General features: G+C 47.2%; 1 protein-coding gene across 1 annotated transcript; it reads right to left on the reverse strand.

Moving 5' to 3' along the window:
• Positions 1-17,540: 17,540 nt before the first annotated feature.
• GlyRS (glycine--tRNA ligase) lies at positions 17,541-60,569 on the reverse strand. The gene is made up of 17 exons (XM_077659959.1): positions 60,263-60,569; positions 60,052-60,153; positions 58,783-58,885; positions 51,621-51,762; positions 48,536-48,624; positions 45,832-45,908; positions 43,899-44,044; positions 42,059-42,208; positions 41,273-41,435; positions 35,828-35,992; positions 34,161-34,269; positions 31,793-31,937; positions 31,132-31,217; positions 27,255-27,364; positions 26,745-26,838; positions 20,948-21,135; positions 17,541-18,604 (listed from the first exon to the last, which is right to left on the reverse strand). Exons 1-17 carry the CDS (start codon positions 60,488-60,490, stop codon positions 18,491-18,493), a joined length of 2,211 nt encoding a protein of 736 aa, XP_077516085.1. The 5' UTR covers positions 60,491-60,569; the 3' UTR covers positions 17,541-18,490.
• Positions 60,570-72,089: the final 11,520 nt, after the last annotated feature.

The raw sequence follows: 72,089 nt of genomic DNA on the forward strand, positions 1-72,089 counted from the left end.
GTCAGCATAACCGCAACATTTGTGAGGTCAAACAGTTCAGTAGTACGAAAATATTATCTTTAACGCTTGTTGAAGCAATGGGCCAACTGTTTTGCGCCTCCTTTTGTGCAAACATTCTTGGCAGCACCATGATGACCAAGCAGACGGTTAGCACATCGTCCGTTGCTAATTACGCTTTCCTATAATTCGCGCCCTCGTGTATTTTAATTTCCGTTTAACTAAATCTTTTATAAATTGAATCAACTTTGAGAACACCGAAGAAAGAAAATTAACTAGTTAACAGGCTTCCTTTTTTTTTACAACGTGGCAATATCAGCCTCCATATTTACGCTTATTCGAGCAGTGGTTATAATCCTCTCCCCGACCAACCTGCTCTCTAGTTACCTTGACGCAATCATACTTCAAAGCACGACTAACCGCGATGTGCTGCACAGTTTCCCTCTCCTGCATGTCGCAACAACTAGAATATTCACCGTCGTCAGCATTTTTCCTGCAGCCTTTCGTCCTTTGTTTCACAATTTGTCTCACAAGGATTGCATAGGCCTTTGGTATAGATACGCAGCTTTTCAGTTTCTACCTGGCATGAGGTCTTCTGCGCGGCGGCTGCAACGGATGATGAAAATGCAGTCTTTCGAAACAGTTTTTACCACACCACCGAAATTGAGTCTATGGTGCAAAATGGCGTAGTTAACATCACCCTAAACGGCGAAGCTTAAAGGAACTATGCAATGAATAAAAAGTCGCTTGTAAATGTTTTCAATGCTTAGAAATGATGCTAAGAAGCATTCACGCCAAGTATGAGTCTTCGGAACTGAGCCGGAAATTTATTATGAATTTTTAAAAACCGTGTTTTTTTTTTGTAAATTCGCGGGCCGATTGGTGGGCTCGTAGTGACCGATTTTGAAACTAAAATCGTGAAAGAAGACGTCACTGTACCCATGACGTCGCCAGGCCACCACACGCTCTCATTCGCTGGAGCCACGGCAGCCACGACGTCACGGGCACACTTCCGGTAGCCTTGAAAATCGTCTGCTCGTGCCGCCTCGCGACCCTCTCGGGCAAGCGCGAGCCAGGGCGTTGCCTTCGCGCATATGTTTTCAATTTTCCTCTGCCGCCTCCTTCGGGAGTTCCGGGAGTTCCGGAGCCACTGGCAGTGGCTCGCCGAGTCGCTACGGAGTTCCGGAGCCACTCGCAGTGGCTCGCCGAGTCGCTACTGTCGTCGCTGGCGTTCAGTTGGTACGGCGTTAACGTATAGGGCTCGATGCCCATCGCGGCCTTAAGAGCAAGCGCTTGAGTCGCGGCTCGAGGCCCGGGTAGATTACTGCTAACTACAACAGACGATAAGCAAAGAAACTTGAAGCGCGCCTCAATCACGCCGCCGACGCTGCTGCTGGGGTGCTAGGAGCGACAACCGGAAATTGCAAAAGGAACGTCAGCGGATGACGTATTCATGGGCGGGGCCCAGTCCCAGAGCTGTTTTCCTTATTTTTGTCTGGTGACCCGCGTGTACGAGTTGAGGGGGGAGAGGAGGAGCGTAATTTTTAATCGTCTATACCTTCGGTGTTATTGATGCCAGCTTAAAAATTCTAGCGCTGCGGGTGACGAGTGATGAAATGCCTATCTCTCGTCTGCTTTACGCAATCGCAATTAATTTATTGCATAGTCCCTTTAACAACGGGGCACCCTGTAACTCAGTACATCGGTTCTATGACGGCTTACATCAAAAGCCCGCCAGCTGTTAGCAGGAGTACGAGACTTCGTACATTGCTTCTAATGGCTGTCCCTCGGATTCCAGCACCTCCGTTTGGGGCTGACGCGGTAGCAGCAACTCGAATCCGCGGCGTTCTTGCATCTCAAACCCGAGCGGAGGCAAGTGTGTGCGTGCGTGTGCGTGCTTGCTCGGCGCTGACCTCCCGGCGCGCTCGTTCAGGCGGCGCGCGCACAATGAGCCATTCGTCATCGGCGCCGACGGAAGAGTCGCTTCTACCGCGAGCGCGCCTCTGCGCAGCCGGTGGTCGCCGCCGGGGCGACATTCAGCACGCCGCGCGGCGCCAGGCCTGCTGCTGCCGGCCTCGCAGGCTTCGTCTATCCGGCGTTCGCGCGGAGTCGCCTTAGCTCAACGGAGCGAGGCCGTCCACGCATCGGCGAGGAAACCCCCTTCCGCCCTCCTTGCAGCGATATGGCTCTATCAGGGAGGCATTTTGCAGCGGTTGAAGGGGAGGCCGTAGTGCGTACGCAGAGCAGGCTGACCGTGGCGGATATACAGTTTACAGATATCAATGTCACTTCTTCGAATGTGGGAACTTATGTGGGAGCGATCTTGTCCCCTTTTCGTCACTTTTACTCTTAGTTGCCAATGGCACGGTGTAATGGCTAGTGAAAATAGAAATCTCTTTCCTCACGAGAACTTTTTTCATTGTCAGTCAGCAAACGTGCAACTTCTTACTGAGGCTCACAGCTGAAAAACCTAGAAGTTAATGCGTTAGCATTACTACCGTCACTCAGGAGATGAACTGCAAGTCATGACCAATGAGTTAGACAGAGCAGTACAGTGAGTCTAAAAATTAAAATGCAGAAAACCAAAATAATGTTCAACAGTCTAGCAAGGGAACAGCAGTTCACAATTGGTAATGAGGTGAGTGGTAAAGGAATTCGTCCACTTAGAGCAGGTAGTAACAGCTGATCCGGATAATGAGAGGGAAATAACTAGAACGATAAGAATGGGGTGGAGCGCATATGGCAGGTTCTCTCTGATCATGAATAGCAGGGACTAGATTACGTAACTGTCAATTAGGAAAATTGTCAAAAACTTCTCACAAAGGTGTCAATAAGCCTCGCTCCTATTGGTCGGTCGTGGCCGGCGGCCATATTGCTTTTTTGCGTCATGGGTGGCTGCAGATGACGTCACGGATGTGGCAGAAGTGATGACGTTGCACACCTAATTATGCAGCCGCTATTTGACTGTTTTTTATCACAGTTTTGAGGTTGTCAATTTGACTGTTGCCTTTGTGACAGAAAATGGCGACTGTGTACGCAGCGATACGACTGAGGCGGATGCGCTGGCGCGAGCAACGGCGAAGGAGGGCGCACGAGGACGCGTTTGACTTGCTGGACGAGCTGTTTCGACGCCTCTTTCGACTGGAGAAGCAGACTGTGGAGTGGCTATGCGACGAACTCGCCAATGAACTGGGAGGTTTGCGCGCGAGTGCGCTGTCGGTGCGGCGGCAGGTGCTGTGTGCATTGCGGTTCTTTGCCACGGGCGGCTTTCAGGCTGCCGTTGGTAATGAGGCGTACGTCTGCATCGCACAACTGGCGGTGAGCAAATGCGTACAGCGGGTGTTGGAGGCAATTTGTAAAGTTAGTGCGCAGAAGGGGTGGGTTCCGTCGTCACCTCTGTGGCACACAGTTACATATAAATAATACACGCTCATGCTGGCAAAGCACTTTATTTTTCCCAGCAAATGGCGCTTCGTGGTCGTCTTGTTTCCCAGGGGGAAAACAACCACACATCACATACTGCAACACCTCACCTTTTGGCATTTTTGTCATCGATCGAAAGAGCCGAACAACACAGACTTCGACAAGTTGTCTTCGTCGATTTCGCACCAAGCGCTTCTTGCAAGTTCGCTCGGTAGTCACGTAGCCTTCACTGCATTCGTTGGAATTTTTCTGCGCACTTAGGTCAACCGCACAGCAGCTCGATTCCAGACGCCGCGCAAAAAAAAAAAAAACACGGCGTGAAACAGCTGCTTTAGTGCAAAGCGGCCTTTTTACTGCCGTCAGCACACCCCCGCGGCACCGAAAGTTACCCACCAGTCAATTTAAAAGCACAACTTCGAACGCTTTTTGTTTTGCTTAATATTTTCGAACTTTAAACACAATGTTTTGACAAAATAAAATATTAGTTATTTTAATCGTTGCTTATTTCTTATTTCTTTTTACAAAAAATAAGCAGACGGTCCCTCGAATGCTCTCGGGGCGCCGCCCTGCTGTAATTGGCTGATTCCTCGTTGCGTCACGTGGTGACGTCTCATCGTGTCGCCATTTTGACATCACTGTCAATAACTTGTCACAATTTGTCACAATTGCGTAATCTAGCCCCAGGTGACCAATATCCCTCAAGAGAAAAGTGTACAACAGCTCTATCTTACCGGTACTCACCTACGGGGAAGAAATTAGGAGGCTAACGAATAGGGTTCAGCCTAAGTCAAGGACAACACAGCGAGCCATGGAAAGGAAAATGATAGGTGTAACGTTAAGAGACCGGAAGCGGGCAGACTGGGTGAGGGAACAAACGCGTGTTAATAACATCCTATAGTCGAAATCAAGAGGAAGAAATGGGCATGGGCAGGGCATGTACTGCGAAGGCAAGATAACCGCTCGTCCTTAAGCGTAACGGAGTGGATTCCAAGAGAAGGCAAGCGTAGCAGGGGCCGGCAGAGGGTTGGGTGGGCGGATGAGACTAGGAGGTTTGCAGACATAGGGTGGGCGCAGCTGGCAAAGGACAGGGTTAATTGGAGAACACATGGGAGAGGCATTTGCCCTGCAGTGGGTGTAGTCAAGCTGATGATGATGATTACTACCCTTACTTTCGCAAAATCTGCGTGCCTGGTGTTGTGTGATGCCGCCGCCACCCACCAGGAGGCCTCCGCCCTCTCCCCCCTCCCCTACCCCAGCTGCCTTCAGTCCACTTTAACCGTCCAGAAGCTGCCACCCATCACCAATTAACCACCCCCGGAGCACCTACCAAAAGGCTCTGCCCACCATCCATCTACTCACTTCCACCCTCCAGGTGGCTGTAGTGGTTTATTAAAAAAAAAAAGAAGTGAAGGGAAAGAGAGTTGCCGGCCGCGGCAATTGCTATCTAATATCTTAAGCACCCGAGCTGCAGCCGGCGGAGGTAAAAGGGAGAGGGTAGCGAGGAGAAGTATAGAGGGGAGCGATGGCAAGAAAGCACAGTACACTATTTACAAAATACAAAAAGTAATCAAGTTCGCGACGCTCGTACGCAAATGTCCAGGCTCTGTCCCAAGATAAGTGCGCACGAGCGGCCACTGTGTACAATCCACCCTCCAGATGCCTACAACACGAGAACAACACTGAAACGAAAAAGCGATTGAGAAATGCAGTTCAAAGATGCATCGAGGAGGCGATCATTGTAGAAGCAAAATGTGCAACCAGTACTGCTCATGCACATTTGTAGCATCACATTATATGATCACCTGTGCATTTTTTTTTGTTTACGGTGTACACTCGTCAGAGGCAATTTGAAGCAGAGGGGGCCCAAGAGAGAATTTCTTGATAGGAAAAGCACTTTGGTGCCAAATTTTCCGAAGAAAAAGCAAAGCCCTCTCTCCCCTCGTCTGGAGCCCATAAATCAGAGCATCGTTCACATTAGGAATCATTCGGGAAAATAGCGATGACAAAGATGTTGCCAGAGGTACGCAGCCAAAGCAAGGGTCTAGAGGGTATCCTATATGGATATGAGTGAACTCCCGGTATAATGAGACGTAGTAAATTGTGATACAGGCCTGCATCACGGTGGATCTATGCATCTTATTTGAATTAGAGTGCTTCAGCACTCTGCTTCATAACTAGGGGCCGGACTTCTCGGCTTTTACTTTTTGAAAATTCAGCGGACCTTTTTCGGTTGTTATTTCAGAAGGAAACTTCCTTTTTTTCCCCGGCGAATATTATTTTCTACGTATGAATTACTGACTTTTTTTTCGGTGTTATAATGTAACAATCCTGTATGGTAAAAGGTCACTTAAAAGTACAGCTCGGCGTTTTTGTCAGCATGTAGTCTATTTATAGAAATTAACGAAATTAACTTCGAGCTATTCTTCTAGAAGAAATTGCCATCATCACTAATAGAGTAACTCAAGTTAAATGAGACAGCCGGCAGACAAAAACGCAAGTGGCCGTTTATACTTCCAAGAGGTTGACATGTTATCTTGGGTTGTCGCGCTGGGTCGAGACCGATGGCGGAGCATCACGTGGTCTGCGTGTTGATGGCAGTGATGGAACTAATGCTCAGTCGTCGCGGTAGCCAGAACATGATAATTTTCATGACGCCCATGCACAATTTCGTGGCAGTGTCCTATATGCACCTGATTAATCTACTTAATCGTCTAACTGTTCTAAGCAGATGATGATAGTAAGCAAACTGTGCTTAGCTACAGCAGGAGGCGAGGAGGTGGTGGTTCCCGGTCTGCACGCGTGTAAGTTAGCGAAGCAATACATCAAATCAGTCAATTGCGCTGCTCATTCGACAATATCGTCATGGCATCACGCCCCTGTTTTCACTACTTAGTTAATTTTCAACTATGAGTGCAACTCGTACTCAACAGCCCGCTAGCTATGCCTTGCATGCGAGAGAGAAAGATAAAACTTTGTTAGTTTTAAAATGTCGGATGAATTAGGTGAGTGGAATCCTTAGTTAAGGACTACGGTGGGTTTCACTGATGTCTGGACCCGTCACATGGTCAAAAGCAGAATTAGACGTACGTTTATCGTTTTTTTTTTTCGATCAAAATTGAGAAGTCCAACCCCGATCTATAACACACAGAAAGGAGGAAAACGCCTAGCGTCGCCAATGAACACTGCGTGATCTGCTAGACATAACATACTACAGGAAGTCGATACCATTGGCTGATATCTTGTTCATTTTCTTTTCCATTGTTTGCTCATGGTACTGTACTCCTTCTACGACCCCCAATTAAGTCGCGATATTTCAATATCTTCCTTCGGCGATCCATTAAGAAACGTTGATCATTTTCTCAGTATAGTACCGTTGTTAGTTGCTTGCATTGTGCAGAGCAGCATCTTTGTTCTCACAAGCCGGGAGTGCGTGTTTCCCCAGATTGTGACATATTGCGGGCCCCGATGGACGGATAGCGCAGACAGGACATATTTTCCTTCCGAGAAAGAAAATGCAATGTCATGCGTCTGCATCCTGGAGGAGGAGCTGAAATAAATAAAAAAGTGGTTTATATGTATCAGCTGCATATATGGTACCAACTGCATATATGCAGTTAGAGCAGGGACTACAGGATGATGATGTCACGCAGACATATACAGTGCACCGACCTGAATCGTAGAAGGAAGTTCCAGCTGAAAGTTCCTTTCAGAAGTCAAGACAGCCGCCCTTTACTGATTCATGAAGGTGTTATGTTTGGCTCCGTCGACGAAAATAACGTTGCTGCTGTCTTTGCAGCTTTATTCATCGCATTAGAAACTCCACGCATTTGCACCCGCAGTGTGCGAAGCAATGAGAACGACAGCTTCGTACAATCTTCGCGCTGTGCGGGAATGGCGCACCATTTGTGACGGCCACGAGACGTCAGTGCATCATGTGGTGATGATTAATTATGTGATCATCGTCGTCATCTAATCAAGCTGACATCACCATTGATCATTATATCAAGATAAAATAATTATTTACGATTATGCGGGTTTAATTCATCATAAATAAGTACAATGTCCTCCGGCGATGCGTTCCTATTGCTCGGTTCCACGAATTTTTTTGTTCTTAAAGGGGCCATTATACCATTTTTCAGATTCAAGCTGTTTATTGCGTGTTGTTCGCTATATACACCTCGGTACAATTGTACAAAGTATGAGCACATTTGGGGCAGCGAGTAATTTGTAATTGAAATTTTAAAAGGTCTCCTAAACCATGTGGCAGTCAGGCAACACTGGCGCGCTCGCGGTTCGTGACGACATAAACCGACAGTCACGTGCGTGCTCGCGACTGAACGACTGAACTCTAGTACACTATAAATGAACTGCGCGTAGTGTGTAGGTCTTTGTTCAGGGCTTGGGGTGCGGTGGGGTGAAGCCGGCATATGTCGGAGCACGAGTGACGTCACGCACGGCGCAGGTGGCCGCCGCCGACTCTTTCTCTCTCTCTAGCTCCCTAGTCACTACTGCGCATGCGCCACTAGTAGCACCGAGCCACAGGTGTTCCGCCGCTGCGCAGCGCCGCGCCTTTCCTCAAAATGCAACTTTCAATTTTCTCTACCCGCCGCGGTGGCTCAGTGGTTAGGGCGCTCGACTACTGATCCGGAGTTCCCGGGTTGGAACCCGACCGCGGCGGCTGCGTTTTTATGGAGGAAAAACGCTAAGGCGCCCGTGTGCTGTGCGATGTCAGTGCACGTTAAAGATCCCCAGGTGGTCGAAATTATTCCGGAGCCCTCCACTACGGCACCTATTCCTTTCTTCTTTCACTCCCTCCTTTATCCCTTCCCCTACGGCGCGGTTCAGGTGTCCAACGATATATGAGACAGATACTGCGCCATTTCCTTTCCCAAAAAAACCAATTAAATAAAAATTAAATTCAATTAAATTAAACATTTTCTCTTTCCTCTTTCCCTCCTCCCTTTATCCCTTCCTTTACGGCGCGGTGCGGGTGTCCACCGAGATATGTGAGACGGTTACCGTGCCATTTCCTTTCCTCAAAAACCAAACAAAACAAGTGAGCCGACGGCGTTCATAGAGTTCATTGGCGTTGACAACTTTGCAAAGACCGTTCATTTTCACGAAAGGAAAGGCGCACAACCGGCTCCGTGGGTCAGTGGAGACATCAGTCTCGCTTCCGCTTTGTATATCCTGGATTAGCGGGGCTAAACCACATTAATTTTTTATTATCCCCTACTCCTATCCTTTCTTACTACCGCTCCCCTTTCCTTTCCCTCGCCTTGTCCTTTTATTTCCGCTAGCCGCAGCTCAGGTGCTTCAGGTTTCGATGGCAGATGCCGCGACTAGCAACATGTTTTCCTTCCACTGTTAATTTATTAATAAATAGCCACTAACAACACCTCAATGTGCGACGGCCGGACTCAAGTAGGCGCGCGTTCTGCTCCGTGCCGACCATGAGCGCGGCAGTTTTGCAGCAGACGACGGCGCTCTCAGTTTATGACGTCAATTAGGCTGCTTCAATACGACTGTCGCTGCCAAGGGCCGGCGTAGGAGCGCCGACCTTTCAGCGTGCAAAAAGTGACGAGAGGAAAAAGGCGCGAGACGCTGACATTCCTATTTTGACTGCAAATAACTCAGCTTCTACAAAATGCATTAAAAAAAATTCTTGCTGGAGGATATTCGTGAAGCGGCATCCATTAGTATTCCAGGAACACCGCACCCTTGTTGACAGTCCATTTCAGAGCCCCTTTAAAGTGCAGCTTAAGTGTCCCCATCATTTTTTTGTTGTTTGATGCCTGGTTTCGGTGACTTCTGACTTCCTTCATTATTTGTATGTAGTGTAACAGGGTCTTAGGTCAGCGCTTGTGTCAATGGTCCTAACCACGGCGGCAAAACACAGTCCGTGGTCGGTCAAGCTGAGCAGGCTCTCGCTCTGAGCGATTGCATCGCCTCTAGGATAATGCCTATCTTATTCTTCACAATAGTTACATTTAATTGACCTCATAATAGTTTCGCCACCAGATCTCTCGATGTTTTGGAGTCGAAGAATTTGAACGCTTTACTTAAGCGTAAAAATGTTTCATTTCGCATGTGCTCTATTATGCTCCTTTTTTTGTCGCTCAAGTATTCCTTAGGAAAGATTACGCCACATTCTTCAACACTATTTCCATGTTTCTTTCCCCCTACTTTCTTTCGTTTTATTTTTGTGATCGGGTGGATTGCGTCTACGACCTAAGCTTCAAATGTGAACTGACTGCGGCGCACCAGGACACCCGCGCAGTCTCCAATAACAATTCTCCTCCTCGCAATGACTGCGTGTTGAATGCTGGGCTGTCGAGACTCGAGAAAGCGATATCTGCTCGCCAGCGAAGGCACGGCAGTCGACGGCCAGCTGCGAACCTGCACAGCGAGCGCGGCCGATCCAGCAGGGGCCTACAGAACGGACTGGAGACAATAATAAGGCGCTCAGCACGGCGCGTTCGCGGTCAGGCTCCACACGTGCGAACACTAGCGTACGGCGCTCACGGTCGGTGTCTAAGCCCTGACCAACCATCAGGAGAGAGCTGGCGATGGCGACATCAGCGCTCGACGGAACAAAAGGGGCAGATATAATAGCACTCCCTTTTCTTATGTGGCGTGCCCAGACAGGTAGCACTGAACATTAGAATCATGTTATAAAAATGTTATACAAGTCGCACTAAGTTTGTATGTTGAAATGGAACGTTACGATAGCTTTAATTTAGTTTAGTTTATGGGGGTTTAACGTCTCAAAGCGACTCAGGCTATGAGGGACGCCGTAGTGAAGGGCTTCGGGAATTTCGACCACGTGGGGTTCTTTTAACGTGCACTGACATCGCACAGTACACGGGCCTCTAGAATTTCGCTCCCATCGAAATTCGACCGCCGCCGACGGGATCGAACCCGCGTCTATCGCGTCAGCAGCCGAGCACCATAACCACTAAGCCACCGCGGCGGCGAACGAAAACATTACTTTAACATTAAAAGTACACATTATTCTAATGCTATTAACTGTGATTATAATGCTTGTCATAACTAAAAAATATTAATAATAATAATAATTGGTTGTTGGGGAAAGGAAATGGCGCAGTATCTGTCTCATATATCGTTGGACGCCTGAACCGCGCCGTAAGGGACGGGATAAAGGAAGGAAGGGGTGCCGTAGTGGAGGGCTCCGGATTAATTTCGACCACCTGGGGATCTTTAACGTGCACTGACATCTCACAGCACACGAGCGCCTTAGCGTTTTGCCTCGATAAACGCAAGGCGCTCGTGTGCTGTGAGATGTCAGTGCACGTTAAAGATCCCCAGGTGATCGAAATTATTCCGGAGCCCTCCACTACGGCATTTTTTCGTCCTTACTTCCTTCACTCCCTCATTTCTCTCTTCCTTAAGGCGCGGTTCGGGTGTCCACCGAGATTGTGAGACAGTTACTGCGCCATTTCCTTTCCTCAAAACCAAAAACCTAGTAGTGCTGCCACACTAAAAAAAAAGGGAAAAAATTATTCTACCCTAGCCTGGCTGGATAAACTGGATGACGACGACGATGAACTGGATCCGTTTAGCACGCGTTTGCGCGCTTTTTTTTTTCTAGCTTATGCCACGACAGCAGCTACTGCTCGCCCCAAAATGTATTGTGGTTAGTACAGCGCAGATTTTTTCGATTGTTCGAGGTGATCCAATGCTTCTGGCAAGCCGATTACAAAAAAAAAAAACAGCTCTTGGTGCTGTGAGCTTTCTTTAGCATCAGCAGTTGATCTTGTAGACTTTTCTCACGCATTTCCCGTTCAAAGATAAATGAATTATCAATCAAACGCGGTAAGCGACAGCCTAAGCATAGAACACTTTGCAAGTTTGCTTGCATATATATAAATGAACATGCTAAGGTTCGCCTAAAGCACGTGCTTTCGCTGAGCCGCATACGAAGCGATCGGGCAAGTCGATAGGTGGAGCTAATTTGATAATCCAGAGCCCAGTCGCCCAGTGGCAGTCGAGGCTCTCGTGCGCTTTCGTGTTCCAGAGCGCACTAGGCTTCGTTTGCTCGACTGCATTTCCGAACGCTCTGGCTTTGAAGCATGCCCCCGCAGTTGGTAAAGTAGTGTGATACTATTGATATAGGCGTGGGCGCATCTGAAGGCCCGGAAATTACTTTAAAAAGCGAGTGATCGTGTTCCCAGAACGACATTGCGTGCTTTGTGCATGACTGTGTGAGTACCAGTTCGTTTCATCCAATCGCGGCCTATATCGCTCTGGAGGAAACAGATCTACTTCCCCTCATATTACGGAACCGACAGAATATTTTGGACCCTGGCCAGTTGAACCCTGGATACAAGCATGGACGGTGCAGGTGGCCATTACCTTTGGCCCTGGAGCCTTGAACGCTTGCTACGTGGCATTAGCACCGAGCGTTCCTGCTCACCGGACGCCTTCTCGGAATGCTGGTTCGTCGGCCAGCTTATAGCTTTGTGGAACAAGGCTTTGCGGAGGCCTGACTTTCAGTTGGGCAAGCTGTGTCTGCGCTCGTGTGGCGACCGAGATGACTTCAGGGACAGGTACCGCGTTGGCGGCAGCGAAAACGACGGCGCTTTCTTGATGGCTTTGCTGCTTCGGCAGCACCACTACACCCACGAGGTCCGAGAGTACGACCGAACGCGGTTTGAGCGTCCCTCCTTCGTGCCGTCTGACGTCGCTGGACCGGCGCCCAACCTGCAACGCGTCGTGCTACATCCTCGCTGCAGGCTTCAGCCTGGGAGTGGATTTTCCCAAGCCTTTAGCTCGCATCCGTGCCTGCGTGATGTCGACCTCACCAACGTTCCTGTGAGCGACACCCCGGTACCCAAGGTGACCGAAGTGCTGAGGGAGAAACGGGTCGACTCGCCACAGTGTCAAGCTCGTCGGAAACAAGCTCTCCAGAATCTGCCTGCACCCTGCTCCTATATAGTGCTAGTCGCGTATGAGCGGCTGAAGGGCTTGACCGACAGCACATGGTATTCTGCATGCGACGCCGTGGCAGAGGTCTTCAGGAGCAACAAGGTTACGACGTCCTGTGCTCCGTCTATAACTCGCTGGCCCTGGATCACTCCCTGTGCTCTCGCCACATAGACGACGTGGTGACGGCGCTGCCGATGATGGCAACAGTGGGAGCTGTCGTCGGGGCGCTCTGTACGGCACTCAAGGCACGTGGGCGCCTCCAGAGCTTTCACTTGGACGTGCACGGGGCTCACAACGAAAACGAGGAGGCGGCCCACTACTGACCGATGAATTCGATGCCCTGGTACATAACCCGTGCCTAAGGAAGCTTTCGCTGGTCGCCTCTCGAATGACCCTAAAGTATGCTCAGTCAGTGGAGCTTGGTTGAGCTGCACATCGTGAGCATTGGCAACATGTCGGACGCATTCCTTGGTGTGCTTCGCAAGATCGTGGTTAAGAATGCCTTCCTGTCAAGGATAAGTGTCACATATGTGCTCTGCCTGGAAGGACGTGGTGCGGCCTCGTACACCCATAGACGACGCTAAGGAGCACAAATTGGGCCTACTCAGAAAGCCCTCGACGGAGTCCCAGCAGCGTATGCCGCTGCCGGCTGTGATGTAATGAAATGTACGTATACGTAATGCAATGTAACGCCCTTCGGGCATTTAAGGGTATATATTAAACGATTACGATGAACACCTGATGGCGCTGTCGATGAAATCCGAGCTCCAGGTGTCCCTGGACACGAAGTGGGGAGAGGCGCTACCTGCTGGAGAACGAAGTGGTCTTTGCTGGTATTGCGCACGTCGCGGCTGCATGCGAGGCTGGCGTTGGCAGCACGCAGCTGGATGCACTGAATGCTGACTGCTGGTTTGCCATATAGCGCAGCACCTGAGGCTCAGCGATGTCTTTAGGAAAGGATATGGTTTTCGAGGAAAAGAAATGACGCAGTAACTGTCACTTATCTCGGTGGGCACCCGAACCGCGCCGTAAGGGAAGAGATGAGAAAGCGAAAGAAGAAAGGTGCCCTAGTGGAGGGCTCCGAATAATTTCGACCACCTAGAGATCTTTACCGCGCACTGGCAATAATAATTAATAATTGGTTTTTGGGGGAAAGGAAGTGGCGCAGTATCTGTCTCATATATCTTTGGACACCTGAACCGCGCCGTAAGGGAAGGGATAAAGGAGGAAGTGAAAGAAGAAAGGAAGAAAGAGGTGCCGTAGTGGAGGGCTCCGAATAATTTCGACTATGTGGAGATTAAGATCGCACACTGACAAAAAAAATGTTTTGAAAACTCGTTTTGAGAAAAGGAAATGAACCAGGGCCTTTGGCGTTTGAGGCGAAGAGGCTGCCATGGCAGCTAAAATGCTAAGGCGCCTGTGTGCTATGCTATGTCAGTGCACGTTAAAGATCCCCAGGTGGTCGAAATTATTCCGGAGCCCTCCACTACGGCACTTCCACTCTTTCCTCTATCCCTTCTCTTACAGCCCGGTTCAGGTGTCCACATATGAGACAGATACTGCGCCATTTCCTTTCCCCAAAACCAATTATTATTACTATTCACAATTGTTGGGTATGGCATGTGGCTGATTCAAGACAGCAAAACGTGTCAAGGCAGCCACCGCGTCAAAGCCACCGACGTCGAGAGTGCTCAAGGCTACTAAGCCGCGCTGCCAGGTAAAGCAGTTACACGAAAGTGACACCGCGGCGAATACCCCACAGCGGCAGTCACCCTTGACGCCTGTTTGGCGCGCGAAAGCAAGGTCGCCAGCATTAGTGCGCGCGCCGGCCTGGCTGTTTTTTCTCCTGGCGCGTCGCGCGGCTTGTGACACAGCCTTGCGCTGTCCTCCACGCTGTAATCCTGTAAGGACGAAGCTTGGAGCTGGAAACGAATTCGACGCTTTGACAAGTTTGAAGGGGTAGAGGATGATGATGGAAACGTTTATTTAAAGCCACAGCGACTTAGATTAAGGGAAGGCTGATCGGGTCCCTAGTCCGGGACACCGCTGGTAAAAGCCCCTGCCCGTGCTCTGGCGACGAGAGCTCGTTGTTTCTCGAGGCCCGAGCTGGACAGGGCTGCCTCCCAGCCCTCCCCACGTTGGCTGATTTATTATGTCAATACTGCTATTTTCCTGTCAAGCCCATACCATGCGGTCTAAGTTTGCCTTCTGGGCACAAAATTTGCACTGTGCCGAAAAGGGCTCGGGCTCAATGGCGTGAAGCGTAGCTGCATTATTAAACGACATAGTTTGTAGTCTTCGAAGGTGACATTCTTCTGATTTATTAAGGCCCTTAGCAGAGGAACAAAATATTTTGTTGCGTTTTCTTCTTTAGAATGCTGTGTAGGACATAATTAAGCATGAATCACGACATAAAATTTGTCAGCGCCGATATATCTCATGCAGTTTCAGTTTCAGAAGCCGCACACTATGACATCGCCAGTATAGTTTAGATCTAGCCATCGCCCGTTCGGCGCGACGCATTGCCCGTTAGACAAATCGCTCTGCTACGTACGGTGAAACGGACGCGCGGAGCGGCAAACCACGTAGAAGCGCTGCCAGGCGCCTTGCCGAAACGAGCGGGACTCAAGTTGCAGTCGTAGTTCGTCGGCAAACCGTTCTCGACAAACCCGATGCCACGAACGCCAGCATAGCTTCCGCGCCGAACGAACGGGCAGCAACCCGCAAGCTTCGTGGTGAACGCGCTTTGGATGTGCGCTGCGTTGTTCGCCGCTCACCGCGCGATTCCTGCACGCCCGAACGAGACGAGCCGGAGGCGGTAGGGTGCCTCAATGGGCCAACGTCACTGGCGAGCGGGCATCCAGGCACCATAGGAGGTGCTACCGTCGCGCGCCATCTGTTGGGGCAGTGGCATACGTTGCGAGGAGGAGAGACTCTGCTCACGGCCGACGCAGACTTTTCTGCGACACACACGAGCTCTTTAACGCTGTGGCATTAAAATCAAAATTGACCTGCCGCGGTGGCGCAGAGGTTAAAGCGCTCGGCTACTAATCGGAGCACCCGGGTTCGAACGCGACCGCGGCCGCGTTTAGATGGAGGGGAAGTGCTAAGGCGCCCGTGTGCTGTGGATGTCAGTGCATGTTAAAGATCCCCAGGTAGGCCAAATTATTCTGGAGCCCTCCATTACGGCACCTCATCTCTTAGTCCCTCCTTTATCCCTTCCCTTATGGGGTTCAGGTGTCCGCTGATATGTGACCTTTCCCCAAAAAACAATTTTCAATTTCCCAGAGGGAAGGAAGGACACAGTAACTCTCACTCACGGAGAAAGTAAAGCTTAGGAGTGGCCCAAGCTGAGGCCAAATAATTGATAATTGGTTTTCGGGGAAAGGAAATGGCGCAGTATCTGTCTCATATATGGTTGGACACCTGAACCGCGCCGCCGTAAGGCAAGGGATAAAGGAGGGAGTGAAAGAAGAAAGAGGTGCTGTAGTGGAGGGCTCCGGAATAATTTCGACCACCTGGGGATCTTTAACATGCACCCCACAGCACACGGGCCCTTTACAGAATGACCCCTTACAGAATAACGGAAATCATGTTTTCACAAGGACTACTGCGAGTTTTTGGCAGATGGCGCGGCCAATCGTAACGTTTGGTGCATTGTTTGCTGCGCAGTATGAAGTGTGCCGAGACTGGCTCAGACGACGGCTAATTGGCGAGGGGGAGTCCTCAGGTCCGGCTACAAAAATGTCACGTGACGGACCCTACTGAATCCTTTCCGCCCCGGTGGCTCAGTGCTTATGGCGCTCGGCTGCTGACCTGAAATACGCGGGTTCGATCCCGGCCGCGGCGGTCGAATTTCGCTGGAGGCGAAATTCTAGAGGCCCGTGCACTGTGCAAGGTCAGTGCACGTTAAAGAACCCTAAGTGGTCGAAATTCCTGGAGTCCTTCACTACAGCGTCCCTCATAGCCTGAGTCGCTTTGGGACGTTAAACCACCATAAAAAAAAAACCTTCACCCATGGTCTCACTCTATCTGAATCATATCATGACTCGTGAGAGAAGAGATCAAGGTGAGAGTGAAAGCAGTGGGGGGGTGGGGGGAAGATAAATAGGCACTGCGGTGGAGGCTCCGGATTAATGTCAACTACATGAGGTTGCTTACAAAAACTGCAATAGACCGACGTTTTAACGACGGCAGTCTGAGCTGCCAGTAATAGTGACCATCACCAAAGGGAGAGGATGAGAACTGACTCAAAGCTCATGCTCGCTTTCACAACATTGGTAACATCAGCCGATTATCCAGTCTGATTTTCCCCTTTAAAATTGATAGAAGTGCGGGGTCACCGCCAAACCTCTGAGCAGGTACCAGGGCCCATAGACTGCGGTCAACTACATCATCGAACCGCTTAAGCAGTCTCCTGGTGATCATCATCGAAGCCATGAAATAGCCCACGATGACAGGCTCAACGCGTACTAAAACCGAGTTATAATACCTTGCCCAAAGGCCACAAGGATTGCGTCTTTTTAGTTTTCGCTTACCGTCATTCCAGTGTCTATTGAAGATTATAGAGCAGAAGTTTGAGTGAATCAAAATGAGGAAGCAATGATTACCAGCTTCTGTGTGCCTCATGTGATCTCAAAACTACTCGTAACGTCACGCCAGCGTTACGGCTGACGGAAAAAAAATTACTAAACTAGGCTACAGCTCCGTTAAATCACCCGGCAAAGGCCGTCATGTCCATTACCTCCCCCCTCCAGCTTTTTTTCTCGTCTTTGATTTCTTTGCTCTTGGCAGCTTGGAGCGGTGTCAATGTCGGCAACGGGCTTCAGTCACACGACGACTCAGTGAGCTCCCAATAACGGCTTTCGCCGTAAAAGAAGCAGAAACTAAGACAAGTTGCGCCATGATACCACCAATGTTTTTTTTTTTAGTGCCCTCTTCCAGGCCAACGTGCTCTAGAGGAAAACATGTCCTTGGCCATGAATATGACCAAGTAACGTGAACACAAACCAGGTGTAATTGTGGATGACATGAGCAAATTTCCACACCACAAAAGCCCTATTTAGTTGCGAAACCCCGCGATCAAGGCGAGGCCACTACAGCAGCAACCTAAAGGTTAAATGCATTTCTAGAAAGCGGCCAAGCACATGTATAGAAAAAGATACAACTGAAACAGTTTTTGAATTTATTCATAAATTAGAAATGTGCAAAGCTTGGTATCCCAGCACCACCACTTCCATACCAATTCCTTTGTTCCTCTATCAGCAGGTGCTGTGCCAGTCAGAGAGCAGAGTACCAAACGAATGTGCATCAGCGTCACCGTGTTTCTAAGTAGAAAAGCACCCAAACTACACCTTTCCGATGCTTTAAGTACCCCGCATGAATGTTTACAAGGCTGAGCTGTTTGGGTGCTCTGAGCTGGCACATGCAAAGTTGGTCGAGAACGAACATACAAGTGCTGTGCATGTAGATCGGAAGAGTCATGCTGCTGTTCTAGCAGAATGCCAACTACAGACAAAGATCTTTGACATGAGGACTAAGAAAGTGACGATACCTCAGTCAGTCATAGATGCTTTACTAAATATAAAAAGTCATGCCAATTCCATCGGTAAAGTTGTAAGCACTTGTAGCAAAAATAAATCAGCACAGATAAAGCGAACTAATTCACGGGGCCAGTAAAGAAACCTTACAATTTGGTATGTCCACATGGTGGAGCAATGCCATCTGTTCTTTGCTCTTTAAATTTATTTGTGCCAAGGAATTGTTCTTAAGTGCAAAAGTTAACCTAATAAAAATATTTGGTTTCTCCAGTGCACTGGTCAAAAAAGAAATGGGCTCAAGGAGATCCAAGAACATATGCTGAGATAGCCTTCTAAACATGCCAATATGACTTGTGCTGGATGGCAAGCAGGTAGGTAACTTAAGATGGCTGAGAACAACAGAGCTCAAGAATGAACAGAGCACGCCCCTTTTTGTAACCAAGTTTGGAAAAGGAAGACATCAGTGAAGACCTAATGAAATGGAGTCCTCGAAATGCACCCTGTGCGAGGTGCAATGTGTGAAAACTGATTTCACAAGAGCCTCAAAAGTAGGCTAGTCAACAGTCAGCCTATATGCATTATCATTGTGCTTTGGTGACTTCCTGTTGCTCAAATTTGGGGTAGACCGAGCAAACATGGTCCCAAGTGGCTTTTCCACGCACAAGGTCTTGCACCAAGGGAGCCAGATCCTCCAACTGCACAATGGACCAAAACAGATGAGAATAAATCACTGACTCCACCCCACTGTCCCACTAATTTTACATTCATTTGTTCATGTGAAATATTAATATATTTGCATTCATGGCTCTAATAAATATCAAAGCCAGTATTGTGTTTTAATGTTTCATCTTCCACTCAGATTTGAAGAATGCACTAGCATAACATTACTTGTTTAAAATATACCAATGATTTATACAAGTGTAGCACACCTAATCTGACAATGCACATGCCACTTGCAGAACCTAACCAAGCAGTTTTCACCAAATGGCAATGCTCGATTACTTTTCTTGTGAAGAAATACGGCAAGTACCCTCAACCAAACACTGAATATGTTAAACATGCCGGCAAATACTGTACCTAACCAATCTGATGGCCTAAGCTAAAAGAAATATGAAACTCTTACTTAGTTTCATAATAGTCAGAAAGACAACAGTTTAGTTCAATAACTCTGTCACATGGGTAATCTCAATGCCCATTGAGTCAATGACCGCTGAACTTTTCGATGGCCATCAAGGTGCACTGCTGACAACCCTTGCCACAAGGCCAATTACAATCGTCATTGAGTAGTCAGCATGCAACCTGACAGATGGCGCTAGGGGTAGCAACATTAAGTAAAAACACGAAGTGAAGCAGTAATCAAATGAAGCGGAACACAATGAATGCCAACAGCTTTCGCTTTGTACTATATCCTGGATTACCTAGCTGAGCGAATCCACAGTCTAATTTTTTAATTACAAGTTTTTTCTGAAAAAGCTACTGAAATAGTTCACAGTTCAGCACAATCCACAGGTAGCGATGGCATGCTGATGATGAGCAACGATACGCACTTCGCTTTGGAAGCACTCACTTTTCATCCATGAAGCAGGCAGAGATCAGTGACCATCTTTGTTGTGTTCATGGCTACTATTGTTGCAGCACTTGTGGGGCACTTAATGGTCTCGGTTGTCGTAAAGCACACTACAATTCATCGCACAAGTTGTTTGCAGCAATGTGAAAGGTAGAGCTCTCTCATCCAATTAGGTTGGCCAAGGAAGACAACAAAAAGTCCTTTGAATATTCGAGTAGTGTTACGACTATTTTTCAAACAATTATCGCAGTAATTGAAAAGGTAGTTCGGGATGGTGCGAACTATAACGAGTGTTTCATTCACTGTTTAAGTTAGCAGAGAATGTCTGCACAAACACAGCACTGAGGAGGCTTGCTGTGAAGTGGTGCGCCGCAATTTGTACACATGGTGTCAAATGAGTCAGCAGAGTCTCTCGAGTGCAGCAGCTGGACACTGGTGCTCTTTCCTTCCCAAAGATGGAGACACCAGTCACGGGGTGAGAGGCAAGGAAGAACACATTGTGCAGCGCGTGGCGTTCTGATTGGCTGAGAACACTGCAAACAACTTGTGAGATGGAATGTAAGAGGCGAAAACAGGTGAAATGCAGTGAAAGCTCGCATAAGAAAAGCACTGGTTTGTTTACATCTGACAACTCAAAAGATTGCGGAACTGTCACTTTGAATGAAGCTTATGAACTGGTTAACGCAGTTTAAAAATTTGTAACTGAATCAATTTCTGTTTTTTTCAACGTTCAGTGCACGTGAAGCTGCTCTCAAGGGCCCTCGAGATGCCAATGGTCATTCGCGAACCTGCACTGAGTCGATCCCCATCACATTCAATGGTCATTGAAAATTGTCGTGTGGCATTGGCTGATACCCACAGATTTTGAAGTCCATTTGACTCAATGGGCATTGAAACTGTCTGTGTGACAGGGGTACAAGCTGTGCTGATATAAAATTTTCAGACTATGTCTCGGGGTACAAAATGATGGACTTTGCATTGAAAACTACAAAAACGTAAAAGGACAGGTCTCAAAGTGCTGAAAACAACTTGTAGTAACACCCTGTCTACTTTCAAATTTGATTTCCACTCACTGTACCAAGAACTTCTGCCTTGCATTGTATGTTTTTTTTAAATAACATGACCTTGGTGTCACACGGGCTCAATACAAAACACCATCACTGCTGATGTCTTTGTGGCTTGCTTCGACATGGCAGCACCTGAGTAGTGCCAATTCATTTTGCACCAAGTTGCGAAGACAAAGTGATGTCAGTTCACACATGTGCAGTGATAGCCTGCTTAACTGCACTAATACTGAAATTGGGTTAAAATTACTAAGCTGTCACCTGACGATCACACTTGTAGAAACACATCTGTGTATGCACTGGAAGCATATGCAACAGCTCTTAAGCTGTTGAAAACTTAGGCCAGCAGTACGCCTTTAATAAACAAGCAGACAGGTTCTAAACCAAAAGTGGTGGAGCTAACTTACTGGGCACCGGACTTGTAGCATGGAGTCTCGTTCACGTAGGGTGGCTGTGTGTGGCTCTCGCAAGGTGTCAAAGTCCACAGTGATACCATATGGCACTGCAACCTCATCAGTGCGTGCATAGCGCCGACCTATGGACCCGCTGCTATCATCAATCTTGTGTGCGACGTCATGCTGTGTCAGTGCAGATGCTGCAAGGAAATAAAAGAATCACTAAACAACATGTAATGTATTGCAGACAAACTAGTCGGTTTATTTTACCTCATCAGCTTGAATGCTTTAGTGACAGGTAAAACAGCACAGTATGAACAGTTGAGCAAATGCTTAACTTTAACTCGAATGCGCGAACATAGTATGGTAGGAACCCATCTCCCCTGCCCAGATGGCTCTATTTTCTTGGTAAACTCCAACTCCAATAGAATATTCTGTGTAGAAAAATGCCAGGCTGTTAAAAATATTTGGAGGATGTCACGGCATGAACCATTCCCTTGGATAAAACTAATAGTGACTGCAGACTCCTACCATACACTGTGGTCACGCCAGGCTTTTAGCAAGTTTGATATACCAAAGAAGAATATAAAAATTTGTAATGTCAGAACTACCTAAGATATTTGAGCAAAATTTTGTACATAAGCACTCAGTGGACTTTCCAATAAGCATGTCAAATTTCGTTGCTCTTCATAAAAAACTAAAAGTTTCGACTACATAACCCGCATCCCCCTTAAAAGAAAAAAAGTGCACAAATTACGCGAGCAAATACAGTCGAATCCCGCTTCAACGAAATTCACGAGACCCGCGAATATTTTTGTCGAAGCAGAAACTTCGTTGTAGTGAAATCGGGCCAGAACATTGACAGTTTGGACCGGATAGTTCATGAACGTTTATTTGACAAAAATTTGTCAGTTTTGGCGTTCCGCCATTTCGAAATGGGCGTCGTGGCGATTTTCTTGGCACTCCGAAAATCTCGGAATCGCGTATTAAACGCACCCACTACATTTGCTTAATATTAAAACTAATACTTTTTCTGAACGCGTTTTACAACTGCCCTTTCTTTAATCATGCGTGAACTCTTACTCAGACGGCACTAACTGGAGGCATTTCGGCGTAGACTATGCACGCGCCTGCGTCACTGCGTGTTGAGTAACGGTCACATGCACCTGAAATTAATCCTTTAGACGACGTACCAGAAATGCAGCTGTTCCGATTCTTCAAAAACGTTTTACGTTTTACGACGCGCGGTACGAACATGCCAGCGGAGTGTCGTTCTGTTAAGACATCCGCCAAGAACCACCGATACTCGCAGTGGCTGTATTCGGTCAGTGCCGGAGTGCACCAGACGGAGGGGAAAAAGAAAGAATGTTATCACAGTGCTTGCCGGCGGCGCAAAAGCGAGACTAGAGTGCATCCTAGCCGGCGTCAGGCTTCTTGCAATGACAGGCCTCCAACCGGCGTGCCAGGCGACCCCGGATCATTGCGCGCCGCTTGCTCAGTGTCACTGGGCCTAACACCTAACATGCTCCTCAAAGAAGCCTGGGAAAAAGCGCTCTGAAACTAACCAGCGGTTATCATATAACGTTTAACATTTTCACCGATTTCCGTTGACACGACTGCTTCACACTGAAATGAACGCTGTAGAACTCATATCCGTTATGCCTTCGTCAGTGAAGCAAGCAAAAAGGCCAAAAGCCGCCGTGCACCAATGACAATGCTTCGCAAGCGTGGAGCCCGGGCCGTCAGCAAAACCATCGCAGGAAATCATGCACCACATCGCATGTTTAAACGCACATGAATGCACATTAATTCTGGTTCTCCACGGAATGTCAGCTGCGCTACTAAAAGTCCAAACTGGGTCATTCCACGCCAAACGTTCCAGGCGTTGCGCTCAACCATCTCCAATTTGTTTTAAAAAATTGATGGAAACTTATCGTAATGTGCGTAATGAAAGCCTGAAACATTTTCGCCGAAAAATATTTATTCGTGAGGTAAGGGCAGTTTGAATATTTAGAAAACGCGAGAAACCAGGCACTGCTCAGTAATTAATAAATAGTTCAAATTTTTAAAAAACACTTCAGACATTTTTTCATTGGCATTTGCACAGATTCGTTCTTACGATATAAGTCGGAGCATGCAGCTTCACACGGCATAAATATTTTTTCAAAATCGAAAAAAAGTATGAAAATCTGTCATTTTGGTCGTTTTTTGTTTTAAACATCAACTATCTCTCGGAAATTCAGAAACAGCCGTTTTGTTTCTCTAGATGTCTAGTACCTATAATAAATGTTATAGGTGATGAAACTGCATACGCAGAAGTAAAAAAAAATACTTAAGTTGCAAAAAGTGCGTTTTGAGCCAAAAACGCTCGTTAAATTCAACCTGAGGTGGTCCAAGTAAAAATACAAACAATAGCAGGTTACGTAGAACGGTTTATTGCCTTTCATTTCTGAAATTTTTATCGAAGTAATTTTTATTTAAAACCAGAAAAGAATTTTTGAAGTTAAGATCTCAGGCTGCAAGTTGCGTCGTTTCTTAACGCCTCTTCACCGCAGAGCACGATACTGCCGACACTGTAGCCACTTGAAATCTATAGTTCTTGTCCTTAAGTGAGGTTTGAACTGCAGGCAAGCATGGGAACATTGAGTAGTCGAACAGGTATTCGCGGGAAAAGGTTTTCTTAACGTTGATAGTGTGGCTCATGCCCAAGTGAGCTAGTTGTTCGGTGTGGTTCTGTCGCAGTCAGTGATTCTTGTCGGCGACATGACAGACGTAGCCACCAGCATAAGAGCTTGTGAGGCGCCGATCTAGAAATGACCAGAACGATCCGGTGTTGAAACAATCCGCGACGCAGCAGCACCACGTGGTACCTGACCTTTGTGGCCGTCAGAGGCTCATGCCCGGTTGTTTCCGATGTGATGTTTGTTATATTTGATTTAATCAGTACAATTTCTGCATTAATACTCCAGCAACAACTGTAGACGAGCCACTATGCTGGCGAAGTACCTTCATGTGAGAAACACACCTATGCGCGAGCGGGCCGCGTTCACCGCTAAAGCGTCTCGCGTTACTCGCCGGAGCAGCGTGCACTTCACACCTTCACGTGCATGCGCTTCGAGGCTCGCTCTCTCCAAGATCTTATTCAGACATAAATAAAGCACTTGCGATGCGCCTGACATGCCAGCTGGTCAGCCCTCCTCGTGGTCCATGCGAGACAGCACGTTGAATACCCTTGTTTTCTTCTCTTGGCAACCCCGCACCAAAGCGGGTCTGTTCGAACTTCGAAAGCAAAAATGATCTCGTTTATTGCATACCATCCACCGAATGTCGAGCGATATCTTCTTTAGCTCCAGCCCTAAAAATGCACGACAGCGAACGACAGCAAATGAAGTTATTTGGCCATTAGTGTCATGCCATGCCAGTTGCAGTGTTCTGCGGTGAACAGGCGTTAAAAGCAAACACAACTCGCGGCACAAAAGCTCAGCTTCAAAAATTCTTTTCTCGCTTTAAACAAAAATTACTTCGATGAAAATTTCGGAAATGAAAGGTAATAAACCGTACTACGTCACCCGCTATTGTTTGTTTTTTTACTTGGACCACCTCAGGGTGAAATTAACGAGTGTTTTTGGCTCAAAACGCACTTTTTGCAACTTAAGTATTTTTTTTTACTTCTGTGTACGTAGTTTCATCACCTATAACATTTGTTATAGGTACTAGACATCTAGCAAAACAAAACGGCTGTTTCTGAATTTCCAAGATAGTTGATGTTTAAAACAAAAAATGACAAAAATGACACATTTTCATACTTTTTTCGATTTTTTTTAAATATTTATGCCGTGTAAAGCTGCATGCTCAGAATTATATCAAAAGACCGAATCTGTGCAAGTGCCAATGAAAATATGACTGAAGTGTTTTTTAAAAATTTGAACTTGTTATTAATTATTGAGCAGTGCCTGGTTTCTCGTGTTTCTAAATATTCAAACTGCCCTCACCTTACGAATAAACTTTTTTCGGAAAAAATGTTTCAGGCTTTCATTACGCACATTACGAAAAGTTTCCATGGAACTTTTTAAACAAATTGGAGATAGTTGAGCGCAACGCCTGGGACGTTTGGCATGGAATGACCCAACTGTCTTCAGCAGCAGTTTTTGGTGAAACCTAACGAGATACGGGCACGTGTGGACATGCAAAAAGAAAAAAAAACAGTCGGCCACTTGCTCGGAAAAATTTCATTGAAGTGGAACCTCACTCCGAAAACTGTTCGTTGTTGGGGAAAATAATTGCATTGCCTTGTATGGTATGCTGACCGGGAATCGGAAATACTTTGTTGTGGTAGAAATTCCGCTGTTGCGGCATTCGTTGTAGCAGGGTTTCTACTACACTTACAATCTACATCTTAGTGCCTGCCAGACTGGCAGATTACAGTAAAGAACCTTGCACTGTAACTATAAAATACAACTCCAATCTTTGACTGAGGCAAGAAGGACAAAACTAACAAAAAGTTTCTGTGTTTTTGTGCCAAGAAAAAACTAATATGTTATAATTCATGCATTCTTCAATTCTCCTGCAGCTTATCCTGTTCCCCTTTATTACAGGAAGAAAAAACTTGGAGGGGACACTTAAGCTTCGCCTGAAGGGTATGACAAGATAGCGTTAATGGGTTAATGCAATAAGCGGAATTGGGCATTCTCAATTTTACATTCATACATCCTTGGGAATCCTCAAACCACTCTTGGCAGGGTGGTGCAGCAGATAACCGAAGTGCCACGGCACCGGTGGCAGGGGTTTGCGAACCAGGTTGCTCTTCCTAAGCAGCCTCTCGTGACAAATTCCTTTTCCCGGGCAACCTCTCGCAATCAATCTTTAATTCAACTACCACCTGCCACGGTAGTCAGTTTGCTCACAATCCAGTGGGCATGTTGTGATCACACCAGAGGGTCACGTGACCTAGGTGGCGCACTTCGGTTGCTACTCCAGCTGCGAGGCTTCAAATGGTCGCCAACGCCGACTCTGGACAATATTTTCCGACATGGCGGTATTAACGCTCTCGTGTTGAAATGATTCAAGACGTCACACACAGATAGTGCTCATATGATGGCAAGCTAACACCAAATCTGAGTAATGTCAACAGCTAGCCAAGACCGTCAACCAACCAGCTTTTTGCAGAAATGAATGTCCCTTGGCTGGGGTCTCTGTCCTTTAGTGCATGCAGGAGAATAAATGAGCAGTTTGTTGCGAGCAGTCATGCTGTTCATGCACTGGCAAGCAGTTGGCTACGGCACTTTTAGAACAGTGCATCATGTTGGGTTCTTGTGAACTGCTGTCAAGTAGAGTAGAGAAACACATGCCACTCTCTTAAAAAAGCTTGCATCCCTCATTAATCCACCAAACATATACCCTGTGAATGACTTACAAGCCACCTCTTCAAAAAAAGAAGAAGGCCATCAGATACCAAAGACAACAATGTGCTTCCTCAAAAAAGGAACCTACAAGTAGAAGACCAATTAGCCTTCATCCTCACTTGTTAACGTCGTTTTTGAAATGACCTCTCTACTATTCAGCAAGAAAATAAACTGGCCCTGATTCTGGGGCTTATACTGGGGCTCAGCAAACACTGTCATGAGAAAAAACTATATTACAATCTTGAAACAAAAAGATCCGCTTTCATGAGAGGATCGCAGGGAATCTACACGATGCAGAAGGCTGCTTAGAGTGCCTGATTACCCATTCAAATAAAGCATAACTGGATCTCATTTCTAACAGGATTGCTCTGTACCATCACAGGTTACAATGCACAATGGAAACTCACATATCTGCTGCACAAACTTGTTGAAGTCTGGGTTGTTGCTGAGTGGCAGCACAGAACATTTGAGTGGTGCGACAGCCGCTGGCAGGGAAAAGTACTGCAAGCCGATGAAAGAACACAAAGAAAATCTTTTAAATGATACAGAAAACATGCATGAATAGCCTTAATCATGGTACTTGTTGGCAAAGATGGTTAAACTGCTAGGGCTTTTTTTTCCAGGAACTACTTTCTGCTCACATTATGCAGTGTTGAGAACTGTAGCATGTGATGAGTCCTATTTATTAGCTATGTGCAGCACCATCTTTTTAAATTTTAACTAACTAAAAGAAAGAATCGAACATTTGCTGAGAGGTTCTCACATTCCACTGACAACACAAGGCCAGTTTTTTTTGGTATATCATGACAATACAATGATAAGAGTACCAAGCTCTGCATTTGCAAGGCTTTCACATGGATCACAATTTGGAGGAAGTTCCTCAGAGGCAATCTGTTTTAACAGGATGCTTCACTCACCGTTCTTTGCTCATCTCCTTCTCGGATACGGAAACTGTGCTCAAAGATGGCATACATGATACGGCCAATGCCAAATGATGGCTCGATAACACCAGGCACCAGCTCATCCACTGCACAGGAGAAGAGGTCATGTGTGCTGGAAGATCTACAACAGTCCCTCTAGCTTCAAACATTTCTATGCAATTCCATTGGCATGCACTGCAGTAGCCGATCGATTTTTCGGACTGCAATAATTGGGACTAGCGCAAATATTTTAGACTTCGTTGAGGAACCGGCATGCATCTCATAGGTATGTGTACCTATTCACAACCAATATTTTGGACTCTGTGGAGCCCAAAAGTTTGATATTTCGGACTAAAATAGGTACAGTTGAATCCCGGCACAACGAATGCCGCTTCAACGAAACTCGCCACAACAAAGTATTTTTCATTCCGTGCGAAACCCCCATAGGAGCTAATGTATTAAAATTCCCTCGATAACGAATTACTTTGTGAGCACGCATTCGCTTCTACGAATTTTCCGCAAGCCTTCACCGATCAGTGGCCCGCCTTTCTTCAAAAGTTGGGTGCTGTACGAGATTATTTCCTGCTAAAGCAGTGGCTTGGAGCAGCTAAATAATGCATGGAATGTATGTTTATTACATTTTCATGTATTCTTTATAGAAAAATTTGGTTGGGAGTCGTTTATTCGTCATAGGGAAGCAGCGAGGGGACTTGTTGGCGCCGTGCAAAGGCCGCCGGCCGTACGAGGGCCAAAGACGAATCCAAATCCAGTCGCAAGCCTCCCCTCCCCGCCTTCTCCGCAGCCCTTGCCGCCATTTTCTCGTGTGTCAGTATGTATTGATCGTCGATCTCTCGCTGCAGTCTGATCTCGTCGATCGACTCTGCCATGTTGCCGCCAACGAAGAAGCAAAAGTTTATTGCGCTAGAAGAAAAGGATAGAATTATCGCCGAAGCGGAAAGCGGGAATAAGAAGGCAATTATTGCTGCAGATTTTGGCATCGCGCCGAGTTCGCTATAGACGATTGTGAAGAATAAGGACAGCATTAGGAAGCCACTTTCATTGGGCACTTCAGCGCAGCACAAGAAAGTGACGCAACCAACGTATGAAGAGCTCGACAAGGCTGTCGATGCTTGGCTCGTCGATACACGAGCAACAAACATGCCCCTGAGCGGTAAATTTGTACATTAGGCCCTAAATTATGCTTGCTTGGTAGGGTGAACGACTGTAAGGCAAGCATAGGATGGCTGAATCGCTTTAAAGACAGGCATAACATCGTCAGCAAGGTTTTGTGCGGTGAATCAGCATCTGCGGACGTTGACGGCGCATCAGCATGGGCGGCGGACAACATGACTGACATAATCAGCAGTTACGCTCCATCCGATATTTATAACGCAGACGAGGCGGGCCTGTTCCATGAGATGCTGCCAGTGAAGACGCTTGATTTTAAAGGGCGGCATTGCCACGGAAGCAAACATAGCAAGAAACGAGTGACTGTGCTGCTGTGCACAAATGTGGATGGGTCTGACAAACGCCTCCCGTTAGTTATTGGCAAAGGTGCAAAACCGCGCTGCTTCAAGGGGAACAGGAGCCTACCTGTCAAGTACATGGCAAATAGCCGGTCGTGGATGACCCATGCCATTTTTGCTGACTGGGTGGTGGCACTTGACCGCGACATGAGCAGACAAAATCGAAAGGTTTGTTTGCTCTTGGACAATTGTTCAGCGCACCGCACTGACGACGTCAAGCTGTCAAGTATGGAGCTGAAGTTCTTCCCGCCGAACTGTACCTCAGTCATTCAACCCCTGGACCAAGCCATCATCTGGAGCATGAAGTCTTCCTACCGGGAGAGGTTGATCCAGCGGCTTCTCCTGAACACCGACACTGGTAGGGAGACGAAAGTAGATCTTTCATGGCTTTAGAAATGATGGCTGCGGCATGGAGAGCAACATGGTGCAGCGTGATCCGCAACTGCTTCAACTTCTTTGTCTACAGCAAGGCGACCAGCACGACTGCAGCCGCGGAAAGTGTACCATCGTCATCGACTCCGGGGATCGACGTTACTTGGAAATCGCTCCAGGAAGCTGGAAACATCCCTGCTGACATAGCGCTGGACGATTTCCTCGATGCTGACGTGATTGTCCACGAGGAACGAAGTGATGAAGACATCATCAAAAGTGTTTGCGAGCCGGAAGAGCCGTCTAATCATGAAGACGACTCCGCTCAAGATTTACCTGCCCCGGCAGCCTCATCGCAGGTACTGGATGCCTTCGACGTTATTAGAAAATTCCTTGGCACACACGATGACGATGTTGAGATGTCGCTGTTAACAGAGTGCGAGAGTTGCGTGACGCCGCTGCTGGCAGTGAAACGCAAGCAGGCTAAGCTCACAGATTTCTGGCAATAAAACTATGTTTTGTTGGAGTTATTGCCTTGCATTTTTGGTTAATTTCCCGACAACGAAAATTCTCGCGCGTCCCGTCAATTTTGTTATAGCGGGATTCAACTGTACCAGTAATAATGTGGAGATTGTTTTTTATTTTTGGCAAAAGTTAGTTTTTTTTCTAGCTAATGCAGATGCAAACACGCATCGCTGTTGCAAGCAACCAGCACTTCACCACCATAAAAGGCACCATCTTGGATTTAAAGGGAGTCAATCAGATGAACTGACTTGGATAGGCTAGGCTATTTGGCCCTGGTTGTTGCCTTGACTTAATGACACGGCTTAATGGCACTTAATGGCACGGCTTTTCACTGCCATCAAGGTGGCATACAAAGAAAAGCGCATGAGCCAACCTGTTGGAAATAAGACAGCTGCAGCGTCTGCCATGACTTAGACAATGCCGCCCGTGGTGCAGGGCTGATGGGGGTACATGGGGGTGCAGCCAGAGGTGCTCACTTCCATTCGCTTCTTCCCATGGATTCCCTCCCTTGGTCCTCATGACCATCGCTACTCAAGGAAACACTATGTTTTAAATTTTCGTGGCCACATTGCAGTCTTTTCTCGATGACAGGACTTGTGGATATGAAAGCATGACTCTGGCTCAGATAGTACAACCTAATATTCTCGCCTTCAAACAGAAGGTGGGAAACTGTGAAGTTGGCAATTTTTCAAGTCTGTTGTTCACAGCAAAGTGATTTTTTTCTATGTCCATATACTTTTCTAACTGTTCAATTCTTCGGATGATTTTTCAGGTCCCACAAAGTCCGAATCGGTCGACGACTGGACCTCCATTACAGCAGTGCATGCCAAAAAGGACACTGCAACAATGAATTTCAATTGTGGCTTCATGATGTAGAATAAGCTGTATGCGACACAGCCAGTGGCCTTCACTACTGTTTAGCTGATGTAGCAAGGGGAAGCCAGACAGATTGTTTCATACCCAACAAATGTCACTCAAAGCTAACCCACTAGTTTCCATAATGATATCATGACCAACACCACCACACATGCTAACAGCACTAGGAATAGTACAAGCAGCCTTATTGCAGGCACTTTTCTTTTGACAAAATAAATTTAAATGCACATGAAGCAAAGTGGAAATGGTTTTGAGACCATCTTCTGGATGCTAGTGAACGATGCATGAAATCAGCTTTAGCATCCCTTTAAGGTGGCTTGCACTGTCAATAGCTGACTGGTATCACTGTGACTGCTCTGCTAGGACATAATTAAAAAATCATGTGCTAGCACTCAACAGGCCTCCAATAGCACCTGAACTTGAATAGGTGCCCACCGAGTCATGTTTTCGCATACATTCAAGGGCCAGCCACACACATGCTGACCTAAGGTGCCACAAAGAGGGTGTAAAAAGATGAAAGTAAAAAAGACCCCTAAAGGTTTAAAAAGAGCACTTGTAGGAACCAGAAACAAACGCACCGTGCACGGTCTTTTGGTAGCGTTTCACTTGTACCATGTCCTTTGTGATGGTCACCTTTGAGTCACCCACTGACAGCTCCGAATCCCTGCATAGACGGACAATAGGCACCTAAATGAAAAGAGAAGCTAAGAGAATGAAACAACGAAGAAAGCAAAGGAAACAAAAGCTCATAAAAATAAAAAAATAACTTGACGCAAAAGCCGAAGATAAGGGACATGAACAGAACAGACATGAAAAAAAAAAAAAATGCACACTTTGTTCACAAGCCTGTAAATAAAGTTGCATAAACTTTGGGTGTAATTTCTCTGAAGGATTAAATGTGTTTTAAAGTGTAAATTCTTGAAAAAGGTATAAAGTTTTCCTCCATAGATTTATGGTTGCATTCGGGCCTGTGTTTATAGGTATGTGTACTTCAGGAAGAACTGGCATCAATTTTTTTTAACTGAAAATTTCAAATTACAGAATATGCAGGGCTATACAACACAAATGCACAACTGAGGTTGTACTGTACTGATTAAAAGCAAGTAGGAAAGCAACAAAAACATTCACATATAAGCGCAGCCATGCGGCTTCAGAGGAATGCGAGTGCGCTGCGCTCTAATAAGCACGTTAGACATAACTACAACAATGCTCAGCAGTGCTTCAATGCAGAAAGCTCACCCTCGCTCATTTATCTCCTTCTCCAGTAGGTCAATCTGCTCGTGACGGAGAGCTGCCAGGGCGTCTGAAACTGGCTTGGCTTCCTTCTTGAACTGCTTGCCCAGGGCTGCCTTGTTGGGGACGGCTTCCACCACATCGACAGTCTTGTACTGGCATCAACGTGTGAATCAAGGGAAACCACCATACACCACGCAGAGAACTCAAAATTGCACATTGACAAACAAGGCCATCCCAAAGGATCATTTATCAACAAAAGACTGCATGGTGAGCATTCAGCTTTCAAACACACACTTATAGAGAGGGGCAGGCACGTAGCCAAAAATTTTTTTCAGGAGAGGCTAAGGCAGTTGTACAGGGAGAAGCTGGGGGGGGGGGGGGGGGGGGGGGGGGGGGGGGGCAGGGTCTATGCCTAACAAGAACACTGCTGGGGGGATGCCCCCTCTCGCATCTCCAATCTCCTGAGCTTGTCACACGGGCACACTTAACCTTAATTCGGTTTTTGCTAACTGTGGTTACTGCTGTTCACACCATGAACCAAACCACTGTTTGCATCAGAGTGCGAAAAGCGCACGAGCTGGTCTGCTTCAACAGCACACCTTTTCCACACAAAATCATGTTTCAAGAGCAGCACATTTAAGTACAGAGTGCCGTCCAACAGTGCTTTTATGCAGTCTTCGGTGTACCGTATGACGGCGCAGCAACAGCGTACTGCAGCATTCTACTGCAGCACCGTTTCGTGATGCTCAAGCCACGCATTCAGTGCCCTAACGTCGAAAAATGCCCGGACCCTGCCACGCCATTAAAGTATGCAACAAGTTCGCAATGCTCGCAGCACCGAATTTCAGGAGCTTACTGCAATGGTAGCGAATGCGAGCGCGGCGGACAATGGCGCTCTGGCACGCTACCCCCTGGTCGTCGCTACACCTAATTTGTTTCGCATCGAAGCCACAACAGACTGTGCTTTGGAATTGACCAGAGCTATAGTAAATGTTATACACATGGCACTGCCTTCCTGACAACACAGTTGTCTCATATTAAAGGAAAGCTATGTGATCGATTACGCCGCTGCCTTAGCAGCAGAGCTAGTGCGCAAGCAGACCGGGTCAACCTCGCTGCATCGGCGGCAGCTGCTATGTGGCCATGAACTGAAACTAGCTTGTATTGCAGTTATTATTCCTACCAGCAACTCGGTAAAGGTCACTGATCCTCAAGGACGATTCATTTTTGAATTCCTTAATACCAGTGTTTAGTATTTACAAAAACAAGAAGGTCTAGCCAGTTTTCTGATGCTCGCACCATGCATCGACCATAGAGATACTGCCTAGGCGCGGACATCTTGTGAGAGGCGCAGCGATGTATGGCGACGGAGGCAGTGCTTCTACTGGACGGTGCCATAGGACGGCACTCTAGACACTGTGCTGCAAGTATTTGCAAATTCAGCTTCGCTCTACCGATCGTCGTACCGCTTTTTCCGCTGTACCCGAGGGCCACTGGCTGCTTAACCAAGAACGGTTGCGAGCCATGTAACAACAGAGAACTGTGATTTGTGATTACGGCAGTTAAGTTCAGTAACCATGGTTAAGCATAACCGCAGTTAGACTGCCCTTGCAACTAGGCTATAAGAGTCATTTGCAGTAGAAACCAGTTTTTCCCCACCTACAATGTATTTGAGTCATTGAAGAAAGGAAATGAGGAAGTAGAAAACAAGATGAAGTGACAAAATCAGGAAACATGCCAGGAAACAATGGCCAAGCCTGATTACTTGTGGTAACTTGTGGGCTTGATACAACTTATGAATATGGCAATGAATGGGAACACACTCCTTCAGGAAAAAAAAAAGGCAAAATGGTGCAAATATAAGGTAAATAAGGATGGATGCACTGAAAAATACTTTTTGCATTCTGTAAAATTTTAATTTCTTACACTCTTCAGAAGACGCCAGTACACACTGCTTATGACTGTGAGCTCAGTTTGTCCACTCGCTCCCTCAGTGATTCAATTTCAGTTTACCAAATAAACAAGAATTATTATGTAGTAACACTGTGCACAATTCAATTTCAGTTTACCAAATAAACAAGAATTATTATGTAGTAACACTGTGCACAAAGCAATATAATACAAAACACAATCAAATTCAGATCTAGGTTCACATCAATAGATGAAGCAATACCACACAACAGAAATCCCTTGTCGAGGTGAGAAAAATTCTAAAAAAGCCTACTGTTCTATCAGATGACAGCTCTTGCCTGAAGATCGCTAATTTTTCTCGCTAGTGGCTGTATGCAACGTGGGCTGGGATGCCACCGTTCAAGTTGATCCCTTGGATGCCACCATGCTAATGACCACATCAAACACCAGCAAAAGGATATTGGCTGCGGCAGTGTCTTCTCAGCTACGAGGCGCACACCTGTGGCCTTGGTGTGCTGGCTCAGGTCAAAGCAGGAACGGTCTGCACAGCCGACGCACTCTACCCAGCCCTGAGCAAACATGCACATAATACCTGATGCACAGTGTCAAAGATCACTGCAACAGGTAGCGACTAAAACTGCAAAGGCTCATCAAGGAGCACATATCATATAGCTACAGGCTACATGCAAACATAGGTTACCATTTTCATGAAGTATGTGGTAATCAAAAGGTAAGATGTACATACAAACATAATGTAGGTTGAGGTCGATAGAAGACCTTGCCTTACAACTAATGTATCGCGGGTGATGAAGAAAATCAAATTAAGAATAAAAGAAAAGGCCATAGTGCCAAAAAATAAAAATAAAATTAATTTTGATAAAGATGAAAAGGCAAAAAAGGTTCAGATGAAAGCAGGAAAAAAAGTAAAGTTATGCTTTTGACTAGATGTCCCATGGGCATCCATTGAAAGTCATGTTTTTCTTCTTACTTCCTCCTCTTCGGATGACTCGAAGTCATCATTGATGTATAGGATATCTAACTCTGCAGGTAAATACTACCGTATTAAGGCCTAACTTAGTTGTCAAGGTTTGCTGCCTATACTGGAAAGACCGGTATGTGTGAAACATTCTTGCTTAGTTTTCCTAGATGCTTGCCACTTCTTCTATGCCAGTACTATGTGATATCTCTCTATCTTCTCTTGAAACGTGATATGCTAATGACACATGCGCAGTCTGGTAGATGTCTGCCGGCTGTGTTGTGTTGATCTATATATTGTTTGACCATGTTGCCCCCGCGGAAGCATGCTAGCCCTTTGCCTTGCAGCCACAGAAGTGACTTCGGGGGGAAACACAGGCATGCTGTTAGTAGTATTTTTAACCATGTCCTGGAGTCAAAAGTTCAATGAAAGGAAACATGGGACCTATGCTGTTTTGGAATGTTCCCCCCTTCTGCTGACATTGCATGCCATGCTACGCATGCACCGTTTGCAGCTACGGCTCTATTAGGAGTGGAGACACCCCCGACTAGCACATAATCAGCTGCACTGGTTGCCAGTTACATGCTCCTATGAGGTTTTGAGCAAATAAAGACAGGCAAAAATGTTTTATGGCCATTCTTCCAGTTTTCCATGGAGCGGTCCTTCATAACAATGATCTCCTTCACCTTGCCACTGATTACAAAAGCACGCACACCAAATGGCGGAATGTCATAGATGTGAGAAGTTTGAATCCTGACAGAATGCAGCGATCTTTCAGCTCGTGGGCGTGATCACCTCAGATTACTCCTTCAGCAGAGCGCCCTCAGCTGTAGCTGTCACACAGGACACACAAATGTGAAGCAGGTGTGTCTCCGCCCTTTCAGCAGTGATAACCACAAATTATGCGCACCACAAGGTTGCTCTGGCTACATGGAGTGACGCACACTCCCATTTTCCTTGTCACAAAGCCTATAACTAAACTTCACTATGCAGAAAGAATGGCAAGCGGAAAGGCAGATGGGATAGCTCTGCCTGAGCAGCGTAATAGTGCTGTCCCAAAACTATATAGTGCTTGAGGTTTGTCAGGTCACCCTACGAAACTGAGCACATCAAGGGATGCAAGAGGGAGGAAGAGAATGCGGGGCACTAACATAGGAAGTCTTGCACTCGGCATCCCAGCAGTCGCAGGCATAGTGAGCCATCTCGTTGCCCATGTGCTGCCGGAATCGAAGTCGTGCAGGGTCAACACCCACGCGCACCAGGAACAACTGGATGCGGGCCAGGAAGTAGCCCAGAGTCTCGTTGGCCACCAGACCCTGCACCATAGACCGTGTGGCTCATGAAAGTACTGACAGTATATCTGGGCTAAAGAAATAGAGTAATAAACCAAAAAGCATAGTTCTCATTTTCCCTGAGAAAGTTCCCTCGGCATTGAGCAATCACTGTTCTGAGTAAAAATTGATTCTTTGGCTCTTTCTAGATATGTTGACATTTGTATGGCAGCAAAAGACACATTTATCACCAAGAAAATTGGACTGAAACATCTTTACACCAGCTGATTCAAACTCGTGATGTCCTTACTGAAAAGGATAGATTACCAGATTTGCACGATTGTAAGTCGACCTATTTTTCAAATTTTGAAAATGTAAAGTGGGGGGGGGGGGGGGGTCGGTTCAAACTCGAAACCAAAGCATTCCACCATAAATAAAGGCGAGACAAATGAGAAATCAGGCATGCTACAGCGTGGTTCCGTCGCATCGCTCTTGGTGCTGGCCTTGAGCAGCTGCTATGTAAACGCGCAGAACCGGCATCCTCACCCGTGCGAGGCGGCCGATGGTGGCTGTCGATAAGCAGCAAACCGCACCAGCCCACTCGCCACACGTGGCCGCAGACTGCATCTGCTGATAAGCGGCGGCGGCCCAATAACGGATATGCGTTCTACTCTTAATAGGCATCGTCCACATTTTTTTTTTTGCTTTCAACTGCGCACTCTGCCCTCAAGGGAGCATCGATAGTTGATGGAAGGACCGCTGTTCCAATCGCGGTGGCACCCCCGCTTGGAACCGTAGCGGCGCCGGGGAGTGTCGGTTGCCGACAGAAGAGCCGACGGCACTCACGCATAGTTTCTCTTAGGCTCTGACACGTTTGACTACTGTCGGCCGCGTTTCAGAAGTATTTAATGTAGCGCTTCGTTATTTGTCACTTGTGCTCCAGGTCCACTAAGCGACCGGTGCTCGTTCACGGCTACATTCAAGATGGCTGTCATTCTTTACGCCAAAGAAACGGACTGCGCGCCGGGCTGCAAGTTTGACATTCGCAACGGGTGATACAGGTGGGGCAGCTGCAGCGAGGCAAAGTTTTCAGCTGTTCCACGCGATGTCGTGATGTGGCTGTTTGCGAAGTGTGGGATTTCGCTGCACGATGATGCTAGAACGACGAGGTGTGGGACTGCAGCAGCAATCACGACGCCAGCGCTTGTGAGGGTGATGGCGCAAATGTGGACGAGTAGTCCAGTGACTACTACATTCGTTTTGGAATGTGCCCAACGGGCGCTCCCACGTGCAGCAGCCGATAGCGGCTGGCGATAAGCGGAGGCCGCAGGATAGTGCTATTGCGTTCTATTATTAAAGGGGCTGTGAAGGGGGCTCTAATAAAGTTGTGGCATGCCTAGGATATTGAAGCACGCCGCTTCACGAATAGCGTCCAGCAAGGATTTTTTTAAATGCGCGTTGTAGAAGCTGGGTTACCTGTAGTTAAAATTTGAATTTCAGTGTCTTCGCGCCTTTCCCTCTCCTCTCGTCACTTTTTGCACGCTGGAAGGTAGGCGCTCCTTCGCCAACCCCCCTCTGGGAGCGGAGCTTCCCGACCCGCCGAAGCTAAGCGGCTTATTGGCTGCGGCCACGGTAGCTGCCTGACGTCTGAAAGAATCTAACCAAAGGCCGCCTCTTACCTTGTCTACAGAATACAGAATCTAACCAATGGCCGCCTCTCACCTCGTCTACGCAGATGCGGGGGACGGAGAAGAGTGCGAGCATGAAAAAGTCGCCGGGAAGGGCTCGCCAACTTTGACGCGTGATTGTGGGTCATCTGCTGCGTGTAGAAGAGTATTATTTAGCTCTGGTTTTCATTGCAACACAGTGCAGTTAATGTGCTCTCCTCGGAAGGCGTTCAAGAGCCTCTTTAAAGATCAAGCGTAAACGACCTCCAAGTTTTTTTTTTTTTTTTTCAGAAATGTTATGTGGGGGGAGGGGGTCAACTTACATTCGAGTCGACTTACAATCGTATACAGTCGAGCCCACATATAATGGCCCCACTTAAGATGAACTTTCCCTTATAACGAACGAGGCCTGCGCGACTGTCAAAATATACATTATTTCAATGACACAAAATCAGACGTATAACGAACGTCATTAAGCCCTGCTGATCGGTTACAGTGAACGAACGGCGTAAACCCGGCGCCGCAATGCAAGGTAACGTGCCTCCGATTCCTTTGTGCGACCGGCGCGCGGTATGTTTTCCCGAGCCATATCGCGGGCGAACTGCCCACGCAGTTTCGTGCTGCTCTCAAGCGAGCTACCCTTTCACCGCCGATGCGCTCTCCTGACCCTCCTCGCAACTCCGGTCCCCTCTCCTCCCTCTCTTGCAAATCCGTGCGTGGCCTCCACGATCAACCACGCTACGCTGATCTCCGAGGCCTTGCTCTGTGAAGTAAGCCTTCCGTGGCAGCCAAGAGGTGGCTGCACTGACGCTCACAGACACTCCTCTTGGTCTCTCCACGAGCGTTTTTGTCACTCTTGTTGCAGTGCGGACATTTCGCTCGCTTCGTTCGACCATTTCCATTGTATTCAGCAGTAGAGATGATGAAAGCGGCCTGGGCGGAGGTGACGGCCACTTCCGTGTGGAACTGCTTCCACAAGGCTGGCTTCGTTGACACAGTGTCTGATGCTGAGCCTGACGCTTTGGAAAATGGCCAGCCCGGCGGCGATTTGTGGCAGCGCGTCGTCAACTCCGTCATGGGGGGTCATGACATTGGTTGGAATGATTTTATTTCTGTTGATGACGCCGACACCGCGGAACCGTGCATGGACGAGGGCATCGTTTCTGAAGTGCGGGACGAGAGTGACACGGAGGAATCAGATGAGGATGAAACTTCGGAGCCAGCACCCATACCATAAAAACCCGCGTATAGTACGAGGTTTTTTTCCTATTATTAGCACCTCAAATTTCCGCCTCGTATTTGCGGATCCGAACAAAAATTTCAGTTTTGCTCGAAGTTTTGGTTTCGTTATTGCCGCGTGGTTACGGCTTGGCTTTGTTATTGATTTGTGGCTACGGCTTGGCTTCGTTACCCGTGACGGCGTGGCTAGGGCTAGCGTGGCCTTCCTGACAGCGTACGCGCCGACGCATAAACCATGCTTCGCGAAGGGAAGGTTCTTTTTTTCTGCCGTGGAGGAGCACGATGTCAGGGCCACGAAAACAGTATTCGGCTGCTTTCAAGAGAAAGGCTATTTTAGTTGCCGAGAACATCGGCAACAGTGCGGCCGGGAGGCAGTTCGGCGTCACCGAGGGAAGCATCCGCGGATGGCGGCGACAAAAGGAAGCACTTTTCGCCTGCAGCGGAACGCGAAGAATGGGTCATACCCAGAAATTGAACTGGCCCTGACGGAGTTCGTAAGAGAACAGCGAGCCGCACATCTACCTGTGAGCGTGGAGCTCATGCAGGTAAAAGCTAGGGAGCTTGCTAGAGAAAAAGGTATTCCAAGCACCGCCTTCAAAGCGAGCAAGCACTGGATATACCGGTACATGTGCCGTGCTGGGTTTTCGTTACGGCGGCGAACGTCGATTTCCCAAAAACTGCCCGAATCGTTTGAAGAGCTGCTGGTGGCTTTTCAGCGCCACATTATTTCTTTACGGAAGTCCAAGAACTTTCAGCTAGGGCAAATAGGCAACGCTGACCAAACGCCAGTTTATCTGGACATGCCATCACCCCTCAGAGTGCACGAGAAGGGTTCCAAACAAGTTTGCGTCCGGTCTACCGGCAACGAGAAGACTCGGGTTACGGTCATGCTATCGTGCACAGCAGACGGCCACAAGCTCCCACCCTATGTCGTGTTCAAACGCAAAACAATGCCGAAAGGTGAGGAGCTGTCAAAGAATGTTATCGTGAGATGCCACGAGAAAGGTTGGATGAACGAGGGTCTTTTCCTTGACTGGGTGAAGTCCGTGTGGTGTAGGCGGCCCGGTGCACTATTGTCCTTCCCGTCGATCCTCGTGCTGGACGCGTTTCGCTGCCATTTGGCCGACTCGGTCAAGAGAGTGTTACGCGATTGCGGCACTGAACTTGTCGTCATCCCAGGCGGAATGACTTCCCAGCTGCAGCCACTTGACGTTTGCGTAAACAAGCCTTTCAAGGACGCGGTCAAGCGGTGCTACGCTGAGTGGATGCGCTCAGGTGAGCCTGCAGTGACGCCGACAGGGCGGCTGAAGCGGGCATCGCCAGCCACGCTGTGCAAGTGGATTGTGGACGCGTGGGCGAGCATTCCTGCGGACCTTGTGTCGGTCTTTCAAAAAGTGTGGCATATCAAACGCCCTCGATGGCACAGAAGATGAGTGCCTGTGGGAAGATTTGTCCGACAAAGAAATCTCCGAAGAAAGCGCTGTTGAGGATGAGAGCGATTGAAGTGCGGTGTCCAATTGCAATAAATGCCTTTCTTCGTGCTTACCTGGTTTACCTCACTCGTATTATACGCGGATAAATTTTTTTTTTCTATTTCGCGTCTCTAAAATTTCACCTCGTATTATATTCGGGTTCGTATTATACGCGGGTTTTTACGGTAAGCGCGCCTGTAGCAATGGGCTACATAGAGAGCCTCGGACAACTTTTCTATGCCAAGGGCCTCGGCAAAGAGCACGCTTTGCTTCAATTAAATAAACTGGGAACCTTCCTCATCAGATCTGCGATCTGCACTGCAAACACAGACATCCATCACGAACTTTTTCGCAAAGAAAAAAATTTCGTGTTTTGACAAGCAACTGTCTTTAAAGCTGTGGTCCACTTACTACGAACTTCGGGATATAACGAACGGACGCTGATGTTCGTTATAAGCGAGCTCGACTGTAGATACGGTACCACTGATTTGAAGTGAATGGTGGAGTAGTGTAACCTCTGGAATTAGCAGTTAAGAAATCAGTGTCAATACAAGCGTATGACTTCTAAAATCGGCCAGTTACGGTGGCACCTGTATTTCGTTTTTTTGGTCTTTTCTAGCTTATAACAGCTCTAATTTCGGTAAAAGTGGTCTCTTTGAAATCAGAATGTGGCATCCAATCGATACAGGCCAACATTAATCTGTCCTCAGTGTCATTTTAAGGACATTGTCTGCTAGTAAAAATTACAACTGTACTAGCATTAGCCACTGCAGGAGTTCATTACCTGACCAAGCATGCTTTGTCATGTAACTTTACAAAGAGAACAAAAAATACTTGTAATGTCAACAAAAATGTTCTCTTGAACATGATTTTAAGAAAGCTATGCTACGAACTCTAAAAAATTCTCACAAAAGTGCTCACGCTCCGCAGAGAAACCATTCCTCTACCTTCTCAACAGCCTGTCCAATGGTGATCTTTTGAGCAGGCTGCCCATCCATCTGGTTGCAAGCCGAGTAGAGGACCATTTCTAAATTTTTCACAGAAGCAAACTTGGGATGTGCCTTGTCTGATGGGTCCACGAAGTGCTCAATCTCAGCCATGGTGAACTCACTAGGGAAGGAAAACGAACACAGCTTCAACAACCCAGCTCAATTCCATTCATCTGGCAAGATGTTAACAAAACTAGGCTGACTCAGCGCCATGTAAAAAAACATGAGCACAAAAATGTATATTACTTGATTAGACAACAGAACAACATGCAACCTGCAATGCGGCCATGCAAAATGAAATCCATTAATTGATACATAACTGGCAACCGCCTGTAGAAAAAGAAACAGTGCACTTTATTGTTGTGATTGCTCTGAACAGGTGGTTGTCCATTTTTTTCACGTCAGGTGTAATATGTGGAAAACTCCACTTCTGGAATTTAGCACAAAGTCAAGCCTAGCAGCGTCCGAGTAATTGGGCCACGCAATGAATGCTGAAGAAAGCAAAAAGGATGCATTTGTATTGCTTTCCTGACACTTTAAATTCTACTGTCGTATAATTTTCCCAGATATTGTGGTTTTGCCATGGTCGAATTTATGAAAGTCTGTGCAGTGTATGATCGCTGCCGAACATTAGGAAATTCTTGAATACGAATACGAACCCAATATCAAACATATTTGATTTGTATTAGAAATGTCGAATATTCGCACACCTTTCTGACATAGGAATCATTCTGCTGAACTTACCGAACCCGAATGAGTCCTGACCGTGGTGAGATCTCATTACGAAATGCGTTGCCAATCTGAGCTGCAGCAAAAGGTAGGCGGCCCTGATTGAATTCCAGCAGACGCTTGAAGTTCACAAAAATTCCTTGTGCTGTCTCAGGCCGGAGATAACTGCAAGGTGTCAACAAGAACAGTACACAGTTGAGCCTCATTCAGTGCAGACACTATGGTTCCCAAGCAAAACTGTCCATAAACCGAGCCATTCATAACATAGCCCACTGTGAAAGAAAATAAAAAATAAATATCCAAGACAAGCACTTTGTGAATAAGGTCTGTTTCTATACATAGAAACAGCAAACTGTGAGGAGTACAGCGAACTGCAAATTAGACAAAATCTTTGGAGCTCCAAGTGCATTAAACTGCCGTCATTATGCTAAAAATTCAGAGCAGTTAGAACTGCTTAATTGCCCACGATGGCGTCTCATGTCACACTGACCTAACTCCTACCATGACTGTTCACACCCTGCAGATGAGCAGTGTTTATCTGCACACAGTCAGCCAACGCCTGCTGAATGCCTTTCAACGTTGCAGATGCTGCCAAATGAGCTTCCTTCAGAGCCACTTATGAAGACAGTAAATGTAACGCAGCACTGACCTGGCACATCACTAAAGTAATGCATGGAACCTCTAAACAAGAACAGTCATTGCTAAGGCACTTTCAAATTGCCTTTCTCTGGTGCCCTGCACTTAAGGAAGCCTTGAAACACCTTCTGAGGAGAGTACACATACTGCTCAATCACTATATTGTGTATTTATGAACACCTGAGCCAAATAATGCACTTCTACAATCATGTGCCAGCTCTTTCTGGGGACTCTTTGAAACTCCTGTTCTCCTCTGTGCTGCGCTCTGCGTATGTCGGCTAAAAAGTGGTTGTTGGTTAGTTTCTTTCCAACGTCACACAGCTACCACGGCCACAGCCAGTCAGCTGCGTTGCTCTGGAGGTCAGGAAGCTCCTTTCGCCCTCGAGGCACGCATCAAGAGCCAGTAGCAGGGCTGAGTGGGTGTGGCTAGCATAGTAGCGCCGACCTTTGATGATGCAAAAAGTGACGAGAGGAGAGGGAAAGGCATGAAGATGCTGAAATACAAATTTTGACTACAGATAGCTCAGCGTCTAAGAAACACATTCAGAAAATCCCTGCTCCAGAACATTCGTGAAGCGGTGTCCTTTAACGCCCCCAGGCGTACCACAACTTCATTGAGAGCCCCTTTCAGAGCTCCTTAAATGCACTTAACATATATAAAAAGAACCATCTGGTTCAAGCTTTTGCTCTAATCGGTGTCCAAATTAAGGCAACAAGAATACATGGGCCCCAATGGTTTCTGGATATTTTCACCCTGTCCATTGCCAGAACAGTGAGTTTCCGTCAAGAGATGAAGATACATGTTGAAAAAGTTACGTCCTAAGAACTACTGCCAAGTTGTCCACATTAACGGGTGTCATGTTCATAGGGCACAACTGTATACAAGACCACAAGGTGATAACTCTTAGGTGTCCTCAACACTCTTGAATCAACAAAAAATTTATGCCCACAGCCATCAAGTGACATGCCAAATTACACAACAGAGAAAGCTATTGCAATTATCTGAGCAAAACAGAGGGCTCCTTTCCAGGTTATGCATTTTTATCAAACTATTTTAAGCTATGCTGCACACAACAAAGAAAAGAGGAGTGCTCCTTTAGGTATGAACAGGAATGTGACTTTGTAAGCAAAATGAACCCATTGTAGTACCTTTCAGACGAGCTTCTCACATGCAATGTTACCCCAGAGCCAAATGGTCAACAAACAAGTTATCACCCACCCTTTCAGAAGCCCTGATGGGCCAATGCACGTAGAGAACATGAGATTGAACTCAATGGCATCGCTTAGTTCGTTTCCGGTTATGGGCGACTTGATGGCGAAGCGCCGCAGAATGCCATTCATTTCATCCTTGGTCATTCCATCCAACTGCATCAAAACAGCATGCAGCCAGGTTAACAAGCCAAAAAATACCTCAGTTTCCTACATGAAAACACACATTAACAGTACTGAAAACTGTGATCGCAATCTTGCAAACCTGTCTCAGATCAGAAACTATATATATGTGACTGCCTGCTTCAACAATGTGGAATGATTAGGCTCTGCAACCTTCACTGCTAGCCTTTGGACGTTGTAGACAGAATGGGTTAAGTTCTTTTTTACTTACCTGATTTACAAAGCTACAAAAAAAAGTGAAAAGGGGTACAGGAATCAGAATTTTGTATGACTGCTCACTTAGAATCCAAATGCAAAGGTTAAAAGAAGTCATTCACACTGAGTCCAAGCTCCTGCGTGTTGCCTATCCACTCAGTGTTCTCAATGGTTTGCTAATTTTGAAGTAGCCATATTAGAACAAGCCACTCAAACAATAGGAAGAGGGTAAAGGTTACACTAAAGATAAAGGCAATGGCCAAAAAGTAAATATTTTAAATTTCCCACAAACTTTTGTAGTGAACAAACCAACTGTACATAGCACCAATTTTCACTTACTATGCTGGTGTCAAAACAAGGACTCTACACAACTTCCAAGCTTTAAAGGAACTTTAAATTTAAGGGACTTCAAGCAACAGGCAAATGCTAAGAAACAATCTCACTTCTCCAATAATGTTATAGAACTGAGGCTAAGATTGAGTTATACACAGTGGACTGTTGATAATTTGAACTTGAAGGGGACTGGAAGTTTGTTAGTGTTAAGCGGAGTTCAAAGTAAAGAGAGCCTTTCTGACACACTTGATGTTGACAGGACCAAATTCACATGCCACATGAATCATTAACTGTGCATCAAGTGAATATAACCAAGCAAAAGGGTGCAAATAAAAAAGAAAAGTACGTATATGATATGTGTACTACTGGGGTGCACTTCTACGCTTGACGAATAGGAAACTGTGCCAGCACCGCCTGGGCACTGGATCGGTTTCTTGCTTTTATTGAATTATACAACACTTCCTCATGTTAATAATGCTCCAGCCAATTTTTGTTCTAAAAAAAATCGATTCTATGGCCCTTTCTGCATAAGCTGACGTCTGCCAGCAGCAAAGACACACATATTGCTAAGAAAACTGCATTTAACAATTTTCCCAACCTGCCCCTCGATTAAAACTCATGATAGCTGCACCGAGAATGACTGATTAATTACTGTTTTGAAGCAAATGGCGGTGTAACCTAGCTTCTAGGGTACAGGTGCAAATAACTGTGTTAATGCTGTACAGTTTACTTGCAAAATCGGCCGATGATGGCGACACCTGTATTTCATATTTTGGCCTTATGTTACCCCTGTTTTCAGTGAAAGGAGCATCTTTGTCATTAGAATGAGGTAATCGATAGATTCAGGCCAACTCAATTTGTACTCAGTGTCCTTTTAATGTTATTACCTATTAAAGAAGGCCTCCTAAAAGGTCTTTATATCGAAAAGCAATAACGTTCTTAGCTAGCTACCACAGTTCTTAAAAAAATTTATTGGCATCACATTTCAACAAATGTTATCACTCTTAATTTCAAAGGTCCCTTTCATGTTGCTTTTGCTTATCAAAACCAAGCACCTGAAGAGACAACTGATAAGACAAAGCATCCGAGCCAGAAGTGGTGCCAAATTTGCCTGTGTAATGAAGGTATAATTTTAAAAATGCATGCTTTGCATCAACCGGTTGCCACTGACGAAGAGCTGCCTCTTTCACAATGCAGTCAATGAGAGAGAGCAATGAGAGAATGTAGCACACCTTTACTACGATGTCCTCATACTCTGCCTTCTGTTCAGCTGTTGTCTTCTTGTCAGCACACAACTTCTCCAGGTGAGCTGCATTAAGTTCAGTTTTAAGATAAAATTCCCAAGACAAGACTATGTATCATAAGTGCAAGGAACATTGCATTTAAGACAAATTCTTGCTTGAAAATTCATGGCTCCTACTCACTTGGCTAGATAATGTCAAAGCAGAACATAAACCATTTATGAAGAGATGAAACCAATTTACAGTGTAGTAAGTGGCTGAAATGACTTATCTAGGTTACTACTACTATCAAAAACAGTCGAGCCAATTTATAATGGCCACAGTTATAACATGCGGTAGTTTCTTACAAATAAGGGTGGTGCTACCATCAAAATATACATTTGGCAATGGCCCTGTGTCTCAGATCATGTGCTTCCTGCAAGGTGTGGAGACCGTACAGAATCCCCAGTTCCCTGTACCTCCAACCCCACTTCTCACGCCAAACAACTCGACAAACCCAAAAAGCAACAGAAAGATGGCATTGAAGCTGCCTAAATCATCAGCCAAATCACACCTAGACAGGTTACAAAGTCAATCGCTTCATTCGTATGTGACAGGCACTGGAAGCAGAAGCTGTGTGGTGGGCACGGGACAGGGACAGCGTTGAAAGCGAGACTACTGCATACAGCTGGTAATCAACCAATGGCAGAAATTTGAGACGTCTGAATACTAGTCACATGGTATGCATTGCTGACCTAGCTGGTCAAGTGGCGGGCATCACTTCCCCATTCAGCTTTCCTCCTTCTCTGCTGCTGCCCCATGCAGGCGAAACGCTGACAGTTAAGTTCTGTGTGCATGTGTGTTGCGCTACTCTGTCAAGGAACAGAGACGAGGAAACAAGCCGACCACCAAATGCCGTGAAAACTGTGATTGCAAGCAGTAATAGCGCACCTAAAGCAGCTTGTTGGAGCTTGCCAGCAAGGGTCTCAGTGAGGAGCATATGACTTTGATGGAGAGCTTGGAAAGTGCCACGATAAAGAAGTGGATGTGCATAACAAATTTTGTAAAAAATAATTGCTGCGTTTGTCTGACTTCGTATCTTTGCCCGTAATACAACAGGTCCACTTACAGTTAAACCTGGATGTAACGAATCTCCATATAGCGAATTTCTAGATATAACGAAGTTTTTTAATTCCCCAAAGCTGCCCCCATTATAGCGCTTGTATTTGAAACCTCCATGTAACGAACATGTAGCGGCCGTTGACCTTGATATAAGAAACTCGCTAAGCCAACTATCTGTCAGCTTGTGCCGAGTTACGAAATTTGGCAGAAAAGTTTCACAACGATAAAGCATGACCTGACATGAGAGGAACGTCAACGATCGCAACGAGCGACAACAGTTGAGACAACACGTCATGCTCCAGCGCCATCGGCACATCTCCGTTGCGTTCGTTTTTGGAATGGGATACCACATGGCACTACAACACTTCATGCCCAGAAGCAGCGAAAAATGATAGGGCATTGCAAAAACGAAACGGCAACAGCAGTGTGCACTCATCGCCACTGCGCGGCTGCTCGCGTGATTTCGGCACTGATAGTTCTCGCACGTTGGGACTCTGAAGCGGGAACGGCAAAGAGCGGAAATGGCAGAGAGTGCCAGCGACGCCATGCAAAGAGTCCGTTTCCTGGGGCAACGGTGGCGGGCAGACCAAGAGGGAACATGCGGGAAGAAGCATGTGCCTCCGCGGCCGGTCTACAGTGGCGACGCGACCATGTGTTCTCCCCTAGCTCGGTTGCAGTGCCCCACCTCTCCCACTCTCCACGTGTTCTCCCCTAGCTCGGTTGCAGTGCCCCACCTCTCCCACTCTCCACGTGTTCTCCCCTAGCTCGGTTGCAGTGCCCCACCTCTCCCACTCTCCACGTGTTCTCCCCTAGCTCGGTTGCAGTGCCCCACCTCTCCCACTCTCCCTACCCCACTCATGGCGGCGTTGCGCGAGCCATGGAGGAGGTGGCAGCGGCTGCTGCGGCAGTCGCACTATCAGCACGGTCGCAAAATGTTTCTCTGCATTTATGACTTCAAGTTACGCTGCTGTCGGTAAACATTTTGAAGGTGATTTCGCCTACATTTAATTCTTATTTTGGTTTCCATTCTGTAGTGCCCTTTCGACTTTTCTCACGAAAACTGCATGTAACAAAAAATCCCAGACTGTTTTCAACTTCGTTATATCCAGGTTTAACTGTACAACAAACTGTGGATATACTAATGAACACAATCCATATGATCATCTGTTCATAATATGTGGACTCAGCTATATGTGAAAAAAAAAATCAACAAAGAGTATGAGTGCATTTTTAAGTGCAGCTTAAAAGTTGCTTAGCAAATCAAATGCCACAAGTGGCAAAATCTGTGCAAGACCTCCAAAGGCAAGGGGAAGAAAGAAATGAAGAGATTCATTAGTAATAAGTGAAAGGCTCAGTTTGAAATGCATAATGTTGCACATGCAACTCTGAGTCAGCTTCACAAATTACATAACTCAAAGTCCGCACGGTTATTTCAGTCTGCAGGATAAGCAAGTATGTCCTGAGGTGTTCAAAGATCACATGCCACACCATTTTGGAAACCATGGAAAGGCCATATAACAGGAAGTCTACAGGGTTAAGTCAGTCCGGCATCAAATACAGCGGCAGGATGTTGCGCAGGAATGCTGGAGCCCACCTTTGATCAAATGGTCCAGCCTGAAGCACTCGCCATTCTTGAGATCCTTCACCATCAGGTCAGCAAAGCGCTCAACATGTCCTGATGCCCTGCACCGCAAGTACAGAGTCACATCAAGGCACATTTACTTTCAGCATACAAGATCAGAAACCTAGCTTCGGACTCCTTGAAAACATGCGATTTGAAAGACCAATAATTATAGGCCAAGACAATCTTATACCCGTGTCACATGGTACTCTTCAAAGGCTGACAGGAAAGGTTCCTTGTTTCCCCACAGGCCCAAAACCTATAAGAAGCAGTGGTAGAGCTACATAATAGAACAGTCGAACTTTCAACACCACTCACTGTGCGGAAGTGAGCATTAGATGTGAATTTCAGAACTGAAGCATGTTTTTTTTAAAATCATTCACGGAGCTTTAAAATTTATTTACTTTTGCTTCCTGTGTAAAAGAAAGACTTTTCTGGTCAGCAGTCGCAAATTTTTTTTATCATCTTCAACACCATTGGCACTCACTGCCGTTGCTACATTTTTAGGCTTGAGAAATGAAAGTGGGAAAGCTTTCCTTAAATTTATAGTCTTCATAAACATTATCAGTTGCTTAGATTTTCTCGCAGGTGCTTTAGGTTTCCTATGCTGAACAGTGCTGCGATCACCGTTCCTCAAAGCCTGCTCTTTTGGGCTTCAAAGGTCTCCTTTCACATCAAAGGCCCTTAGCAACAAAGGCACGGCACTTGAACCACAGAGCTGAGCAGCCCGCATATTTGAAAAAAAAAAAAAAAGAGGACCCGACTGTCAATGGTTCCTCCTCGTCACACGAGGAGGAGGATGAGGAGGAGAGACTTTAATGAAACAGGAGAGGTCTACAAGGTGTAACAAGGGTATTACAATCTAATCATGCAGAATGGAATCATGAGAAAAACAGCCACCAGATTAGTATGCAACTGCTGCAGATCTCAATTACATGCAATGTAGTCAAGTTGTAAGCAAAACTGAGTTTCTTTTTGTAACTGACGGTATTAGCAACGTGATTTCATTTCCAATACCTAATCACTCCTGATAAAATTATATACTGTCATAAATACACAACAAAAAAATGTTCCTCGGAAAAAATATGTTTGCCGTTCAACCCGGCTGAACCTAGTAAGACAAGCGAAAAGCTCGGCTACGCCTGGTTAGGCAAGGTTAGGCGCAGTTTTTCTTCAGTTTCCCCTGAGCTTCGCTGTAAGCAAAGCAGAGGCAGCGGCCTCGGCTAAGTGCTTTCTCTCCTTACGTTCACGCACTTTTTGACAACTTTTCTCCAGTCTCTGTTCTCGTTCTTCATCCGTCTGCGTATCGCACGCCACAGGTTTTACCTGCAATGCAGCTTGTCTCTGAGCTATATCAGCCGGATGATCCAACTTTGCTTGCCTTCGATTGATCGTTTGTTGTGAGGGCCCCGCACGCTGTTCAGCCATGATGTCGTCTAGCGAAGATTTGCCAGACAGCCACTTTTTATTTTGTCCCCCTACACTCTGAGCACGTAATTAGGTGAGCGGTGGCACACGTGTTACTCAAGGCGAGGAAGGCGGCGACGAGAACCCAGCGCAGCTGCACCACGGTGGCGAGCAAGGCACGTGATCTGACGTCACAACCACCCACACCTCCGCCCCTCCTCCTGATTGTACGTCATTGTCAAGCGGTTTTGACCTTGAGCTTTGCATGCGGAGAGTAGAGCTTCTCGCTCTAATAAATATCATGACTTATTTCGGCAAAGCACATTAATAACCAAAGCCAACAATCTCTATTACAGGCTCTGTACTGCGAGCTATTTAATGTTTAGGAATTTGTCAACTACAGTCAGACATGAGTTAGGAATACAGTGGCAAATGCCCCTCAAAGGAGGCCCTCCGGCCAATGAGGATGACCGAGTGCCATAATGTCACAGTTAATCCCATTGCATATGCTAGTGTAACATCTCAGGGGGATGGCAGGTGCAAGGGGATTTACGATGATGTCATAAAAATCAGCTGATGCCACTGGCGAAAGGGCCTCCTTTGAGGAACATTTGCCTCTGTGTTCTTGAGTTGTATTCGACTGTGGTCCTCAATGATCAGAAATCTGGCTTCGCTAAAGAAAACTATGGCAAAAAAAAGGATCCACAAGTGAGTACATCATCTGATTCAGACACACACACACAAGAAAAAGGAATAATATGGAATATAAAATCGGCATGATCTCCAAGAGTAGCAGCACAAGGGTTGAGAGAGCATCTACGATGCCTAAAGTGATAGGGAGATTAGAAGTCTTGACGCCTGTTCAAAGACGTTCTCTGGAGCCTTGCCACTATGGCATGCTAGGCGGCACTGGTTCAACTCTTTCTGTCAGTTATTGTTGTGGTACTAAATGCATGTACAAAAATGTAGAGCATGCAGTCTATACTCAACTCATATGTAGCAGCCAATGCTGACAAGGCTAGTGTGCTTGCTCACGCAAGCTTGTGCAGTTCATGCTCAAAAAGTAGCTCGCCACAAAACGAAAGTGAACGCAAGCATAATTTGTTGCGACGAATCTCAAGTATCATGACTGACTACTTCCTGCACTTCGTTTTACCTTTTACCACATTTTTGCCTTGCGGCTCGAGACTTTGAGAAGTAAGAATGACATGTGGCGGTACAATACGTGGCTGGAACGGCAAATTGCTCTGACTGCATTCAGGCCTAAAAAGTAGTTCACACCAAGTGAAAATTGTAGCCACAGTGCCCGAACAGTTAGCACCTCACAGCTTCGACCATGATTTTCAATGGTAGCCCTTCATTTTATACCGCACTTTCTTTTTGTCCAAGCACTCACCAAGGCTTCAAGAAGAAAGAACGATATGTGGTGGAGTAATATGCTTTTGCGGGCGCGCTACTTCTGCAGCCTCCACAGCAGTGACTGCCATGCATGAAATAGAGCAAAGTGCTGTGCTTCCAACAAACATAAAGATACATGCAACGAAAGAGCCCGCTGTCTATACTAACCAAATCCACCTAGACAAAAAAGATAATGTCTTGACAATCAGTTTCAGCTACATCAGTATAAAAGCAGCGGAAGAGCAGTGCCTACTTGAGCACAGGCTCGGGCGTCAGAATTGTGCAGTCCACTTCAAGCATCTGTTCCTCTAGAATAAAGTGACTCCTCCACAGGTTGAGCAGCTGGGTCTTCATGGCACAGCCCATGGGCCCAAAGTCAAACTGTCCAGCCACACCTGCATGCACAAACATTTCCCAACAAATATGGCCATGTTGAATACATGCGGCACAAAATGGCACAGTGAATCAATAATAATAACACCTTCAAGATAATGTGCAATGCTGTGGGCATGAAGCACGTGCTGTAACAGCTGCATCACTTTTGCTGAACATTCTAGTGCGTTGGCTGCAACATCTAGAACAGGGCCCCACTACTGCAAAGGGCATTTACACAAGTCACCACGTTTATGCTGGCAAAACACTGATTAGATTAGGTTCCATGTTGAAAAATTCCCACCAGGCCACAAGTTAGGTATCAGAGCTGTCCCTGAGGTGTGTTAATAGGGCGCAGTAGCAGAAAGCAGTCTTCAATTAAGACTATCAAAATAAATTCACATGAGATCGCTACAATCCTCGATTAATTTCAATGCACTCAACAGCCACATGATCTCAAATTGATGCTGACAGAAAGTTTACCCATTCAGAAACTTCTTTAAACACATTTAGTCCGGGCAATTCCCAAATCACTTGTATCTGCAAGCTTGACAGCACATCAAATTGACTCTGGCTTTAAGAAGTTGTTTGGCTTATGGTTTATGGGGGTTTACCATCCCAAAGTGGTTTAGGCTACAAAGGACGCCATAGTGATGGGCTCCGGAAATTTCGAACACATGGGATTCTTTAACGTGCACTGACATCGCACAGTACATGAATCTCTAGATTTTCACATTCATCAAAATTCGACCACCGTGGCGGAGATTGAACCCACGTCTTTCGAATCAGCAGCCAAGTGCCATAACTACTGAGCCATCGCGGCGGCTTTAGTTGTGTACAGACATTGCAAGACGCTATAAATCTTAACGAGACTTTTTTCTTCAGCACAAATTAATGGGGGCAAGTGGTGCATCCAGTAGCCAGAGACCAGCTGGGTAGGCAAAAAGTGGCGTCGTACTTTGTCACCAAGGCAAAATGACCTCTCAGCAGTACTAGTGGTAAGCTCGACGCTTAGAGGATTCAGTGCAGCTGATGTAATCATGCTGTGGCCAGCTTGAGATTAACCGGAAGCCTGCAATCAAGTCAAAGTTCTCAGGGTTGCTCATCTTCGGGGTTGCTTGCTACACAACAGCCATGCGTGCTCACAAGTGGCCCAGGTGACCGCAGAAAGGGTCAGAGGGCTGCACTTTGCAATGTTAAACTTAATGGATCAAATGGTGTTGTGCTTATTCTGTCTTCGTCTCTTTTTTGTGTTGTTTACGATGGATCTCAAAAAAGTTGACTCTCATCCATTGTTTGTATCTCTCAAAGCATTTTTCAGTGGAATAAAATCTGAAATGTATGATGACCTGGCTTCATCATTAACTGCAAGAGTTTTGTTTCCCTGCCACTCAGGCATTATGAAGAGTTGGTGTGCATGTATAGAAGACAAGGAGGACTGTTCAAGAAGAGACTGCTTTTAATGTTAGTGAAGAGCTGTTTATTGTAGACCTGAAAGGGCTGGCGGCGTAACCGTTGCACAAACTGACCCAGCAGCGGCGGCACCAGAACGAACTTCCAGAGCAAGCTCGAGCTCACTAACACGCGCGGCAGCCGGTCGCTGAGGCCGGCCGAACCTCTTCGTCATCGTTGATGGTGGTGCACTAACCTCTTCTTCATTGCAACGGACCCGGCGACAAGAGGGAACCATCCTGGCGACTCAAGGCGAAGAGATGATAAGGGGGTCGTAGTATGGCTTAAGCTGGCTGACATGAACAATTTCGCAGCCCCGACAGTGGTGATCCGAAGAGGGGATCCAAGGCTCGATGGTATAGTTCATAGGTGACGTGCGCTCCAAGACACAGTAAGGGCAGAGGTACTTAACAGCAAACTTGGAGGCAGCCAGCACAGACAACCGGACGAGCGAGTCAGTGGGAAAGTCCTGGGCGGACTGGCCGCGGTTACTCGCATATGTGTGGAGGCCTTGAGTGGTACTCGTCAACGAGCGAGCTAGCTGGTGGCACTGCTCGGCATGACGGGCAACGTCAGAGAGGAAAGTGCATTCCGAGCTGTCGGGGTGGTACGGAAGGATGGTATCCAAACGACAAGAAGGTTCACGGCCACATAAAAGAAAGAACGGAGAAAAACCAGTTGTGGCTTGAGAGGCAGTATTGTAAGCATAAGTGACGAATGCAAGTACTTGATCCCAGTTGGAGGCGTCGGAGGAAATGTACATGGCAAGCATGTCTCCAAGAGTCCGGATGAAGCGTTCAGTGAGGTCGTTCGTTTGGGGATGCTAGGCAGTGGTATTGCAATGGACGGTGTGGAACGCTCTCAGCAGCTCGTGAGCGACGTCAGATAAGAAAACACGCCGCTGTCGCTGAGAAGTTCCCGAGGGGCGCCATGACGCAGGATGAAATGATGGAGGAGGAGGAAGGATGCGATGTCGCGAGCACTAACCGAGGGCAGGGCTGCCGTCTCCGCATACCTAGTGAGGTGGTCCACGGCTACTATAATCCAACGATTCACGGCAGGCGAGGACGGCAGGGAACCATACAGATCGATGCCCACGCGATCGAAGGGGAGAGCTGGGCAAGGCAATGGCTGTAACAAGCCGGGGGAGGGACGAGGGGCGGACTTGCGCTGCTGACAGGCAATGCAGGAGCGCCTATAACGACGAACAAAATTGTACATTGCACGCCAGTAGTATTGCTGGCGCAAACGTTCATAGGTTTTCAGCAATCCTGCATGAGCGCTTTGTGTGTCGGAATGGTGATGCGCACAAACTTCAGAGTGAAGTTGGCGAGGAATAACCAAGAGCCATTTGCGGCCATCCGGGTGATAGTTGCGGCGATATAGTAGAAAGTCGCGAATCGTGCAATGAGAAGCTTGACGACGAAGGGCCCGAGGTAACGAATCCGTAGTCGGCGCAGTGAGGGCATCTAGGAGCGAAGAAATCCATCGATCTCGACGCTGTTCCATGGGGAGGTCCGTGGCTGTGAGCGCAGCCAGCGCCGAGGCGGACAAGGACAAAGAGGGCGTAGGAGACGGCAGAGGTGAGCGTGACAAGGCGTCAGTGTCGGAATGTTTGCGGCCCGACCAATATACGACGTTAATGTCGTATTCCTAAAGACGAAGGGCCCAGCAGCCGAGGCGTCCAGAAGTTTCTTTGAGGGTAGCCAACCAGCAGAGGGCGTGGTGGTCAGTAACAATGTCGATGGGGCGGCCATAAAGGTAAGGACGAAATTTTGTGAGTGCCCACACTATGGCGAGGCACTCCTTTTCCGTAACAGTGTAATTAGATTCGACTTTTATGAGCGCACGACTTGCCTAAGCAACAACGTATTCGGGAAATCCAGCCTTACACTGTGCAAGGATGACTCCGAGGCCTACGCCGCTGGCATCGGTGTGCAACTCGGTTGGTGCATTGGAGCCGTAATGGCGCAGGATCGGTGGTGAAGTCAGAAGACGACGGAGGGTAGCGAAAGCAGCGTCGCAGGCTTCGTTCGAAGCAGACAGATCGGTGGGCCCATTCAGGAGCTTCGTAAGCGGTGCGATGATAGAGGCGAAGTTGTGCACAAAGCGGCGAAAATATGAGCACAGGCCCACGAAGCTTCGGAGCTCCTTAACAGAAGTCAGTTTGGGAAAGTTTGTGACAGCACGAAGTTTCTCCGGATCGGGCAGGATGCCATCTTTGAAAACGACACGGCTGAGTATGGTCAGTTTGCGGGCTCCGAATCGACATTTCTTGAGGTTGAGTTGGAGACTAGCATCGGTGAGACAGCGCACTATCTTGTGCAAGCGTTCAAGGTGTGTCGGAAAATCAGGCGAAAAAACGACAACATCGTCTAAATAGCCTAGGCAAATGTGCCATTTGAGGCCACGCAAGATGTTGTCCATCACGCACTCAAACGTTGCGGGAGCATTACAGAGGCCGAATGGCATCACGTTGAATTCATAGAAGCCGTTAGGGGTGACAAAAGCTGTTTTCGGGCGGTCATATTCAGGCATGGCGGCTTGCCAATAGCTGGAACGGATATCCAGGGAGGAGAAGAACTCGGCTCCTTGCAAACAGTCGAGGGCGTCATCAATACGGGGTATTGGGTAGACGTCCTTGCGCGTAATTTTGTTTAGGTGACCATAATCAACACAGAACTGAATCGAACCATCCTTCTTTTTGACGAGCACGACGGGCGACGACCACGGACTAGAAGAGGACTGGATAACGCCGCGGTGCAGCATGTCGTCAACATGTGCAGCGATGACACGGCGCTCTGGAGGTGACACACGGTAGGGGCGCTGGTGGAGAGGGGCATGAGGTCCTGTATCAATGCGGTGAACGACGGTGGCCGCGCGGACCAAAGAAGTTGTCTGGTGGTCGAAAGAAGAGCGGAACTTGTGAAGCAGGGCAAGGAGCTTCTCGCGGTGAGCTGGGTCAAGGTCGCTGGCCACTGAACGGTGAAACGTTTCCTGGAAGAGCAGGTCGGAGACAGCGTTAGGTGGTGTGAGGACGGCGACGGAGGTACCACCACAAAGAGCGTCATCGTTGAAAGGCATGAGCAGGTCAAGGTGTTCAATGTGTCCAAGGCATTCTCCACGGAGCAAGGTGAACTGATAGGGCGAGGCGTATGTCGAGGCGTATGTCGAGGCGTATGTCGAGGACAGCAAATGGAAGAGGTAGGTGTCGGCGAGGACGGGCGAAGGCGCAAAGAGTACAGTCCAGTACAGTACAGTAAGGAACGACGGCGAGGGGAAGATGAGCGGTGCGAAGCGAATGGCTGGCGGCCGGGAGCAGGGTCAGAAGAGGGCGCTGGGGGTGATGGTCCTGAAGATCGGCGAAAGGTGCGGTACGACGGGGTGTAAGCCGGCAGGGGTGGCACAGGGGCAGGCAGAGTACGGCGACAGAGGCGCGCGACATGGCCCGGGAGACCGCAAGCGTAGCAAATCAGCCGGTTATCAGCCGTGCGCCAAGGGTTGTGAGCAGCCAGCGCTGGGTGGAATCGAGGAGCAACAGGCGGAGGCACTGGGGCGGGAACATAGGCCAAGGCCTGCAGCTGTTGCACCGTAGCCCAAAGGTGCAGCAACGGGAGCTGGCTGCATCTTGAGAAGGTTGACTTGAGGAGCTACGGGAACCGGCTGCCGACGAGCTGGAAGTGCATCGGCTACCTCCTGGGCGATGGTGTGCCGCAACTCAGGAATCAGGACCGGGGGCGAAGAGTGTGTGCCTGAGAGGAGCGAAAGCTGCTGGGCCACCTCATCACGAACGAAGTCTTTGATTTGACCCAACAGGTCACTGTTGACGGCCAGGCCGGTTATGGACTCACTAGGCACGACGAGTGAGCGACGAGCGCCAAGGCATAGCTTGCACAACTCATCATAGCCTTGGCAGAGGTTGTACACGGAAGCGACGGTAGTTGGACTTTTCGCCACCAGCATGTGGAAGCGTCGTCGTCAATTCCCTTCATAATATGCTTGATCCTGTCGGCCTCAGGCATAGACGGGTCGACACATTTGCAGAGATCGACCACATCTTCGACGCAGGCGGTGAAGCTCTCAATCACCCGCATGCTGAGCCCGAACGCGCAAACATTGCTCAGCGCGTAGTTTTCGTACTGCGGGACGGCCAAAGACTTCTGCAAACGTCTTGAAATTAGCCCATGTTGGACTATCAGCCTCGTGGTTCCGAAACCAGAGGTTGGCAATGTCGTTCAGATAGAATATGACGTCGTTGAGCTTCATGCAGTTGTCCCAGTTGTTATGGCGGCTCACCCGCTCGTACGAGACCAGCCAGTCTTCAACTTCAACATCTTGATCTCAGTGCCCGTTGAAGATGACGGGGTCTCACTGCCGGACGGCACTGGAGCAGATGATGGGTGAGCCCACCTGCACGGCTTGGTGGTTGGCTTCGGGCTGAGCGGGCATAGTGGGGGTCGGTAGCGTGCGGTTGCAGAGGTCCAGAGTGGTACGAGGACGGGAAACCGAACCTCCACCAAGTGAAGAGCGGTTTATTGTAGAGATGAAAGGGCTGGCGGCGTAACCGTTGCACAAACTGACCCAGCAGCGGCGGCGCCAGAATGGACTTTCAGAGCAAGCTCGAGCTCTCCAACGCGCGCGGCAGCCGGCCGCCGAGGCTGGCCGAACCTCTTCGTCGTCGTGGTTTAGCCATCTTTTCATGGCGCTATTCACTGGTTTGGTTTGGTTTATGGGGGTTTAACGTCCCAAAGCAACTCAGGCTATGAGGGACGCCGTAGTGAACGGCTCCAGAAATTTCGACCACCTGTGGTTCTTGAATGTGCACTGACAAAGCACGGTGCACGGGCTTCAAGAATTTCGCCTCCATAGAAATTCGACTGCTGCGGGCCGGGATCGAGCCCACGTCTTTCGGGTCAGCAGCCGAGCGCCATAACCACTGGGCCACCGCGGCGGCGATGCTATTCGCTGCCCTGATGACTCTCGCCTCCCTCGTGACTCTTTACAAGTACATCAAGAGCCTAAAAAGGCTCTACCATGATGCAGTGACAACTCTGGTAAGCTGGTAAGATCTCGAATCAGAGTGCACATAAGAATCAGAGTGCACATAAGAAAGAACTGCAAAACTAGTGTAACTAGTCAACACACAACCTACTGCAGCAAACTTTATGTCACGCTAAAACCTAGACCTCAATTTATTTTCATTAGGCTGCATAAAGCAGTATTGTTACTCTTTTCATTGTGCACAAAATTAGGTACTATCGCGATCAAAATATTACGGGATGCATATTCTCAGAAAAAAATTCATTGCAGCTCTACCTCGTTACCCAGTTGCGCAGTCTTATTACCAGCGGAAACATGCATGTCCCTTCACACCTTGTGACACATTTCAAGCCACTAGATTACGCGACTGCACTAAAATAAAAATTTTCTCCGCACACTCACGTCCCATAAACTAATGATTGCAATAGTACATACTAAATTAATCTGAGCTTCAGCAAACACCACACAAATTTCTTTTGAGTGCAAGTGTTGTTTGAAAAACGTATGCACTGCATGTGCTTCTATATTGGAAAACATTACTGCTGCCATACCTCCATAGATAGAAAATGACTGGTCATAAAAGAAACGCCTTTTCAGTAGGTCCTCCATCCGTATCCTGTCAAAGCCAACCTCTGGAGGAGCAAGTTGGAGTTCCTGCGTGAACAAAAACTTCTTTAACATACCAAGGTAACATGTACAGACATGAGCGCGCTTTTCTACAGCACTCAAGTGCTGTGCCGGCAGCGAATGAAGTGAAATCTTAATGCAGCTGCTTTGCTAGGGGCAAGCTGCTTGTGACTGCATGGTCTGTACGTCTACCCGGCTACGCGCAAGCACAAGTATTATCTGGGAAACTAAGCGCCTGCTTTAAAATTTTGCTTCCCTTCACAATTTTATTTGTGGGGCCAGCTTGAACATTGGGACGTAAGAAGACACACAGAACACATTGCTGACTTTCAACTGTAATGAAAAAAAAAAAGTGCGAATAGGAGTGGAATATATACACAGTGGGCAAAGATAGGGGGATGAGGGAGAGAGGACTATAAGCATGATGAAAAGGAAAGCAACAGAGAAAGAGTGTGGATAAGGTAACCTAGGCTGGCTCTTCAGGAACACAGAAGTGGGTGATAAACAAAAAACATGAGGCTACTTCAATTTTCAGTCGCAAAAGTGCTAGCCAAACACTGACAGATAACAAAAACGTCTGAAAAACAAAGCTAAAACCTAGTGTGATTCCATTTGTGGGGGTCAGCTTGAACATGTACAAAAACGTCTGAAAAACAAAGCTAAAACTAAAAACCTAGTGTGATTCCACTGTGGGGGCCAGCTTGAACATGTTCAAGTATGAACAATGTTCAAGCTGACCCCACAAATGGAATCACTCTCTGTCGCTATGACACTAAACCTGTAAAAATGCCATTCTGCTCTTTGCAAGTGTGCTCACCTCTTTACGAGCACTTTCACGTTCGCAAACGCACAGACGCCAACGCTATCGCAGAGTTCTCATGAAATGTACGTGTCCGGCCTGAATACCTGTCTATAAAAGTTTCCACAAAATCACTAAATTCGAGGAACAACATTTCGGAGAAGTCTGCAGGCTCCCAATTAACTACCTATGGCAAATATGAAGAGCGCCCCGCAATACAGAAGAAACAGTGGCGGTTTCGGGACAGGATGATGAAACTGTGTCAAGCAGCTGCTGTCAAACGCACAATATGGTTACACCAACATGTTACAAGCACGCTGTTCACTCAGCGCTAAAGATAGCAGCATAAGTAAGAAGATGAAGGGAGAAAAAAAAAAACGACAAGCCGCTGTACCTTGTCCTCCAGGATTTTTTTTCGAGCCTTTAGTTCATTAACAGCTTTCTTGACGTCCAGCTCCGGCGCTCCGCTTTCTTTGAGCTTCCGGACCAAGTCGCCCTGCGATGAATGGAAAGAGCGAGAAACAACGAAAAATTCTTTCTGTCAGTTCACCATTGCGACGAACGGTCACTAATTACTCGAACTGAGGTAAAAGAGACGCAGTTACCTGCTCTTTGACGGCATTTCTGAGAGGTTCGAGGACCTGACAAACCTCCGGCGTGGCCATCTTCTGAGCAGCGACCAACCTCCTCAGACGAACTTTCTTTGAACCCCAATTGGGAGGGAGTTTGCAGCACACGTGGCACCTGGAGAAGCGGCGAGCAAGCGGCCAAGGCGACCTCCAGGCGGTAGTACCTACGGTTCCTAAAATATAGGCGAAAGTCCCAACGATCATTCGCCTCGGACTCGTTTCGCCTCGCACATGTCCACTCGCTCAACCGGCGCTTGATAAAAGTTAAAATACAAACAAAACAAGACCGTCAATCAACTAGACATCAACAACGACAGGTGGAAGTTAGAGACTTTGAAGCCGTTTTGCGCGCCGCCATGTTTGTATCAATAGAGAAGCAAGTTATTTACAAACTTAACGTAAATTCATAATAATTTTAAAACTGGCAAAAATGTTAGTTCATTTTTCAGTATTAGTTGCTTAACTCTTTTACGCTAAAAAAAAAGTGCAATTATTTGTGTAGTATTCGCAAATGTCGCTATTATGCCGACACAGCTTTACTTCTACAATTTTCTTTTGTTATTTCTCTTGTGGAATGATTTAAAGTGGATAGATGATAATAGCATCACTCTTTGTATGGGGCGGCAGCTTGCGTCACCTAGCCTATAATTTCTCCCTCGTTAAATTAATAATAATAATAATAATAATAATAATAATAATAATAATTGGTTTTTGGGGAAAGGAAATGGCGCAGTATCTGTATCATATATCTTTGGACACCTGAACCGCGCCGTAAGGGAAGGAATAAAGGAGGGAGTGAAAGAAGACAGGAAGAAATAGGCGCCGTAGTGGAGAGCTCCGGAATAATTTCGACCACCTGGGGATCTTCAACGTGCGCTGACATCGCACAGCACACGGGCGCCTTAGCGTTTTTCCTCCATAAAAACGCAGCCCTATTTCGCTTTTAACATGTGTAGTTGACTATCTTTTTCTCTCAAATTCCCTCCTTCCTTGACCTCCTGTCATAATCTGTTTTCAGGTGGTTTTCAGCATTAGTTTTCAGTTTCGTTTACAAGGTGATGAGCTGTTAACAAATAAAGAAAAATTTATCTCTGCCGTTTGAGCTTGAATTAGCTTTCGAACACAACAAGTGGCAAAGTGACACTATCAAGTGCCACTTTTGTGTTCTAAATATATATATATATATATATATATATATATATATATATATATATATATATATATATATATATATATATATATATATATATATATATATATATATATATATATATATATATATATATATATGATTCAACAGTATTTTCTTTAGTATAGTTAACATTTCCTAACCAAATCAAGTATATTAGCATTACAAATGTTATTGATACATTTAAGCCGTTTCAGCATTTTTCCAGGATATCAAACACATCCGAAAGATGACGCTGCGTTCACACGCCAGTTTTGATTTTGCGCGACGCGTGTGAGTACCGCCACAAGAGGCAGTGCAACGTTTATCGCTCGCATTATGTACTTTTGCAAAAAAGTAGTGCGCCAACTCTTCAGAAAATTCTACTAATATCATTTACGGAGTTAAACTGTCCACACTACCGACTGTTGCGTAGTGCAGAAAAAAATTCAAAAAAAGAAAAAAAACGGCCTAACCGCTCGCTTGTTCGGGCTCAAATTTCGCACAAAGGTGGCATTTGGAGTCCAGCTTTGCTTCATATTGCGTTTAGGTTGGGTACTTGCTTAATTCGGTCATGATTCATCGAAACACTCCGTCGTCTGCAGTGACGATGGACCAAAAGAGCACGCTTTCACTGCAGTGGTACCAGTAGCGCCATCTGCGCCCAACATAGGAACGAGAACGAGAGCTCTTCCGTTCCGTTGAGGGCAACGGGGAGAAAGCGTTTGCGCGGTTGTTTTTAAAGTCCTTTCTTGACTACTGTTCATTCATTCATCAAAATTAGGAGCAGCAAGCATTGTTTGCGCGCTACTGCCCCAGTCCCCACACCTTGCGTTTCTCCCGTTTCTCCAATGTGTTTCTCCGCAGCCTCCCCACACGGTAGCGTGCTCATTCGTCCGGAGGGCGCGTGATGGCGCTATCGGCATCATTGCTATGAAAGCTTCGAAGCTTTCGAAGAGCTGGAAGAGGCACAGCTAGAGACGCAAAAGGAAAGGCTGGTGCAAACAAGTTGCGGTACAACTTAGAAAAAATACCAGAAAAGGAAGCAGACATCCCCGACAACATCAGAGCCCTATCAAATTCTGCTCACTCCCTAAAAACATGGACAAAACCTACACCCGGCTAGGAGAAAGGCGAGAGCAAAATACATCGAAGAGAAACTGGCGGTCAAAGAAAATGCAGTGTATGCGGACGCGTCCAGATATAAAGAAAGAGACGTGAGAATGGCAGCGGTAGCACTCAACTGGCAGGGCGCAGAATTTGCTAGCGCATCCATTAAAAACGGTACGGTTGATGAGGGCGAGGAACTCGCAGTTGCTCTAGCGATCGCCAAAGGCAACCGGATCGAAAAATCTTTAACCATCCTAACGCAATCGAAAGAGGCGTGCATGAACTATACGAAAGGAAGGATAGGTAAATGTGCAAGACAGGTCCTAGCACAAGTGGCTCCAAAAAAAGTACCAGGCGAGGCAGGTTATTTTCTGGGTACCTGGACATGCGGAAGTATGGGGCAACCTCAGGGCCGATGAGACCGCTCGAGCTCACACGAACCGAGCCTCTCATCCGCTCAGCCCGGAGGGGGCCTCAGAAAACGTAATGCCCACCATCTCAGAAATCACCTATTACTACAGGAGGGCAAGGAAAAGATATCCGGAACAGAACTCTAGCCTGACTCAGTAAGAGGCGGTCATATGGAGGAGGCTCCAAGCAGAAACCCTAGCTAATCTTTTCATATTAAATAAGATGTACCCAACGCAGTACAGGGACACGTGCCCCAAATGCGGAGGCAGACACACGGTGTATCACACAACGTGGCAGTGCAAGGACAGTTATAGTTTCCATAATCAGAAAGAACGGTGTCGGGAGCAGTGGGAGGAAGCGCTTTCCAGCCACAATCCAGCCTTCCAACGAAGGCTGGTACAACATGCTGTGAAAGCTGCCAGATCCAATGGGGCCCTGGAATAGGGGCTCCACCCACTGAATAGGGCGAAGACATCGCAAGATGAAGACGACCTCTGAACTGTGAAGTGTATAGAAACTAGAGAGAGAGAGAGAGAAACAACTGTATTGTGACACCAGTCAATGAACGCCAGGAGAGAAGTCCATCTCCCCTGTCGGCCCTAGCCGTCGGCCGGGATCCCTTGGGATACAGCAGCAGCAAGGGCTTGACCGATGCTGTCTTGCTGGACGTTGGGCTCTGGGCTGCGGAGCAAAACCTCCCAGGATTCTATAGTGCGTGAGCTATCATATTTAGCCGGGCACGTCCACACCATGTGGACCAAATTTGCTGGCTGCTTTCCAGCCACAATCCAGCCTTCCAACGAAGGCTGGTACAACATGCTGTGAAAGCTGCCAGATCCAATGGGGCCCTGAAATAGGGGCTCCACCCACTGAATAGGGCGAAGACATCGCAAGATGAAGACGACCTCTGAACTGTGAAGTGTATAGAAACTAGAGAGAGAGAGAGAGAAACAACTTTATTGTAACACCAGTCAATGAACGCCAGGAGAGAAGTCCATCTCCCCTGTCGGCCCTAGCCGTCGGCCGGGATCCCTTGGGATACAGCAGCAGCAAGGGCTTGACCGATGATGTCTTGCTGGACGTTGGGGTCTGGGCTGCGGAGCAAAGCCTCCCAGGATTCTATAGTGCGTGAGCTATCATATTTAGCCGGGCACGTCCACACCATGTGGACCAAATTTGCTGGCTGATCGCAAAATTTGCACTTTGACCTGAATACTGTAGGATGCCACTTGCTGTAGAGTACTGGGTTGGGAAAAACCCCTGTCGGTAATTTCCTCCAAAGAACCTCCTCTTTTTTATTGAGCGTTTTGTCCGCTCCCGGATAAATCTGACGATTTAGTCTGTAGTATTGTGTGATTTCCTGGTATGCGCGCATATCCTCTGTGCTGTTTGTACTTCCAGAGATTAGAAGCCTAGCTTGTTGGGCCTGACTGACTGACCGAAAAACTTTACTTTCAAAATATCTACAGGGAGCTAGTGGATCGGTCCTTAAGGGTCCGTTCCTTACAAATGCTAGGTGGGCTGCTCATTACAGCAGCCCATTTTGGTGAACGACTGCGGCTGTGTACCAACCCCCATGATGTGGGTCGATGGCGTCCGCGTAAAATACTCCGTGTTTGTTTCCATAGTAGCGTGCCAAAGTTGCTGGGCCAGTTGGTGCGTGGTACCAGGTCCTGTTCTGCTGGTTTCTCTACCTGGTACCTTGCTGTTTTGGTTCGCCGTCGCCGCAGACAATGGAGGTTTCCGATTGATTTAGACCGAATCAGACAAGCGCTCCACCCAAACATAATCAAAACAAAACTGACCGCCTAATGCCACCTCTGTGCAAAATTTGAGCTTGGAGAAGCGGGCGGTTAGGCCGAGATAATTTTTTGTCGATTTTATCTTACCTACGCAACAGCCGGTATGTGTTCCGCCTATTGTCTTGCGTATCATGTGCGTGCGCTTGTGTATATGTATGTATGAATTATTCCCTGAGAAACTATCATGCGCCATCTTTGTGATACCTCAAGCATGTAGCGCCTGTTCATGTCATCTGGATAGCAAGGTGGGCTTCCACCTACCCGAGCACAAGCCTTTGCTAATTCTGTTTTCATATGAGAGCTCGGCATGGCATAGAAACGCATTAAATGCGCACATTCAGTGAGCTGAGTCAGGCTCACCGCGCAGAGTGACAGCTCTACCCGCCATCACATCACTCACCTGTTAATTGCCACCAAACCCTATGGCGCCGCTTCCAGACGCGAACCTTCCCATTCCGTTATGTTATGTCCCGCTACCACCAAACGCTCACCAACCCCTCTTGCACCCTCTGCAACCACCCCACCGCCATCCTAGCCCATAATCTATTCCGATGCCCGGCGGATACGCTGCCGCGGGGCCTGGAGCACCTCACCAGATGGGAGGACTGTGAGACTCTGTTACGCTCTGAGGACCGGGACCGGCAGATGACCGTCACGAACCGGGCTGCCGACGTCATGGACCATAGGAACATGAACGTTTTAGTGTAGTTAGGTCGTGCGGTGGCATATGGGCCTGTGTGTCCCAAAAGCCTCTGTCAAAGTAAAAGTTTTCACCACCACCACCACCCAATCAACAGCGGGCGATTCCAGCGCCTAGATTTCGATCAGAAAACTTTGCCAGTAATGGGTGGTGAAGTACTCCAGTGCTAGCCGCCGCAGCGTGCTGCACTGTCTTCACTAGTTCACTGTACTTCGTCTGCGAGTATACAGTTCAATGCCAGGTTATTTAACGAGAGGACAAGCGCCTTTGTCAAGCCCCGAGCCTTTAGCTCCTGCTCAAATTTCGAACATAGGTGGCGTCTGGCGGTAAGTTTAGTTTTATACTAAGGTTTATTCGGGTACTTGTTCGAATAGGTGAGAATTAATCGAAAGTCCGCATCAGGTTCGCAACAAACGTACCAGTAGCTCCAGCTGTTGTCGGCGGTAGGATGACAAAAGCAGATGAACCGTGAACGCGAGACGCGAAACGAAAAGAAGGGTCATAGTGACGGATTCTGGAACATTTTCGAACACCTGCCAACAGACTTCCGGACTAGGAATCCCCTACCATGTCAACTGCTTGCTCCTAGACGTGTCAATAAAACATTTTCACCACCACCATTACGAAATTTTACGCCCTGCGAAAAGACTTTTTTTCTAGTACTACGTTAAGAGAGTGTATACCGAAATCAAGAGATGGACGGGCGATGTCAGTGCACGTTTAAGATTTCCAGGTGGTCGAAATTATTCGGCCACAGGGCATAGAATGGCGCCTGTGTGCTGCGCGATGTCAGTGCGCGTTGAAGATTCCCAGGTAAATAGATTTTTACGAAACGAAATGGCGCAGTAATAGTCTCACATATCGGTGGACACCCAAACCACGTCGTAAGGAAAGAGATTAAGGTGGGAGTGAACGAAGAAAGAGGTGCCGGAAGGCTCCGGAATAATTCCGACCGCCTGGGGATCTTTAACGTGCAATGACATCGCACAGCACACAGGCGCCGTTTGCGTTTCGCCTCCATCGAAACGCGGCCGCCGCAGCAATGTTACGGCGCTACGCAGTGCTACGCCAAAGAGAACGCTTTTGTAGCTCAGAAAGCCTATTCGTAAAAAGTGCTGACAGCTTTAAGTGAAACACCCTGTATAATATAGGCAAACATGTTGAAATGGCAGTGCGTATTAAAAGAGGTCGGAAGGAAAAACTGAATTGCACATGCGTGTCAGTTGCTATGAACATTCAGTTCATCGTGCGAGTAAGCTTCCTACAGGCGCAACTTTACTCGGACAGATATGGCGGGTGCGGCTACACACGGCGGCTATTATTGGCAAGCAAGCGCCAGACCGGTCGGCATCTTTTAACTGGCGCAGAGAAACGCATACTCAAGGTTGCGACTTCTAGTTTGCTGGTCTAAATTAAGGCGTTCCCGCGTCCTTTCCAGACTGCAGGCAAGGGCTTCCCAGCAAAGATAGCGCGCCTGTATTTGTTGCGTCAGCCTGATTGGCTTGCTTTCCTGTCAAAGTCCGGGAAGTCTGCGGGTGAGATTATACCACTCGGTGATGGATGGCGATGCAGTGGGCTTCCGCGATGAAATAAAAATTCTGAAATACTTCTTAATAAGGTGCCCGGTCGGGAGGCAGTGCACCGGATTGAGACAACACCTGAGGTGTCGCTGCTCGCATGCGCGAATACCCTTCTCTGAACCAACGCCACTCTTCCTTCTCCTGGCGGCATAATGCAGCCAACAGCGCAGATGAGTCCGCTTCGCACTCTCCGCCTGCGAAAGGAACAAAAATTCGGCAGAGACACTTAAGTTGCTTACGTGTGAGAATGCGAAAGCATTACATGCAGAACTGCACAAGATATATAGAACAGATTAGTGTTCCGATGCTTCCGTGTCCAGCGACTGCATGCGAAGCCAGCGCGAGGCCCATTTATATCTTGATTGCACTGCGTCGCCACCTGGAGCCCCGGGGCACAACGAAACTCCGTGCCGCGTCAAAAGATGTTCTGTTATCGTCTGAATTTCGTGGCATAGACGGCGGACGCCGGCTTTTGTGCTAATGGCACATATAATGCTTCCGCATTAAAAACTATGGGGGCGCTTAAGCCGACTTAAGAGTGGAATTCGGTAGCATTGAATCTCACATTTGTTGCAGCTTCTTTTGCAACTTCTGTGTGCGTTTGCGTCAGTTTCTTTGCAAAATGCGGTCCATCAACCGCCATATTCGGACTGCTATAGCTGCAGCAGCAAGTATTCGCCATGCTGGGACGATGCCGACGTTTGCAAATATCCCATTTTAATGCGATAGACTGCTAACACCCCAGTGGGCAGGTTGTGATGACGTCACACTGTCCCGTGACCTTTTTCGGCAGAATAATAATTTAATTACCACCTGCCATGGTGAATAGGTAACTCAGGATTCGGTGGCGAGGTTTCCATTTGCCATGGTGGGCAGGTTATGATCACGTCATAATGTTTTGTGACCTCCCTCGATCAGTCAGGGTGGTCCATAACGCAGGTTGTGATGTCTCACAAGGTCACGTGACCTCTCTTGACCAATCAGCGAATTTCGTCTAGGACATCGGCAGGGTTTTGGTGTGACGACAACTATAATGCTTTAACATTAAAATAAAATTCAGGCTACGTCACTTCTTTCCATAATAGGAAGCTAATGATTATATGAGATCTAATTACCATTCAAGTAATTCTCGCGCATTATAGTGCGCTCGTTTGGAACGGAGGCCTTCGTTTCTTCATTGTGCGGTGCCTGATGTTGAAGGCTTGTTGTGTGGAGTTCGCTTCGTTAGCGCGCAATGACGTCATCATCACATGTTCATCATTAGTGACGTCGTCATTGCAATGCATCGTTAGAATTAATGCGTCATGTCGCTCATGCACTGCTATGTGACCCAATAATTGTCAATTATTTATTGTGCCTATTTCCGATCGGTCGGAAAGCCGTCGGCGTAGTGTAGTCGGCACCGCGTGTCGGAAATAATCGGCGGCTGTGTAAAAATGCTCGTATCATGGTAATTTGCGGTTCTAGTGATTGATGATTGGTGTGTGATACACGATGACGAGTTAATGAAATCAATGTAATTAACTGATTAATTAAAGAAATGAAAAAGAGAAAATATGGAAAAAGGTGTTCAAAGGTGTCATTATGTTTAGAATGAAAAATCAATCCTTGATTATTCTAATTAAGAAAATTTAGTGTGTAATTGATCAATTAATTTAAACTATTGAAAAAAAAAAGAAAAATGCTTTCAAAGGTGTCGAACTGCTCAGAATGGAAAGCCAAGTTTGCTGATGCTAAGTATCGGTGTATGTCATCGTCCTAATAAAATCTTGAAAAAAAATTCTGAAGAGTCGCATCAGCATCACATGACGCAACAAATGTTTTTAAATCGCTTATATCTGACCACGACCCCCTTTCACACACATGACTCATGTGACTCCCTTACACGACATAACTCCCTTCACAGCACACGCTGAATTTTATGGCAGATTCCTTGAACATGAGTGGTATTAATGTGAAATTTTGTTTCGTGAGCGACTGGCCCCTGAATTTCTAAAATTATTCAGTCAGCGATCGGACCTCAAAGCAGGAACGCAAGGTTACTGCGGTCTTGCCCATCTGCTGGAAGCAGCAGCTTTCTGAACAGAAAACTAAAATAACGCCCCAGAAGTAACGTTCATCAAGCGGTGTTCACTTTCGTTCATGTCATGTAAAATCCTTGTTTCGACAGTTGTTCATGGCGCTATTATGACCTGACAATGCTTACATGCAGGGCAGTTGACTTGCAGTTTGAAGCGTGGGGAACTTGCTGAAATCTGAACACAGAGTACACAGAACTTGGACACAGGAACCGATCGAGTTCGAGACACGAGTACATATGTGTCACAGGAATGCAGCACACGTCGCTCAAGTGTTCGTGTCTCGTTGTGTTCTTCTGTCCAAGAACTTTGTCTTCAGTGCCTCGCAAGGTCTTCAAGCATGACCGTCAAAGGAACACAGAGGGAAACGCCATCTACTTTCTGTTCTTTTCAGGCTTTTTCTGGCTATGCTGTTTGTTAGGCAGCCAAGGACTTATTTGTCGCTAGAAAAATAAATGAACTTAAAGCTAGAATTCTTTTTTTCATTCGATTCAAACTTGCGAAGGCACGACAGAAAAGGATGATGGAAACCACGTTGGCTAGTGAATGGTGTTGTATCCCGTATAGCCAGATACAAGTCAAGAAAAAAGCGGCTCTTCCCTGTCAAAGGGCCCACTTCCAGCCAGTGGCGTCGGTCGATTCTCATGAGCCTTTTAGCGTGACCATGCAGGGAATGGGAGATGAAAGGGAATAGTCCGCTCCCTGCATTATCCTGGTGTTCACGCTGGCAGGTTCGCGAAAATCGACCGCTGCCATTGGCTGGAAGTGGGCCCTTTGACAAGAAACAGCGGCTTTTTTCTTGACTTGTATCTGGCTGTGGCATCAGTGATCCGCAAGGAAAAACTGCTTTCACGTCATTGCAGTTTGCTTGCAAAAGTGACTGCTTGTGGCGACATCTGTATTTTATTTTTGGACCTTTGCTAGCGTGTATAAGAGCTCTGGTGCTAGTGAAAGTAGCCTCTTTGTCGTTAGCATGCGGTAATATATCGACAGAGGCCAACAAGAGTCCCTTTAAGACCACGCCACCCGCATTTAAGTTCGTGCTACTGTGTCCTTTATTCCGCTTTTCTTGTCCAGACCGTTGAACTATCGGACTAGGAAGCCTGATTTTTTCTTGCCTATTGGGAAATGCTTTGTGCTCGTGAAACTCTTCGGACACGTTCACCAGCCGGAAACGCGCCAGCCGAAACAAGTTTGCGGCTGAAGCGCATCTTCTTTAGCCTAGATTCGAACGGCGCCGACGGAGAACCGCATGCATACAAATGTGCGCGTTGAATAACAGGAAGCATGCGTAAGCCTTACGAGAACTGGACCGCGTACAACACAAGCTATAGGGAACCGCTCATAGGCGTTGCACGAAAGTTTTCTGTAACGTCTGAACACAATGAAATGGCATTTAGGTATTTCATTCTTTCAATTATTCTCGTTTTGTCCGCTTGGTTTATTGGGTTCGGTTCGGCGCACGTTGCCAATTCAATCGCACGTTTCAGCTCCACCTATAGAGTCAGCCTTCTAATGCTTTCGTGATGTGCTGTATAATGTATATTCATGGACAAGATGATGCTAAAGTGAGTCATAAAGCTATCATGTTCAACATTCTTGGACAAAAATTTTGAATATTCTAAAATTGTAAGGTACTGTTATGGAAATATTGAAGGTAATGGTCCATTCTTCCGACGTGTAGCAAAAAAACCGTTCTTTTAAAAGTTTTTTCATTGCTCGCACCGAGCATAGTAAAGGTTGCTCTAGAAAGACAACGGGGAACACTTTTGACGATAGAAAAAACGTTAATAGCTGAAAAATGCAAGCCTGCCGACGGGAGATCGGCGGATATATTGATTGTTATGACGAAATCTTACAATTTATGAAAAAATTGCGCTCATAAACTCTTTCCGGTTCAAAAATGCTTTTGTCCAGAATTGTTGGGTGCAGCTTCTTGTGTGGTTTTGAGCGCTATTGCACGATATATTGACAGATATATTTACAGAGAGAGTGGGTGAGGGAACAAAGGCGTGTAATTGACATCATAGTCGAAATCAAGAGGAAGAAATGGGCTTGGGCAGGGCATGTACTGCGAAGGCAAGATAACCGCTGCTCCTTAAGGGTAACGGAGTGGATTCCAAGAGAAGGCAGGCGTAGCAGGGGGTGGCAGAAGGTTAGGTGGGCGGATGAGATTAGGAAGTTTGCAGGCATACTGTGGGCGCAGCTGGCAAAGGACAGGGTTGATTGGAGAGACATGGGAGAGGCATTTGTCCTGCAGTGGGTGTTGTCGGGATGATGATGATGATATTTACAGAGAACCATGAAGGCGCTGATTGTGCTGGGATTATTAGATGTCGTCAGCCATACACCTTCCAAATGCGACAACGTGGAAATAATAAATACGGTACTATGAAAAATATTTCCGGACACTATAAGACATTATCGCGCGAATTCAACACCTTGCAATGCACATAGTGGCGAGCTCATGTGTCTTCTCCTGGTAATCGTTGAAGTGCTAACTAAATTTCCGATCGCGATCTAACATTCGAAGGCCGCTGTACAGAGGTGAGCCGGACGGACCCAGTAACTCGATCGCCCACGGCAAGCAGCCGGGTGACTGGAAAAACTGCTTACGTCAATATCTCAGCGCCGCGCTATAGTCTAAAGAAAAGACGAAACGAAACAACGCAGTGGGCGACAGGAGCTCGGCGACGTATAAATAGCGGTCTCAGTCGGAGGCCCACACCGGTCGCTCCAGTTTTTCTCCAGTCGTCCTCCGCATTAATGAGGTGCGCCTTTCGACGCCGCAGATAAGCGACGCTCGATTTCAAGGCTCGCCCACAGCCGAGGAGCCGGCTATGCTTGACGGGGGAGGCGCTGCGCTATAGCGGCTAGACGACTGTTCCGTAGCGGCGGCCGGAAGCGGTCGCACGCCGCCGCAGCTCGCGCCACGCGGCGCTTGGGAGTCGAGG

The sequence above is a fragment of the Amblyomma americanum genome, chromosome 3, assembly GCF_052857255.1.
Source record: "Amblyomma americanum isolate KBUSLIRL-KWMA chromosome 3, ASM5285725v1, whole genome shotgun sequence".
NCBI classification, from domain to species: domain Eukaryota; kingdom Metazoa; phylum Arthropoda; class Arachnida; order Ixodida; family Ixodidae; genus Amblyomma; species Amblyomma americanum.

Bases quoted from the DNA above. Each gene is read 5' to 3' on its own strand.
- GlyRS (XM_077659959.1), bottom strand. From the start codon at position 60,490: ATGATCGTTGGGACTTTCGCCTATATTTTAGGAACCGTAGGTACTACC. The intron at 51,763-58,782 runs GTATGGCAGCAG...TTGTGCATGCAG, and splicing joins GTCATTTTCTATCTATGGAG to GTGTGGCTGGACAGTTTGAC. The intron at 34,270-35,827 runs GTTAGTGCCCCG...ATGTTTGCTCAG, and splicing joins CCGAGTGCAAGACTTCCTAT to GGCTGGGTAGAGTGCGTCGG.